The sequence below is a fragment of the Syzygium oleosum genome, unplaced genomic scaffold (assembly GCF_021117445.2).
Source record: "Syzygium oleosum isolate NSW1041296 unplaced genomic scaffold, Sole_v2.1 Sole_v2.38, whole genome shotgun sequence".
Taxonomy (NCBI): domain Eukaryota; kingdom Viridiplantae; phylum Streptophyta; class Magnoliopsida; order Myrtales; family Myrtaceae; genus Syzygium; species Syzygium oleosum.
In genome coordinates this window covers 1,253,041-1,313,988 of record NW_026607522.1, presented here as the reverse complement: position 1 = coordinate 1,313,988, position 60,948 = coordinate 1,253,041, and the positions used below count along the sequence as shown (strand labels likewise).

At 43.5% G+C, this 60,948-nt stretch overlaps 2 protein-coding genes and 1 long non-coding RNA gene across 3 annotated transcripts; all 3 read left to right on the top strand.

Moving 5' to 3' along the window:
• The first annotated feature begins 5,320 nt into the window (after positions 1-5,320).
• LOC130135816 (uncharacterized) lies at positions 5,321-5,983 on the top strand. Its single transcript, XR_008815038.1, has 2 exons — positions 5,321-5,496; positions 5,589-5,983. It is a non-coding gene; the product is annotated as an uncharacterized LOC130135816 (long non-coding RNA).
• A 26,406-nt stretch (positions 5,984-32,389) lies between these two features.
• Positions 32,390-34,347, top strand: LOC130135838 (putative disease resistance protein RGA4). The gene is made up of 2 exons (XM_056305640.1): positions 32,390-34,191; positions 34,326-34,347. Exons 1-2 carry the CDS (start codon positions 32,390-32,392, stop codon positions 34,345-34,347), a joined length of 1,824 nt encoding a protein of 607 aa, XP_056161615.1.
• Positions 34,348-34,399: 52 nt separating this feature from the next.
• Positions 34,400-35,512, top strand: LOC115693017 (disease resistance protein RGA2-like). The gene is made up of 2 exons (XM_056305639.1): positions 34,400-34,844; positions 35,061-35,512. Exons 1-2 carry the CDS (start codon positions 34,400-34,402, stop codon positions 35,510-35,512), a joined length of 897 nt encoding a protein of 298 aa, XP_056161614.1.
• The last annotated feature ends 25,436 nt before the right edge of the window (positions 35,513-60,948 follow it).

Here is a 60,948-nt window from a genome sequence, read left to right as displayed (position 1 = left end):
GTCTAGAAAAATTTATAAAAATTCGAACAGACCCGAAGGTCGGAGGAACAGTATTTCCGGCAGACTTATTTCGGTCAAAAGATGGACTTACGAATGGCACTAAATGATCTCCAAAAATTCCATATTTAATATATGTCAAACTTCAAGATGTTATGAACAACTTTCATGAAGAACACTTCCTCAAATTCGGCCCACACAAGTCACAGTAAATATAGCAAAATCCAGCGACACAGCAGCAACCTTACCGAAAATTAACCAACAAGCACCACCAAGCACCACCAAGCACAACCAGCCACTAAACCAACTATCCACAGTCCTTAAACCATCTCTAACATGTCCTTTAGTCACCCCTTAGCCTAGTCAAGGGTTAGGAAGCCACTTACTAGGAATCCTAAGCAAGCAAACCAAGAAGAAGAGGCAGCAGCAACTCCGGCGGTGAGCTGAGCTCACAGTAGCGGGACGGGCGAGCGCTGGCACTCACGGTGACTGAGGGTGGCTGAGCAAGGGAGCTGGTCGATCTGGTGAGCGGCAGCAAGAAAAAGCAAGAAGCAAAATGAAGAAGAAAACAGCAGCAGCAGAAGTGAAGAAGAAGCAGCGAAAGAGAAGAAGAAGCAGCGGCAACAGCAATGATGGACAGAAGCAGCACGTGAAGCAGCATGGGGCAGCATGGGTCAATGGTCAGCAAAGCACACGTGAAGGTGCAGCAAGAAGTCAGCAGCAAGTCGGCGCGAAACAGAGGCGAAACAATCAGCAGTGCGAAGCGAGAAGCAAGCCGGAAATGGCATGGGCGGAGCAGAAGCAACACGGCAGCAGAAGCAGCAGGAAAGTCCATCATGGCAGCTGCATGGGGAGGTCAGCAACTTGGGGCAGCAGCAAAGTCAGCAGTAGAAGTAATCATGCAGAGGAAGAAGCAGCACGTGAGGGTCAGCAAGCGTGGGGTGTTCGGCGGGAAAGGAGGAGAGGAGAGAGAGAGAGTCAACGGTAATTATCGCGATCCAACGATCCACGTTCGAACCCGAAAACGATCTAACGGCTCACTAAAAATTCTAATTATAAACTAAGGAAAAACCAACGGATACTAAATAAAATAAACCTAGAGGGAGGTCTACTAGTCAAAATCTGCACCCGGTCCAAATTTTCACTTTCCGACTAATCTAGGCAAACTCGAGGCTGGCCACAATAATATCGACACCGTCCAATTTAATTCGTCACGAAACTCCAAAAATTCGACACCAAAGTTCGAGCTCTAAATAACGGCCAAATTCGATCGAATGCGATTATAGCGAAATCTAAATTTAAAAACGATAACCGAGAGTGATCAGTTCCCGGGCGAGATTTTACTATAAGCACACTGACGAATTACACGTTTTATAAATTCCAAAAATGGGTCGAAATTCGGAATGTCACATCGTACTGATCGACTGACATCCGATTTTAGCAAAGCCGAAGAAACTCTGTCTTTTCTGTTCTCGCGCACTCTCCGAAAAGTACTTCCCATTGAAAGCCTCGACCAAAACACTCAAATACTTCAAAGCCTTTTTTCAACTCTTATATCTAAAGTGATGTAGCCTCAGGGTCACTTTTCCCATCGAACTTCAGAGGTTTCAATTTCAAATATTTTCCAACCAGCTGACGCATCTATCTGACTGCATTAACTTGCCCTTCACCTTGATTCTCAACATTTCCATTATGCCCATGATTCCCATTATTTCTATTGGTGGCGGCAACAATGGCCTCAGCATCAATAGCAACAGTAGTATTTCGCTCATCAGTCTGTCTTCCCATTCAAATTCCAACTTCCTCGAGTGCCTTCAAAATCTCATCCCATCTGGAATCCCCCACAACTCCAACTTGCGGACCTACATGACCTCGACCTCGACCTCTTCCTCGGCTACTCATACTCACAAGGTTTTCACACTCGCCTACCTACTATAATTCCATCTAGGAATTAGAGACCTAGGCCAACTATACCAGTCTAAAGCCCTAGGCAGTGAATCACCACACAATTCACTAAGTAGGTAGCTAATCACAAACAACACCCAATCACAACCAACAGAGTTCGTGCACTTACCTCAAGTCTGGACGCACCTGCATCTCACGTAATATTGCATAAAAATCACTCGACAATCACAATCAAACAGTCTGGGTAACGCATGGCACACAAGTCTCCCTAACTAGTTACCCCAAAGTCATCGCTCCTTATCACTCCAAACTTCGACCATCTTGGTTCGAGCTGACCTTGCTTTGATACCAAATCAACCGGGATGTCACGCCCCGGACCCCACCGAGCCCGCGACATCCCGCCCATGGTGGAATTGAACGCGACGTCCCAGGACGCGTCGCCGACCTAAACGAACTACGTAAGCGGAAGCGAAATAAAACAACCCAGACAACCAACATGATGACCAAAGGATAACAGGAAACAATAATTGCATAACATTATAAAGTAGTCACTATTACAGAATGATAACCCGGGCTACCAATTTCAAACTACACTTTTCAAAAGGGGGCGGTGGTTGACAAGCTTATCTCCTCTACAAAAATATACTCAAAAGACAGGGTAAATTTGATCTATTCTTCAATCCCTGTAGTATTCTGGCGGCGTCTCCGAGTCGATCACGGTCGCGGATCTAAAAGTGGTTATATAATAACCGTGAGAACGAGTCTCAATAAGCAACACCCTAAACCCTACGTAGGCCAATGCGTACCCAGACAAGTCGTACAAACAATATAACCCTCAACACAGAGAATTCACATCATAGTACTTACCTCGCCATCAAACGCATGCTCTGCACGTTAGTTAAACATGATAATGCAATATTAATAGCCTAATAACATACCACAATCACTCAAGTACCAACCACACTAGCACTCAATCAATCCAACCAATTCAATCACGCATTCAATCAGCCAGCCCAATTAGTTCAATCAATTCAATTACACTCAACTTGCATGCGTGGCCGAACAACTTTTCGCGACCTCCCAGGTCCTTTCATACTGCCCGCGCCACTACGCCTCAGGCCTAATCTCGCAGCCCACACTACTGCGCCTCAGGCTCAACCCTTAGATCAAGCCAGGCTCCGTTCCGCGTAACCAAGCCTCAGGACATTTTTCCCCTTCCAATGACCCGCGTAATCTACGCCTCAGGTCTAGTCATGCCTTTCTCGCCACACCCGCGTAACCACGCCGCAGGTTGGCAGCCCTCCGATCAATCCGGGCTTTTCTCATGCACATGCACCATAACACAATTCGCCATTCACACAAGTCATACCAATCAAACTCAAGGCATGCTCAACACATCACAACTCGCCAATCAACACGTCGTACAATTCAAATTCAATCATGCTCGCCACAACATTCTACCAACCCGACCTTCAAGTCGGTCACTTTCGAACATCAAATCCACCTACGAACGCCACACCAAGCCAATCATTGGCCCACAAACATCAGCCACTAATGAGCATTCCGAACCATCCCAATTCAGCCACACACGCCACGACAATATGGTTATTTAGCACGCCACAATTTGCCACGCAATCATTACAATTTAATCTACCACTTATCACATAATTCAAGTACTAATCATATTCTAACCAACTAATACATTTTCTAACTTAGTCACTAAATTAATTCTAATTAATCTCTAAACAAGTCTAATAATACCCATTGTACTAAATAAGGGTTAGAATGTCACTTACTAGGTTTTGGCCCAGAGAAAATCGGCTCGGGTCTAAAATGGCCCGGGTGAACAGTGCTAGACTAGGCATGGGCGCAGGCCAAACGGGCGCGCTGACCGGCCAATAGGGGCACGGTGGCCGAACGGCGTGCCTCGCGTGCGGGCACGGTGGCCGAACGGCGTGCCTCGCGTGCGGGCACGGTGGCCGAACGGCGTGTCTGGCGCGCATGGGCGGGCGAGGCGCTGGGCACGCGGCCTGGACGAGTAGGCAATGGCTCAGACACGGCCCGGGGTGACTTGGCCGCGAGTTGGGCTGGCTGGCAGGCGGGCTGCGGCGGCAATGGCGACGGCGACGCAGCGGCGATGGCGATGCGGTGGCGACGGCGCGGAGGGGAGGGGAAAGTCAGCCGGGGTAGTAAGGGCGAGAGGGAGAGGGAGATGGGAGCTGAAGGGGCGCGGACTGGCGGCGACGGTGAAGCTGAGGCGTCGGGCGATGCTGGGGAGCTGACCGGACGGCAGCTGGGACTCACCAGACGCGGCGGCTGGACGGGGCGGAACCGAAACAGGAGAGAGACCGGGGAGGAGAGAAACAGAGGGAGGGACTAGTCGCGCGGCGGCCGAAGGCGGCACGGCGGTGTCACAAGTGGTCGGGCGACAAAGGACAGGCCGGCGGGCAGCTGGGCAGCGTCGGGCCGCGGCGGACCCAGTGACGAGCTGCTGCTCGCGCGCCACGCGAGCAGGCCGGCGACAGGCAGTCTCCGTGATGGATGGCGGTGCGGCTCGATTAGGGCAACGGCGCGAGGAGGACGGCGGCGTCGGGCGGAGGCGGAGGGACGGTCGAACGGCAGTCGGCGAGCGGGGTAGAAACGAAGCAAAACCAGTCGGGGTCGGGGAAGGAAGAAGAAAGAAGAAGGAGAGAGAAGGAAGAAGAAAGAGAGAAAGAAGGAGAGAGAGAGGGGGGAGAAGGGACGCGCGGGAAGCGGGGGAGGGGACGTGCGCGGCAGAGGAAAGAGGAGAGAGAGAGAGAGAGAGAGAGAGAGAGAGAGAGAGAGAGAGAGCCATAAAGTCAAATCTAATGATCGCGATCCAATGGCCCACGCTCGAACTCGAAAACAATCAAACGGTCCACAAAAGTCCTAATTAATATTATAGGAAAAAGGGCCAAAAGAAATTAATCCAAAACACACTACGAGGGAGGTCTACTAGTCCAAATCCGCACCCGATCAAAAATCCACTTTTCACATATTCCTGGCAATAGCGACACTAGCCACAATAATATCGACACCGTCCAATTAAATTCGTCCCGGAACTCCGAGAAATTCGACACCAAAGTTTGGTCTCTAAATAACGGCCAAATTCGATCGAGTGCGATTCTAGCGAAATCTCTAATTTAAAAATAATAATCGAGAGTGATCAGTTCCCGGGCGAGATTTTACTATAAGCACACTGATGAATTACACGTTTTATAAATCCCAAAAATGGACCGAAATTTGGAATGTCACAATACGCTATCAAGAGCTCCGCTCTTATTCTCTGGATCTTTCTCAAGCTCCCACTCTGGCGGCTCTTTCATCATTTGAAGAGGTGGCCTCTCTTCCTCCATTAGTCGCAAGTCCTCTCCGTCGTGAGTCTGGCCATGTCATTCAGTCGTCACCCTCAAGAGCAGCCCAATCCGTGACTGATGCGCAGCTGGGTTAATACCAGCCCAACGCCGAAATGCAACATGCCGTCATCAAGAGGCAACCAAGTCGTCCCATCGCGTTACATGGACTGATCATCCGATTTACTCAACGACGGGGTGCCTCCATTTCTCAGGACAGGTATATCGTCGTTTCCTTTTCATCGAATCTTATGGCCAAGTTTTAGAAACCAATGATTCATTGCATGAATTTTCTTGCCAACGTTGGTGCAGCTCTTGTTCAAAGAAAGTCGTGAAGCAAATCAAGAAAAAAATTGTGAAGCCAAAAAAAGAAGCAAAGATTGTGCCCAGTTTGTTTTTTGTCCGAGGTAACAAGATCTAAATTTTCCTATAGATTGGTATCATCCGAATGGATGTTGTTTGCTTTGTGTTCACGACATTGGAGCATCCACACATCATATATGTGTAGAACGATGGGCTACGTTTTAGAAGTTCGAACCATATATACGTCCTTCTTTGCTCGTACGATTCGGGTCACTTCCATTCGCTTCCCGTCGAGGTGCAGTAGGTTTGCACTATTATATAATCGTATTTCATGGGCTAACATTTCGCCGGAACCGCTTGTTTTGAGCGACATTTCCGTTATAGCGATATTCAAAGACTGTCAATTTCTCATTCATTTTGTTTATTTTAGTATTGTCCAGCATGCATTTAGGACGGACAATTCATAGTTATAATGTAAAAATGATGATAAGAAAGGGAGCATGTTTATTCCACATTGTTATCGATTTCAAGATCATTCCACCATATCATCGCCCATAGATTTAGGTTAGAATTTGCTAGATGTGCCATCTAGATGCTTAGGAAATTTTTTTGAATAATAATAAGAAGGATAAAATATACGTTCATGAAATTTAGGGCTTAGGCATTTTGCGAGAATTTGCATTCCATAGATTAGAGTAATCACATGCCTAGCTTAGGGTACCACTCATGGGGTTCCCATCCCGAGGCCCAATAATGAAGCTTTATTTAATTTTGTTCCATACGGCTTGGGTTCTTTATTTTTCCGTAGTTTGTTTACTTTCATTTTTTGCGATGTTGTGTGATTACATTGTTACGTGATTAAGTGATTGATGGACATAATTGCACAATTTCACGGATGCATGATCATTTAGATGGGTGCGCTTGGAGACCAAAAATGGATAAGATCACATGATCAAACACAGTTACAAAATAATGAGAAAGGGTACCAAAATTGGGCGCTCAATAGATTTTAGTGTAATCAAGTCATGTTCCCGAATCTCTAGTTTGCGGAAGTGAAGTGATCTCCCTCATTTCACTTGACTTCTAACTAGCCTCAAATAGGTTAATGGCGACTCTTAAAAAAAGAACAAAATTTGCATAATTAAGTTAACCAAAATCGCGATGGTAGGGTTTGGGAAAACTTGAACCAATTGTGAGAGTCACCTCATAAGAGGAACTATCCATGCTCCCTTAGTGATTCGTTCGCTCGCTTCGAGGTGGCACTACGCCCTTGACAAGGCCAAAAAATATTATTCACTATGATTAAGCTCCAAAAATCACATCAGCTATGAATAAACCCTGTAAATCACGTCGACTGTGATTAAGCCTCGAAAAAATATTGGTCCGTGTGCCCACACACACATAATATATATATATATATATATAGCATTTTAATCTAAAATATTTCCAAAAAACATTCACGACAAGCTCAAAAGTATTCAATGCTGAATCGAGTTTTCCAAAATAGCATACCATAATAGAATATTTATTTATATACTTTAAAAATACATGCTATGTCACGTCACAATATAGCTTTTTCTCGGTAAATCAATGTCATGCAATGTTTACAAAATACGAAAGTGGTAGAAATTACTTACCATGATAAATCACTAATTTAAGCGGCAAAACTCAATCTCAGACTTCCTCCGTCCCTAAACAACGGCTGAATGCACTAGGGCTGAAAAGCCCGTTCAGACAAAAATCATGTAAATGCCCTCCAAGACTCAATTTCATGTCCATGTCCCTAACACGCACCGCATGACCCAAGAATATATTTGACTTTGTGAATCATCTGAAAATAATCATTCTTTGAGGAAAATAGCTTATATTATTTTTCAGAAAATAGAAAAAAAATAGATATTTCCAATATTGCGCGCGGTAACTTTTTTTCTTCAATAATTGCACCGAACTTTTCAAAGGAATTAGAATTTTCCACAACCAATATCTATATTTGAACTAACCAGATTGACTTGAAAAGTTTTGGATGTCCATGATTTTCACAATTTTCATAATTTCTGAGTAATAGTAGAAATTTATATATTTTCAAAAATCATGAAAATTTCACATAACATAGTAGTCTCTACGTTGAGTTTAATGGAGAAAACGGTGTCGCAATATGGCTTCTGGATGGACTGCACGAGCCACCGGAAGGAACTGTGCTGGTGAAAACCGAGATTACAAGAGGTGCCGACTTTGTGCACTCAATTCTCACTCTACGGATAATTGAATCTAGTGGTTTTCATGTCGTTGGAAAGACCTCATGTAATACTACAATTTCGTAACAAGGATCGACCCTGAAAGTAATCCAAATAGATTGTGTTTATGCAAGAAAGTTGCACTTTTACTAGCCTACAACCGTGACTTTGGAAGGGTGTAATTTCCAGACGAAACGTCGAAATCACGAAATGCCAAATCCCAGAGGTCAAAGGAAATATTAGTTCAAGCCATGGATGTCGCCATTTAGAGTGGTTTTTTGGTGATGAAGGACACTCTCCGGTGAGCCTTGGACCTTTGTCGTCGCCGTCCTCTCTGCCCTCTTGCCTCTCTCTTTAGTTTTGGCTAATAATGGCAAATGCCAACCCTAGGCGTATTTCAACCAAAAAAATAATCCTAGGAGTATAAGAAGGCAACATGCCAAGCTATGCAAGACAAGTTTAATAATGGGTGGCGCTTTTTCTACATTTCATTTGGCGTAGACTCTCTTTTTCTTGTGTTTTGAATATTCTATCCCTTGTGGGGCCACCACTTCTGATATAACTCTACAAAAGTGACTTATTTTCTTAATTTATTATTTGGTGAACTTTTTTATTTTGTTTCTTTTTTTTCCTGTGGGTCCCACTTTCCTTCTTCTTTCTTTCTTTCCACGCCTTTGACGTCTGAGTTCTCAGCTCTTGCAAATCGTCTCTTTATTTTCTCTCTTATAGGTTATTCTGTTCTTTCTATGTCTCCCGCTTCTTCTTCTTCTTCTTCTTCTTCTTCTTCCCAAACCCATCGTCCTCTATTTTCTATTTATGATGCCAACCCCGTTGTCCTCCACACTTTCGATAGCACGAGCATTGGGCTCGTTGGTGACCTCCCCAACAAGCCCTTTTTCTCTGCCACACGCAGGTGCCAGTATAGTAGACAATATTGTTGTCATTTCGATATAGCAAGCCACATTTGTTCTTAAAGCAAAAGACTCTGTAGCCTAATTTAGGTACAAGAGGCATTTTTTAGCCTCCACTCTAGATTTAAACCCAACACCTACAATCTTGAGAAAGACAAAGAATTTGGCCTCCACTGTGTGAAAGAAAACAAATTTCTTAATTCCCATTGAGATCAAACAACCAGATTAAGCATTTCCGACTAGTCAATTAATGAGAAGCAATGACAGCATCCCAAAAAGATGATGAAAAACTTATGGAAACCATAGTAAGAAACTAAATCTAGAGGGAGCAAAGGTCTACACGACGTGAGTATGCTACAAACTACAAAGCAATTGCACAATTAATTCACAAACACTGTTTTAATGCACGATACGCTCTAAACACAAGATTGAAACACAAGATCAAGTATTTCCATGACCCAAAACTCAAATTCACTTTTAACAAAAAAAAAATAAGAAACACTTAAAAGCGATTGGAATGCGCATGATTCGAGACCAAGAAAACTAGGATAAAAACAAGCTTTGGCCAAAATTGTACCTCCAATAGCGAATGAGGAGGGCATTGATTGTTAAAGTAAACAGTTCTTTTGGGGATTGCAGATGCAAGAGAGATTTGTGGTAGCAGATGAAGAAAGAGTGGGAGGTGTAGAAAGAAGAGAATGACCTGCAAGAGAGACAATACAGACAAGATTTGCAAGAGCCAAGAATCGGGACGTCAAAGGCATGGAAAGAAAGAAGAAGAAGGAAAGTGGGACCCGTAAAGAAAAAAAAGAAACAAAATAAAAAGAGTTGACCAAATAATAATAAAAAGATCACTTTTGTAGAGTTTAACCATAAGTGATGGGTTCATAAGGGATAGTATGGTCAAAACACAAAAAAAAGTGAGTGCATAAGCCAAAGAAGGAGTGGAAAAAGCGCCACCCTTAATAATTACCTCCCAAAATCGCTTCTCGCCTTCTCAAAATAATCTAGATGTTTCATATTTTTTCCAAATTTATGAAATTCCCTTTTTGGTTTGCAATATTAAAATCTACCACCTAATAGAATCGAAATTTGCTAGACTTGAACCTTTGAATGAGTACGAATACTTTATTTCGTATTGTTCTCAAGTCCCAAGTCACTTATCTTCCGATGTGATTTTGTCATTGCACCTTCACATAAGGAGTGACGAGATGCGTCACTACTTGTCTCTTCAATCAACAACACCAACCGACTGCTCGTTGTAAGTCATGTTTACCTTGAATTGTAGCAGCTTAAAGTGACCTATTTAGAACTTGAAACATATGATGCGTGGAAAACGCTGCCTACTCCTACTTCAAGCAAGTGATACAGTGAGTCAATAAGTTACATCTCCGATTTTCACATATCAGAACTCAAGCTGGAATTGCCTAACATCACAAAGAATTATAGAAACAAAATGATGGATGCGGATTATTGGGCTATATTCTATTGGTGTTAGCTTCTGGCCCAAATATGTATGGTTTTGGTATAGTTCATATGTGGCAAGATCGGTTTGAGGCTTTGTCCTTCTCTTGAAAGATGGCCGCGTCACTCCCTTTTTCTTGTGCAGAAATTAGAGTGTGACAATTGCGCTATGTGATAAGGAGGAAGGACCAACATGAATAATGAGATTGATGGTTATGATTTAGTCTTAGAGGACCCAAAACTTTTTACCAAGATAGCTGAAGCCCATCTATTGATCTTTGCAATTTTTGTATCATTGTACCGGAATCGACTAAAAGAAAGCCCATCTATTAATGAGGACAATTAAATAAGTCAACATTTGATTATTAATTTCTAAAGTTTCAAAAGCGCATGATCTCAAATGCAAAGAGGAGGAACAAGACGGAGGTGGCACGAAAAAAAGAAAGAAAACAAAACGGAAGAACAAAGTGAGGGTTGATAGTTAATCATTGTCGAGTTATGTTGCCTTTTGGCCATGTCTTACGGCTTCAGAGACGTGAACCCTAGTTTAGGCCTCAGTGAATAGCCATGGGATCCAATCTACCGTACTCGTCCTATCTGTAAGAATTTGTACACACTGTCCAATCCAGTTTCGCCACGTATCAATACAATCTTACCCCAAAGCCCCACCTGATAAAATGATGTATTTGTCCTTGGAAATATTCTCCTTTGCTTTTAGGGCCTCGGAAATGGTCAGATGAAAAATCTCTGCGAAATAAATATCACTGTCACTTTCAACACCAGCATTTTCATTGCCCATGCGAGCATGCTTAGACATTAAACACTAGATGCAGGAAAAGTCCTTAGACAGGCCAAACACGGTCCTCGGACCAAACCTCGATGGGTCCCATATGCATTATTGACTTAGGCTTCAATCTTCTATTGTGCGTGGCTGAGGAGGATTCCCATCCTCAACATAAACTTGCGATGCATGTCATAAGAAGTCTCTAGCCTTGGAACCACTAGAGCAATATCTTCTAATCCACAGAAAGAGATCAGAGAGAACAAAAATGGCGGAAGCTATCATTGAGAGTATTGCCGGAGAGATCATTGCTAAGTATCTATATGAACAATGAGAAAGTAAGATAGAATGCAGTTGAGCTATGTCATTAAAAAACTTTGGTTCCGTTTGTTTCGTGAAAAATAACTTTCAGGAAAATATTTTCCAAATTTTCCGGTGTTCGGTTTACGGAAAATAAACTACTAAAGAAAAACATTTTCCTTCAATGGAAAAAACACCTTCAAATATGGGGAAAATATTTTCCTCTTTTTGAAGAGAGGAAATCATATTCCTTCATTCTTCTTTCACCATTCATTTTATTTATTTTTATTTTTTTCTTTTTGTTAAAATTCTAATTTTTAATCTTTTTTTTTCTTTTTTTATGTTTTTTTTTTACCTTGTTCTCTTGCCAGGGGCTGAAGGCCGGCGACTGGTGAGGCTCGAGCTCGCCAGATTGGCGAATCTCAAGTGTCGCTAGAGGGCGAGCTCGCTCGCTGTAATTCAAATATTGCTAACTATCTATCATTATCGTACGCTTATATTATCTTTAATAGGGTTTTTTCACAATTAATGAGGTAGGGTGCCTATATTAAGTTCTATGTAATAAAATGAGGTAGTTGGCCATTAATGAGTGACAATTGACATTTAATATTTTGGCCATCGGTCACGTGCCAATTATTAAAGCTTCATCTTTTGTCGACCTTTGGCAATGTGGCTTCATACACGTGAACCCTAATACTAGGGCTCATTTTTTTTGGTCGAATAATACTAGGGCTCATTGAAAAGGTGCTTTTGCGATTGCGAAGGACTTACTATCATACTTGTATTCTGCAACTTTTTTGGGTTTTTAATTTAATTTGAGTAGTTGATATCCGCATATCTTTCTTTCTTTTTGCTCAGATGCTCTGTACAATAATGACGTGTGAAAAATAAGGATATGTGTTCAGCAAAAGCATACAACTTTCTACCTTTCTGCCATAACATAAGATTACAAAAAAATCTAATGCGAAAGTACGAGACAAAACGTATGCTAATTGTGTGACTAAGAAGTGCTGAACATCTGCAAACAAAAAGTCATGCCGCAAAGAACAGTGCAAAGATATATATCTACTGGTGTGTCTTGACAAAAGGAAAATTATATCTTCACAAAGACGAGATTGGTTTTGGGTTACATGTTCAGCAACCGGTTGGTTTTGTGGGAACTGGCGAATCACCTTCACCACATGCTAGTTGGTTTTTTAAGGGTTCGTTCGTTTCGTGAAAAATGAGTGATTTGAAAAATATTTTCCGAAAAATAATCGTTTGTCTTGCTTACAAAAATAAATGGATGGAAAATTTTTTCATCGCTCGCGAAAATAGTTAGGCATAAATTATTATTGATGATGAAAATATTTTTCTTTGAATAATTTTTCTAAACAATATAAATAATTATTTTTCAGAAAATATTTTCCAAATCACTTATTTTCCACAAAACGAAAGAACCTTGAGACTCCCAAATTTTTGAGGATGTTAACAGATGCTTCGCATATTCTAGCCATCTCTTAAGAATCCATACCACTGTCTGCTATCAGACCTTCAAAATGCATTCTTAGTAGTGACGACTGACGAGGTATGCTCAGCCCGATGTCACTGACTAGTCACTAGTGCCCAACTAGGAATTGCTACGGTCTTGCAAGTACTATTAGAAAACATATTCAGACTCAAAAGATAAGAAAGATGACTTGTCTTGTAGTAATTGTTAAAGAAGAGCTATAAATTTGAACTAAAGGATATTCCTAACTAATCGATATGATTGCAATAGGAAACTGAAATAATAAAAGATTTTGTACAAATTATACATGCTAGAAAAAATTGTGGGTATGTCTGTTGTTTTGCCCCTACGTATGAATCCTTTCGAAATTTATAAAAAAAGGAGTGACATGCATAAAATGTCTAAATATGTTTTTTTTACATTACATAAATGTGCAAGTTTTGGTATTGCCTAGTATTGGAAAGGAGATCTTCAAGGCAATTTTCTTTATTTATTTAGAGAATATGAAAAAATAAAGGAAGAAAGAAATAATGTAGAAGCATTTTATTCATAGGAAGAAAATTAATTGGAGAGATTGGCAAGGAGAGTGAACTTCCTTAATCAAATCGCAATGTTTTAGTAAAATAATAGCAATAATGTCAACTGACAATATGATGGAGAGTTTGAAATTGAGAGGCGTAGTGTTGGCAATAGAATGTTAACAAATCCATTATGTTACCTACGCACATATATGTATTAGTTACTAATTAATCGCAGCTCACATCTCACCGTGCCCTAGTCAAAGCAAACTAATATTCCCTAGGTTTATAAAGTAAATCCTATTACCAACTTTGTCTTACCTGAAACCATCCCAAGAATTTAGACAGCGACCTCCATCATTTCAGGAAAAAAAATAATAATATAGAACGAAGCCTTGGAAAAAAATGAAGTGTTTTGTCTTGGAGAGGCAATTTGCTTTCACAACTTGGTCCTCCTATTCTCCTTTTGCTTCTGGGCCTCAGAAACTGTTGGATAAAACCAATTTACTAAAGAAATATCTCCGTCACTTTCAACACCAGCATTTTCGTTGCCCTTGCAAGCATCCTAGTCTATTAAACACTAGAAGCACGAAAAGTCTTTAGACAAACCCAACCTCGGTGGGTGTAAAGACTTTATCTTCCATGACGCTTGGCTGAGGAGAATTCTCATCTTCAACATAGACTTGCGATGCATGTCCTGAATAGCCTTTGGCCTTGGAGCCACTGTACTAATTTATCTTTTAATTCACGGAGAGAGTGAGAAAGAGACAGAGAGATAGAGAAAGAGGGATAGAGAGAACAAAAATGGCGAAAGCTGTCATCGAAGGATGGCTGAAGAGATCATTGCTAAGCTAATTATACACTTGATTATATATTAATATATAAATAATGAGAAAGTAAGATAGAAAGCAGCTTAATGGCCGAGCTGTATTCACTACAAAACTTCATTCCTTCCCACTTTCCTTAAAATTAATTATACATATTGCTTTAGATATTTTTTTAAAATATAGACATATATACATAGGTTTTGCAATTGGTATTTGTCATTTAAATATCTTCTATTATCTACTATTATTGTGCACGTATATTGTCTTTAATTTCTTTTTTAACAATAAATGAGGTGGCTGCCTATATTAAGTTTTATGCAATAAATGAGGTGGTAGGCCATTAACGAGTGACGGTTGATTGATTAATATTTGATTTTTAATATCTAGAGTTCCAAAACCGCCTGGTCTTTCTATCTTTAAAATACAAAGGAGGAGGAAGGAGACAAATGTGGCGTAGAACCCAAAAATACTTTTGCGAAGGACTTTGTATTATACTTGCTTTGTGCAACTTTTTTGGTTTTTTATGGTTTTATTTATTTGAATAGTTGATATATGCAATATCGTTTCTTTCTTTGACTTAGATGCGTGCGAAAAGAGAGGGCATGTGTTCAGCAGAAGTATATGGCCTTTTTACTTTCCACCATATCAAAATTTCTAAAAAAAAATTATATACAAAAGTAAGTACTAATATTTATATATTACGAAAGTTGTGCGACTAAGAAACGCCCAACACTTGCGGTGCTTTAAATAACATCGCAAACATATACACATCTATGGGATATCTCGACAAAGTAAACTTACCCACCAGCCAAGAGTATCTTTAGATTAGGTGAGGTTAGTTTTGGGCTGCAATTTTGGCAACCCGTTGGTTTTGCAGAACTGGTGAAATCACCTTCGCCACTCGCTTGTTGACCGGTTGCTCAAAACTGTTCGCTGAAGCTTCCCGTGACTCTCTTGTTTCCGTAAAGCAAAACGACGACACACAGAGTCAAAAGGCATGAAAAGAAAAAATGCACCAGAGAGATTGGTTTGATGTTGTAATTCGTGATTTTGCACCACGAGTTTATAGCGTTTTTTTTTTCAGTTGAAAGTTATTAAAATCAGTACATACGAATCTAATTTCTCTATCTCCCACTCTTCTATCTCGATTCTTTCGCGGATCACACATATACCCCCCCCCCCCCCCCTCTCTCTCTCTCATAAACACAAGTCTAATTTGTCACGACGACAAATTTTCTCGGGAGCAAATCCAAGGGGCCTCCTACCTCGGACCACACCTCGATGGGTCCCATATGCATTATTGACTTAGGCTTCAATCTTCTGTTGTGCGTGGCTGAGGAGAATTCCCATCCTCAACATAAACTTGCGATGCATGTCATAAGAAGTCTCTTGCCTTGGAACCACTAGAGCAATATCTTCTAATCCACAGAGAGAGATCAGAGAGAACAAAAATGGCGGAAGCTGTCATTGGGAGCATTGCTGGAGAGATCATTGCTAAGCTAATATCTAAAAGATATAAGTAATCATTTGTTAGAAAATGTTTTCCAAATCACTCATTTTTCGGGAAACGAACGCACCCTAAGAGCCCCAATTTTTCGAGGATGTTAACAGGTGCTTCGCGTATTCTAGTCATCTCTCAAGAATCTGTACCACTGTCCGCCTTTGAAATGCATTCTTAGCAGGGACGAGGTATGCTCAACCTGGTGTCACTGACTAGTCACTGGTGCCCAACTAGGAATTGCCGTGGTCTTGCAGGTACTATTAGATAACATCTACAAGGAAATTTGGCAAAAAATTGATTGTGTATGTTGAACAGAGCTAAATTAGAAGAATAATGTGTTAGGAGATAGAAATAAGAGTCATACTCGAAAGATGAGATAGATGACTTGTCTTATAGTAATTGTTAAAGAAGAGCTATAAATTTGAACTAAAGCATATTCCTAACTAATCGATATGATTGCAATAGCAAATTGAAATAATAAAAGATTTTGTAATAATTGTACATGCTAGAAAAAACCATGGGTATGTCCGTTGTTTTGCCCCTACATGGGAATCCTTTTGAAATTTACGAAAAAGGAGCGATATGAATAAAATGTCTAAATATGTTTTTTTTTTACATTACATAAATGTGCAAGTTTTGGTATTGCCTAGTACTGGAAGAGAGAACTTTAAGGCAGTTTTCTTTATTTATTTAGAGAATATGAAAAAATAAAAGAAGAAAGAAATAATGTAGAAGCATTTTATTCATAGGAAAAAATTAGTTTGAGAAATTAGCAAGGAGGGCAAACTTCCTTAATCAAACTGTAATGTTCTAATAAAATAATAGCAATTAATTTAACGAAAAGAATCTCTGTCTTAATGTGTATTGCATATGTATCATTATAAATACACACATATGTATTATTAGTAATTAATTGCAGCTCACATCTCACCGTGCCCGAATCAAAGCAAACTAATATTCCCTAGGTTTGTAAAGTAAATCCTGTTACCAACTTTGTCATACCTCAAATCATCCCAAGAAATTAGACAACGACACCCATCATTTCAGGGATAAAAAAAATATAGAACGAAGCCTTGGGAAAAATGAAGTGTCTGTCCTTGGAGACGCAATTTGCTTTCACAACTCGGTCCTCCTATTCTCCTTTGCTTCTGGGCCTCAGAAACTGTTGGATAAAACCAATTTGCTAAAGAAATATCTCCGTTACTTTCAACGCCAGCATTTTCTTGCCCTTTCAAGCATGCTAATCTATCAAACACTAGACGCACGAAAGGTACCATACGCATTGCTGACGCACGAAAAGTCTTTTGACAAACCCAACCTCGGTGGGTGGTAAAGTGTGACATTCCGAATTTCGACCCATTTTTGAGATTTATAAAATGAGTATTTCGTCAGTGCACTTATAATAAAATCTCGTCCGGAACTGATCACTCTTTGGTTATTATTTTTAAATTAGAGATTTCGCCAGAATCGAACTCGATCGAATTTGGCCGTTAATTGGAGCCCAAACTTTGCTGTCGAATTTCTCGGAGTTCTGGGACGAATTTAATTAGACGGTGTCGATATTATTGTGGGCAGCCTCGATATTGCCTGGGATATATGAAAAGTGAAATTTTGATCGGGTGCGGATTTGGACTAGTAGACCTCCCTCGTAGTATGTTTTATTTAATATCTTCTGGCCCTTTTTGCTAATTTTTAATTAGGATTTTCGTGAATTGTTGATCGTTTTCGGATTCGAATTGTGACCGTTGGATCGCACTCGGGGAAAAAAATTGACTTTTGTCCTCTCTCTCTCTCTCCTCTCTCCTCTGTCGCGCCCACACTGTGCGCACGTCTCCCCCTGCGCTTGTCCTCTCTCACTCTCCTCCCCCATGCAACGTCCCCTCCGCGCACGTCCCCCCCTGCCCCCTCTCTCTCCTCCTTTTCTCTTCTTGTTTCTTTCTTCTTCTTCCTCTCTTCTTCTTCTTCTCTGGTCTTCCACCCCTGACTGCTTTGGCTTCCTGCTTGCTGCTTGCCCGAGCTTGTCGCTACTGACCATCGCCGCACCGTCCATCCTGCACCACCGCCGCGCCATCCATCCTGCTCGCCACCCGACCGTCACCCTAGCCCAGCCACCACCACCCCTACTCCACCCAATCGAGTCGCACCGTCGCCCGTTGCCCCTGCGATCGCTAGCTCTCAATCGCGCCGGCAGCTCGCCCGATGCTGCTCAGCTGCTCGCCAGCAGGCCCTGCGTCGCCCAGCCGCTAGCCGCCGTGCCGTGCCACCCCGACCACCGCCAGTTTGCCCCTCCTCAGCCCCCAGTTCTTCCTCTCTCGCCACTACCGCTCTTGGCTGACCTCCCCCTCCCCTTTCGCACCGTCGCCATCGCTGTCACTGTCACCGCCGCATCGCCGTGCCAGCTTGCCGGGACCAGCTCGCCGCCGCCGTCATCCCTGCTGCCTGACGACGACGCAGCTGTCCCCTGTTTTGGCCGAGCCAGCTCGCCACCGCGTCGCCGTTGCCGAGCTCGTCGCCGTCGCCGCTGCTCGTCGCCGCCGCCCAGCCAGCCGGGCTAGCCAGCTCGCCGGCCAGCCAGCCCAGCCCGTGGCCAAGTCGCCTAGGCCGTGGCCAAGCCGTTGCCCGCTCAGCCCAGGCCATTGCCTAGCCGTTACGCGTCGCCTAGCCCGCTGCCTGGCCATGCCCAAGCGTGCCCTTGCCGTGGCCGAGTCGCCAGGCCATGTTCCGAGCTATGGCCGAGCCTCGCGCCCATCGTGCCCTCGCCCGTGTCAAGCCCGTTACTGTTTATCCAGGCCATTTTGAGCCCGTGTGGATTTTTCTCGAGCCAAATTTAGGTAAGTGACTTCCTAAACCCTACTTAGTATAATGGATATTTTTAGACTTGTTTAGGGTGTGATTAGTACCGGTTTAGTGGTTAAACTTGGGTTAGGGCCAATTTATGAATGTGATTAATTGGTAGATTGAATTATAATGATTATGTGGCATGTTTAGTGGCTAACTTATGTGGGCGTGATGATTGGATTGTCGTGGCATTTATGGGTGAAATTGACATGTGATTGGGCCGACTTGAGTGTTGAATTGGTGGGCTAGTGTGATGAGTTTGTGATTGGAATTGTATTTATACGACGTGTGAGAATGGTGAATTGTGATGTGGTGTATGTGCATGCGAAATGTCCAGTGAGGGATGGAGCCGGATTGATCGGAGGGCTGACCTGAGGCGTGTTAACGCGGGTCGTGTGAAAGTGTGAAAGGTCCAGTGAGGGACGGAGCCCGGATTGATCGAAGGGCTGACCTGATGCGTGTTGACGCGAGTCGTGGGAAAGTGTGAAAGGTCCAGTGAGGGACAGAGCCCGGCTTGATCGGAGGGCTGACCTGTGGGGTGTTGACCCGGGTCATGGAAAGTTGCTCGGCCACGAATGCGAATTAAGTGTGATTGAATTGATTGAATATACGTGTGAGAATGGTGAATTGTAATGTGGTGTATGTGCATGCGAAATGTCTAGTGAGGGACGGAGCCCGGATTGATCGGAGGGCTGACCTAAGGCGTGTTGACGCGGGTCGTGTGAAAGTGTGAAATGTTTAGTGAGGGACGGAGCCCGGATTGATCGGAGGGCTGACCTGAGGCGTGTTGACGCGAGTCGTGGGAAAGTGTGAAAGGTCCAATGAGGGATGGAGCCCGGCTTGATCGGAGGGCTGACTTGTGGGGTGTTGATCCGCGTCGTGAAAAGTTGCTCGGTCACAAATGCGAATTGAGTGTGATTGAATTGATTTAATTTACGTGGTTATGTCGTTTGAATGGTGATGTTATGTTCTTGAATTATTATTGCTTTATGGTGAATTGACTAATATGCAGAGTTGGCACGTAGTTCAAGATGAGGTAAGTATGTTGTGTGAAAATTGATTGTGTTGGCTGGTGGATTGCTTGTTAGACTCGTCTGAGTACGCATTGGCCTAGGTGGGGTATAGGTTGTCTACTTATTGAGATTTATTCTCATTGCTGTAGTGCAAATAATTTCAGATCCGCATCCGTTATTGATTTGGAGACGCCGCTAGAGTACCTCGGGGATCGAGGATGGGTCAAGTTACCCTGTCTTTTGAGCTCCCTGTTTTGTAGAGGAGATAAGTTTGACAACTACCGGCCCTTTTGATGAACGTGGTTTGAAGTTAGTGGCCTGGATGGTTGTGGTGTAAATGAAGGTTGTAAGCCTGTGCCAAGTATATGAAATGCGTTTATTGATTTTCTTCAAGTACTACCCTATTGTCATTGTTTATTGTCTAGGATGTTTAATTTCTGCTTCCGCTTGCGTTTGTCTTCGCGTGTTTCGTTTGGGCCGGCGACGCGTCCTGGGACGTTGCGTTCAATATGGCCATCGAAGGAGTGTCGCGAGCCCGTTGGGGTTCGGGGCGTAACACCCCAGTTGATTTGATATCAGAGCAAGGTCAGCTCGATCCAAGTGGTCGAAACCTGGAGTGATAAGGAGCGATGACTTTGGGGTAGCCAGTTAGAGAGACTCGTGTGCCATGCATACCCCAGACCGTTTGATGTGATTGCTGAGTGATTTTATGCAATATTATGTGAAGTGCAGGTGCGTCAGGACTTGAGGTAAGTGCACGAACTTTGTTGGTTGGGATTGACTGCTGTTTGTGATTGGCTGCCTGTTTAGTGAGTTGTTGTTGTGATTTACTGCCTAGGGCTTTAGACTGGTATAGTTGGCCTAGGTCTCTAATTCCTGCGTGGAATTATAGCAGGTGAGCATTTGTGAGAACCTATAAGATGAGCAATCGAGGTCGAGGTACAGGTTGAGGTCGAGGTCGTGTACGTCCGCAAGTTGGAGTTGCAGAGGATTCAAGAGTGAATGGAATTCTGAGGGCACTCGAAGAAGTTGGAATTTAAATGAGAATGATGGAAACCAAGGTTAAGGGTAAGTTAATGCAGTCAGACAGATGCAATAACTAGTTGAGCAATTTTTGAAATTGAAACCTCCGAAGTTTTATGGGAAAAGCATCACTTTGGATATAATAGTTGGAAAAAGATTTTGAAGTATTGGGGTGCTTTGGTCGAGGCTTTCAATGGGAAGTACTTTTCGGAGAGTGTGCAAGAACAGAAAAAGACAGAGTTTCTTCGGCTTCGCTAAAATCGGATGTCAATCGATCAGTATGAGGTCAAATTTGTAAGATTGTCTAAGTATGCACCAAGGATGGTCAAGGACCATGTGGATAGGACAAGGAGGTTCCAAGATGGATTGAAATCGGAACTCCGCAGTCAGTTAGTACTCTTGAGTCTTAAGGGATTACAATGAGCTGTATGAGAGGGCTCGATGGTTGAAATGGATATGAGTGAAAGGGCTGCCGCTTTTGGATCGCGGTACGCGCTGATTAGGGACAATAGGAACTTGGGAAGAAGTCTATGACAGAGAATATGAGACTTGTCCCTCCGGTAAGGAAGAACTTTGGAAAGCCGAACTACTACTCCAACGCTGCATGTCAGTCTTGTGGAAAGAGGTATAGGGATGGCCATTGCCAAGGTAGAAGTGGAGCATGTTGTAGATGTGGACAGTAGGTCACCAAGTGAGAAATTGCTGAACCGACAGGTTAGACCACTGATGTAATCGTAGTGACCGCAGGTAGGACATTAAGCGAGAGCTGCCCCACAGATTAATCAGAATTGGCTAAGAACGTAAGGAAAAGTGTATGTTGTGGCTGAGAAGGAAGTGGAGGATGTGCCTTGAAAGTCTAGATGCGTTATGAGATGATATTGGTGCAATAGGAGATGATTTTGAAGTTATCGCTTGAGTGGTCATGTAGGACTTATAATCACTTATGGTGAATAGGCGCAATCGATTTAAGGATTTTTGAATTACTGATGATATTCTTGGATGGGTTTGGAAGGATGAGTGTTGCTTGGAAATTTTGGATTTTGTAAAGAATTGGGGTGAATTGTTTTGGGAGACTGTTAGATTGAAATTGAGCTTTGTCTTTGAGGTATAGAAAGATAATTATTTTGTGGCTGACTAGTTGGTTGAGGAACCAAGGATAAAGGACATAGCCGAGGTGTGTAATCTTCCCGATGTCTTTCCTTAGGAATTGTCGGGATTGCCACCTGAGAGGGAAGTGGAGTTTGTGGTTGAATTAGCCCCAGGGACAAAACCGATCTTGAAAGTGCCCTTTATAATGTCACTGTCAAGATTTGAAAGAATTGAAGGTCCAATTGCAGGAGTTATTGGATAAAGGCTTCATTCGCCCGAGTGCGTTTCTATGGGGAGCGCCAGTGTTGTTCGTGAGGAAGAAGGATAGATCGTTAAGGTTGTGCATTGACTACAGATAGTTGAATCAAGTGACTATTAAGAATAAGTACCCATTGCCAAGGATTGATGACCTGTTTGATCAGTTACAAGGGGCGTCAGTGTTTTCTAAAATCGATTTGAGGATTGGCTATCACCAATTGAGGATCAAGAAGGAGGACGTGCCGAAGTCGACATTTAGGACGAGGTATGGGTACTACGAGTTTACGGTGATGCCGTTTGGACTGACTAACACCCCTGCAGCCTTTATGGATTTAATGAATCGGGTATTCAAGGAATTTCTGGATCAGTTTGTGATCGTATTCATAGACGATATCCTGGTGTATTCAAAGAGTTCCACTGAGCATGAGTTACACTTGGAAAGAGTTCTACGAACTTTAACGGAATATGCACTCTACGCTAAGTTTAGTAAGTGCAAATTCTAACTTCATCGAGTAGCGTTCTTAGGACATGTGATATCCGAGGAATGAATTTCAGTGGATCCGACAAAGGTTGAAGTCGTCACAAATTGGTCGAGACCGACAACAGTAACCGAGGTTCGGAGCTTCTTGGATTTGGCAGGTTATTACAGATGTTTCGTGGAAAGGTTTTCGGCAGTAGCTTCACCGTTGACGCAATTATTAAAGAAGGAAACAAGGTTTAATTGGACAGATAAGTACAAAAGGAGTTTCCATGAGCTAAAACAAAGGTTGATGACTGCGCCAGTGTTGACAATCCCGTCAGGTCCGAGAGGATACGAGATCTATAGTGACACGTCGTTAAGAGGATTGGGATGCGTGCTAATGCAATACAGAAGAGTTGTGGCATACGCATCGCGACAATTGAGACCACATGAGCTGAATTATCCGACGCACGACTTGGAATTGGCCGCGATTATTTTCGCTCTTAAGATTTGGAGACATTACCTGTGTGGGGAGAAATTTAAGATTTATACGGACCATCAAAGTCTAAAGTACTTGTTCTCCCAAAAGGAATTGAACATGAGACAGCGTCGTTGGATGGAACTCCTTAAGGACTATGACTGCGAGATTATGTATCATCCCGGGAAAGCTAATAAAGTAGCGGATGCACTAAACCGGAAATGGAGCATCGCGCATATGATGGTCAAGGAATGGACTCTGTTGGAGGGATTTTGAAATTCGGAATTTAAGTTTGAAGTGAGTCATGTCTCGAGCCTATTTGCAACATTGAGAATCAAACCGGAATTCCAGACTAAGATTAAGGTTTTACAATCGACGGACCAAGAGATTCAGAAGATTTTGGGTATGGATGTCACAAAAAGGAAATCGAATTTTCAGGTATCCGAGGATGGGATTCTGAAGTTCCGTGGATGGTTATGTGTACCCAGTGATGCAGAATTGAAGGAAGAAATTTTGTCAGAAGCTCACCGAAGCAATTACAGTATTCACCCGGGTAGTACGTAGATGTATTAGAACTTGCGACAATATTATTGGTGGAACAGCATGAAAGTGGATGTAGCCAAGCACGTGGCCAAGTGTTTAATATGTCAGCAAGTGAAGGCACAACATTACAAGCCGGGAGGAATGTTGCAGCCATTGGAGATTCCCGAGTGAAAGTAGGAATACATCACGATGGACTTTGTAATGGGATTACCAAGGAGTCAAAGGGGTCATGATTTGATTTGGGTGGTAGTCGACCGATTCACAAAGTCAGTACATTTTCTGCCGGTGCGAAACGACTTCGCCTTGGAAAGGTATGTTGAGATTTACGTGTGACAAATAGTCCGTCTTCACGGAGTGCCAGTGACGATCACCTCAGACCGTGATCCTAAATTTATTGCCTCTTTTTGGAAAAGTCTTCATACGGCATTAGAAACGAAGTTACAGTTTAGCACGGTCTATCATCCCCAAACAGATGGCCAGTCTGAAAGGACGATTTAGACTTTGGAAGATATGCTATGGGCATGTGTACTAGATTTTAAAGGTAGCTAGGATGAACAGTTGCATTTGATTGAATTTACCTACAACAATAGCTACTAGCAGAGTATCAGAATGGCACCATTTGAAGCGCTATATGGCAGAGCGTGCAGAACACCGGTTTGTTGAGATGAAGTTGGTGAGAGGAGCATCACGGGTCCCGAGTTGGTTCAGCAGTCAGTCGAAACGGTCAAGGTGATTCAGGATGGGCTTAAAACCGCTTAAAGCTGCCAAAAGAATTATGCAGACCGGAGACATAGACCTTTGGAATTTCAAGTGGGGGACCACGTTCTCCTCAAGGTGTCGCCGATGAGAGGATTGTCACGGTTTGGCAAGAAAGGAAAGTTGAGCCCGAGGTACGTGGGTCCATTTGAGGTTTTAGAGAGAATTGGCACCTTGGCTTATCGTCTCGCGTTACCGCCAATTTTTCCCAAGTTCACAATGTATTCCACATATCTATGTTAAGAAAATATGAATCGGACCCGACCCACTTGATGAATTACGAAGAAATAGACGTGGACGATAGAGTGTCGTACGTGGAAAGGTAAGTACGAATCGAGGACAGAATGGAGCGAGTATTGGGAACAAGACAATTCCGATGGTCAAGGTGATTTGGGAGCACTATGGAACCGAAGGTGCGACATGGGAAAGTGAAGAGTTGATGCGACACCAATACCCTCATTTGTTTGAATAGTTGGGTTGGATTGTAAATTTCGAGGACGAAATTTTTGTAAGGGAGAAGAGTTGTGACATTCCGAATTTCGGTCCATTTTTGAGATTTATAAAACGAGTATTTCGTTAGTGCGCTTATAATAAAATCTCGCCCGGAACTGATCACTCTTGGGTTATTATTTTTAAATTAGAGATTTCTTTAGAACCGCACTCGATCGAATTTAGCCGTTAATTAGAGCCCAAACTTTGGTGTCGAATTTCTCGGAGTTTCGGGACGAATTTAATTAGACGGTGTCGATATTATTGTGGCCAGCCTCGATATTGCCCGGGATATGTGAAAAGTGAAATTTTGACCGGGTGCGAATTTGGACTAGTAGACCTCCCTCATAGTGTTTTTATTTAATATCTTCTGGCCCTTTTTCCTAATTTTTAATTAGGATTTTCGTGGACCATTAGATCGTTTTCGAATTCGAATCGTGACCATTAGATCGCACTCGAGGGCAAAAAATGACTTTTGTCCTCTCTCTCTCTCTCCTCTCTCTTCTGCCACGCCCACACTGCGCGCACATCTCCCCCTGCGCCTGTCCTCTCTCTCTCTCTCTCCTACCCCATGCAACGTCCCCTCTACGCACGTCCCCCCTGCCCCTCTCTCTCCTCCTTTTTCTCTTCTTCTTCCTGCCTTCTTTTTTTTCTTCTCTAGTCTTTCGCCCTCGACTGCTTGGCTTCTTGCTTGCTGCTCGCCCAAGCTCGTCGCCGCCGACCGCCACCGTGCCGTCCGTCCTGCACTGCTGCCGCATCATCCGTCCTGCTCACCACCCAACTGTCACCCCAGCCCAGCCACCGCCACCCCTACTCCACCAAGCTGAGCCACACCGTCGCTCGTCGCCCCTGCGACCGCCAGCTCTCAACCGCGCCGGCAGCTCACCCGGTGTTGCTCAGCCGCTCGCCGGCCAGCCCTACGTTACCTAGCCGCCAGCTGCCGCGCCGTGCCACCCCGACCATCGTCGGTTCGCCCCCCTCAGCCCCCAATTCTTCCTCTCTCGCCACCACCGCCCGTGGCTGACCTCTCCCTCCCCTTTCGCACCGTCGCCATCACTGTCACTGTTGCCGCCGCATCGCGGGACCAGCTCGCCGCCGCCGTCATCCCTGCTGCCCGACGACGACGCAGCTGCCCCTCCTGTTCTGGCCAAGCCAGCTCGCCGCCGCGTCGCCGTCGCCGCTGCTCATTGCCACCACCCTGCCGCCCAGCCAGCCGGCCAACCTAGCTCGCCGGCCAACTAGCCAGCCAGCCCAGCCCGCGGCCAAGTCGCCAAGATCGTGGCCGAGCCATTGCCCGCTAGGCCCAGGCCACTGCCAAGCTGCTGCCCGTCATCTAGCCCGCTGCCCGGCTATGCCCGAACGTACCTTTCCCGTGGCTGAGCCGTCGGGCCGTGTGCCGAGCTGTGGTCGAGCCTCGCGCCCTCGCTCATGCCGAGCCCATTACTGTTCATCCGGGCCATTTTGAGCCCGTGTGGATTTTTCTCGGGCCAAATTTGGGTAAATGACTTCCTAAACCCTACTTAGTATAATGGGTATTTTTAGACTTTTTTAGGGTGTGATTAGTACCAGTTTAGTGGTTAAACTTGGGTTAGGGCCAATTTATGAATGTGATTGATTGGTAGATTGAATTGCAATGATTATGTGGCATGTTTAGTGGCTAATTTATGTGGGTGTGATGATTGGATTGCTGTGGCGTTTATGGGTGAAATTGACGTGTGATTGGGCCGACTTGAGTGTTGAATTGGTAGGCTAGTGTGATGAGTTTATGATTGGAATTGGATTTATACGACGTGTAAGAATGGTGAATTGTAATGTGATGTATGTGCATGCGAAATGTCCAGTGAGGGACGGAGCCCGGATTGATCGGAGGGCTGACCTGAGGCGTGTTGACGCGGGTCGTGGGAAAGTGTGAAAGGTCCAGTGAGGGACGGAGTCCGGCTTGATCGGAGGGCAAACCTGTGGGGTGTTGACTCGGGTCGTGGAAAGTTGCTCGGCCATAAATGCGAATTGAGTGTGATTGAATTGATTGAATATACGTGTGAGAATGGCGAATTGTGATGTGGTGTATGTGCATGCGAAATGTTCAGTGAAGGATGGAGCCTGGATTGATCGGAGGGCTGACCTAAGGCGTGTTGACGCGGGTCGTGTGAAAGTGTGAAATGTCCAATGAGGGACGGAGCCCGGATTGATCGGAGGGCTGACCTAAGGCGTGTTGACGTGGGTCGTGGGAAAGTGTGAAAGGTCCAATGAGGGACAGAGCCCGGATTGATCGGAGGGCTGACCTGTGGGGTGTTGACCCAGGTCGTGGAAAGTTGCTCAGCCAAAAATGCAAATTGAGTGTGATTGAATTGATTTAATTTACGTGGTTATGGCGTTTGAGTGGCGATGTTATGTTCTTGAATTATTATTGCTTTTTGGTGAATTGACTAATATGTAGAGTTGTCACGAAGTTCGAGACGAGGTAAGTATGTTGTGTGAAAATTGATTGTGTTGGCTGGTGGATTGCATGTTAGACTCGTCCGGGTACGCATTGGCCTAGGTGGGGTATAGGTTGTCTGCTTATTGAGATTTATTCTCATTGCTGTTGTGCAAACAATTTCATATCCGCATTTGTGATTGATTTAGAGAAGCCGCCAGAGTACCTCGGGGATCGAGGATGGGTCAAGTTACCCTATCTTTTGAGCGCCCTGTTTTGTAGAGGAGATAAGTTTGACAACTACCGCCCCTTTTGATAAACGTGGTTTGAAGTTAGTGGCCTGGATGGTTGTGGTGTAAATGAAGGTTGTAAGCCTGTGCCAAGTATATGAAATGCGTTTATTGATTTTCTTCAAGTACTACCCTGTTGTCATTATTTATTGTCTGGGATGTTTAATTTCCGCTTCCGCTTGCGTTTGTCTTCACGTGTTTCGTTTGGGCCGGCGACGCGTCCTGGGACGTCACGTTCAATACGGCTATTGAAGGGGTGTCGCGAGCTCGTTGGGGTTCGGGGCGTGACATAAAGACTCTATTATGCGTGGCTGAGGAGAATTCTCATCTCCGACATAGACTTGCGATGCATGTCCTAAATAGTCTCTAGCCTTGGTACCACCGGAGTACTTATCTTTTAATTCACGGAGAGAGAGAAAGAGACAAAGAGATAGAGATGGAGGGCTGGAGAGAACAAAAATGGAGGAAGTTGTTATTAGAAGTGTTAAAATTATGTCTTGAGTTTGAGTCCGAAGCGAAAATCTGAATTTTAGAAATTAAAAAAAAAAATCCAATGCCAAGTTTCAGAAATTTGCTTTCCAAATGAAGTTGGAGTCTATGGCTTGAAATAGGAAAGTCCATCAGAAAGGCCAACGTGGACATTGAGATAGACATTGACTCGATCAACAATGGACCAGAAAAAGAAGAAATAAAATATACGGAATTATCCTCCGCTTTATTGGATTTGGCTCAGGCGATTAGGAAATTGAGAAAAGTCCAACTTGGACTTTGGGTTGACCGTGTCTCACGGAATTGTATTCCTAATTGAATTCGGCCAATGGACGTCCCTTCGGAAATATATACTTGAACTTGGCCAATAGATTACAGAGCAATGAAGCACCGTTTAAACGAGTGCTTGGCAGTCGTGGGTCTTTCTTCATCAAATTACATCCAAGAATTCGAGTGTTCAAGTCGTGAAAATCTTGTTTAAGATTTATGTACAATTCCTTCGTGAGATTGAGGGATTATTTCGTGAAGAATTGTGAAACTAAATACTGCGTGAGATGTTGAGTGTAATTGGGGCTTGAAAAATACTTTGAGTGTTTGAGCGACTTGAGTGTGGCTGTAATCTCTGTTGTATTGCTTAATTTATGGTGGAATTCCATGTTACTCTCCCCGTGGACGTAACCATGTAAATCTGGTGTTCTATTTATTTCCTTATTTTGTCAATTTTATTATTTTTCGATTGCTTAGCTTTCGCAACAGGAAGCATTGCTGAAGAGTTCATGGCTAAGTTAATATCTATTATATAATATATATTATATATAATGAGAAAGTATGATAGAAAGGAGCTTAATGTGGAGTTGTGTCCACTACAAAACTTCATTCCTTCCCACTTTCCTTAACATTAATTAGACATATTGCTTTATATATTTTTTAAAAATATATACATATATACATAGGTTTTGCAATTGGTATTTGTCATTTAAATATCTTTTTATTACCTACTATTATCGTGCACATATATTATCTTTAAGGGTTTTCTTTTTTTACAATAAATGGGGTGGGTGCCTATATTAAGTTTTATGTAATAAATGAGGTGGTAGGCCACAAACAAGTGAGTGATGGTTGATTGATTAACATTTGATTTTTAATATCTAGAGTTCCAAAACTGCCTGGTCTTTCTATCTCTAATAAACAAAGGAGGAGGAAGGAGGCAGAAGTGGCGCATAACCCAAAAATACTTTTGCGAAGGACTCTTTGTATTATGCTAGTATTGTGCAACTTTTTTGGTTATCTATTTGAATAGTTGATATATGCAATATCATTTCTTTCTTTTACTTAGATGCGTGCGAAAAGCGGGGGCATGCGTTCAGTAGAAGCATACGGCTTTTTTACTTTTCCACCATAACAAAAATTATAAAAAAATTATATAAGAAAGTACGTACTGATATTTATATATTACGAAATTCATGTGATTAAGAAACGTCCAACACCTGCTGTGCTTTAAATAACTTCGCAAACATATACACATCCATGGGATGTCTCGATACAGTAAACTTACCCACCATCAGCCAAGAGTATCTTTAGATTAGCTGAGGTTGGTTTTGGGCTGCAATTTCAGCAACCCGTTGGTTATGTAGAACTGGCGAATCACCTTTGCCACACGCTTGTTGACCGGTTTGCTCAAGACTGTTCGCTGAACCTTCCCATGACTCTCTTGTTTCTGTAAAGCAAAATGACGACACACAGAGTCAAAAGGCATAAAAAGAAGAAATGCACTAGAGAGACACCATACATGGACGAACAGCAACGCCGCCATTATTGAAGTGATCGTCGTGAAACATATTGTTGGTGAGGGAAAAGGAGAATTACATCTTTTCGGAAGAGTTGCAAGGAAGAGTTGCTTCTCCTGCCACATCCTCCATGAAATATAATGACTTTTAATATGTAGCATGTAAAATCTCCATTCTAATCTCATCTAATATAAAAATATTATGTTTGATAATAGACGTAATATTAAATGATTTCAATTGACCAAACATATTGTATGATTGGCTTGTCATTTCATATAAGGGGCTATCTAATTTATTTAGATGAAAGGAACTCCGCGCTCATGATGGTCCTTCCCTTTCGCTGATCGAGGGATTAGCCTTATAATGTTTATTATTAGAACTCATGTGTAACATTTTTAGTAAGGGTGAGCAACCGGGTCGGTTCAATCTGGAACCGAACCAAACTCGCTCGACTCTACATTGGTTCACACGAGAACCGGTCAACTGGAACAGTTCAGAACGATGCTAAATCTTTTATATATAAGACCCTCACTACTTTCTTTTAGTTCTCACTCTCATTGCTAGCCTCTCTTAGACTCTTTAGCCTCTCGACTTTCCCCAGCAGTGCCCTTGATTTCTCTTTTTTTGGAGTCTTGCTGACGCCGTCTCATCTCATTTCTCTCTCTTGGTCTTGCCGACGCCGTCTCCTGTCCTCCTCCCTTGATCTCGCCGGTTGTGGCCTTGCCTTTGTTGGTCAGCCGTCGATCAGCCCACGATTACCCAGGTTCGTTCTTTCTTATAGCAACTAATCAGAGAGCCTTTCTGAAGATGAATAGCCTGATGAAACAAAGAATGCTTAGGGAAACTATTAACGTGTTCTATTTGGATTTAGAGATATGACTTACATGGGTGTAAACATGGCCCTCAAGATTTACATGTTCAGGCTATTTAGCCTTCTCCAAATTGGGCACATAAGAACATATAACATGTCCCGATTTCCAAAATTCTAAATAGAATTAAAAAAAGAAGATTAGCCAACTTCAAGAGCTGTTTTACCTTTCACATATGAAAATTTAAAGTTGAAAAGCATCCTCATCTGCTTGCTTTTATTATCCCACCGCAAATTGGTACTTCAGTACCAATATATAATTTCTTTTTTGCACACACAGGGTTTCATACTACTTCATTCACAATTTATACTTCATAAACTTTTTCTCCTGTTTTTCATTCGCTCAAAAGCAGAGATTCATGAACATAATTTTTTTTACCATGTGTAAATTTATTTTTACCATGTGAAGTTAAATGCTGAAGTTTCCCAGATAGCTATAACAATTTTCTGTCTTCTCAAGATCCATATCCCGATACACTTACTACTTGATGTTTTTACTAAACAATTTGGGCATGCATGTGAACGAAACTACGAAATGGGCATCATCAGAAAAAAGCTGGGCTCGTTGCTCTTTAACCCCCTTCAGGAGAAATTTTCATTTGCATCTGCTGAGAAAAAGGAAGCTTTAAATTTCACTTTTTAGACCACGTGGACAGGTTAACCATTGTTTGCCAATACCTAAAATTATTCTTATTAAACAGAGTCGGCGGTAATTACTTTTTTAAGGCAAAAACTTACTCGTCCCACGAATAAGTTACAAACCTCAAGTAAATTTTTAGTCTTATACATTAATATTTACTATTACATTACAGAAAGCATCAGTTTTGTTCAAACTTGTCTTTTTTTCCTTTTAATAAGGGACGATAAGAATCGACATAGAAAGATTGCCTTTTTATATGAAACGTTCCTAATCATGTAAACAAGTTAGTAATTATTTATAGATTGGAAGTTGAATTTCTTTTAAAAAGTTACTGATCACATCAAAAAATTGCTAGCTACGTACATACTTACAAGTCACATGATTGCTTTCAAAAATCCTAACAAAGCAAGGGGGGTTAGAAAGAATCGGAATGACATATAATTGAATTGGCATCCATAAAAATGCTGAACATGCAACTGTCGTGATTAGGATCGCTAAAAACGTTCAACTCCTGCTATCCTTATTAAGGATCTCAAGCATCTTGCCAAATGTTTAGTGAAATCTTTATTCTCATGTTAGGACTTGTGCTATTACTTATAGATTGGGACCTAATTTGTCCGCCAACGGAAGTGAAAAATTGTGGCTTTGCTTCACCAACAGGTTATCTTACACTTTCTGTTCGCGGTAAAGTGGAAAAGTAGGAAATTTTTACATTTTATTTTTGTTTATTCTAATGTTGTCTCAGTCTACATTTTACATAATATTGTCTTCAAACATATGGAATTTTCACAACGCGTAAACATTGATATGTAATTTGAATTATAACTTTTTATATTTGAATAACATTTTGAATTTTAATAGGAAAGCACAAAGTTATTTTTGCTTTTTAAAAAGCCTCTGATCATTGTGATTACCTGGTTTTGTTCTATTATGTGTCATTTACGAAACCAAACTAAAAAGAAGTTAAGTAGAATGGAGCTTAATGGTTGAACCACATCATCACTCAATTACCTCCCATTTCCCTTAATGTTAATTAGACATATTACTCAACGATATTGTAGAAAAAAACTTAATCATCTCATATAATCTAATATAATGTTTCTAGAGTAATGTATGAATATGAACTCGCATTACTTATTAAATTGGATGGAATCTTATATGACATAGGATGTTTTGGAATCAGTGTTTGTCAGTTAAATATTTTCTATTATCTACTATTATTGTACACTTATATTATCTCAAGGACAAACTATTCTACATCATCTGAGAAGACTGTAGCCTTGGAACGACAGGACTGATATCTTCTCATCCCCAGAAAGACAGACAAAAAGAGATAGATAGAACAGATATGGCAGAAGCTGTAATCATCATTGCAGAAGCTGTAATCACCATTGCCGAAAGCATCCTTTCTACGCTGATTACTCAAGCACAAGAAAAGGTCGGAAAGTTAGGGGGCCTCAAGCATGAACTCGAGGTGCTCAGGGGCACTATCTCCACGCTTCGTGCTGTACTGGACCATGCAGAAGAGCAATACCACCAGAGTACCCAAATCAAAGATTGGGTTGAGAAACTGAAAGATGCTTTCTACGACGCGCAGGACGTGCTTGAAGAATTTAATATAGAAGCTATCAAACAAGAACTAAGGGGCCACAATGAAATGATCAAGGAGGTAAGGACATTTTTCTCAAGTTCAAACAAGCTTGCCTTTGAACTGAAGATGAGTAGAAAAGTAAGAGCAGTGAGGAAGAGAATGGAAGCCATTAAGGCTGAAAAGAAATTCCACTTGGACGAGCGACTTGTGGATTTACGAGCAGAGAGAGAGCGGAGGAAGAGAGAAGAGACGCATTCGTTTATACGTGAGGAAGACATTATTGGGAGAGATGATGATAAAAAGAAGGTCATGGAATTCTTAATGGATTTGGATGTGAAAGAGGATGTTTCCATACTTCCAATAGTTGGTATTGGTGGGCTTGGAAAAACGGCTCTTGCTCAATTTGTATATAATGATGAGATGGTTAGTGAACATTTTGACTTGAAAATGTGGGTTTGTGTCTCTAATGACTTGGACAGGAAAAAAATAGTGAAAAATATCATAGCTTGTGCAAAGAAGGAGGAACCAAACGACAGTGCGATGGAACGGTTGCAAAGTGAATTGAGGATAGCAATTGATGGAAGGAGATATCTCTTAATTTTAGATGATTTGTGGGATACAAAACCAGAAACATGGCTCAGCTTAAGAACATTATTGGTGGGAGGTGCTAGAGGAAGCAAGATCCTTATAACTACACGCCTTCCTTTGGTTGCGAAGATCACCTGCACTGCTCCGCCTCTTCTTCTAGGGGACTTATCTGAAAGTGAATCTCTTGATCTGTTAATGCAAATGGCTGGTCGAAAAGAAGAGGGAAAACGAGATCCTGACATGCTAGCTATCGGCAAAGAGATAGTTAGAAAGTGCTCTGGGGTTCCATTGGTTGTTCGAACTATTGGGAGGTTACTATTCCTTAAGGAAACTAAACGTGAATGGTTACATTTCAAAGATTATGGGCTCCCAGAAGTGTCTCAAAGGGAAGACCACATAATATCTGTTCTTAGACTAAGTTATGACCATCTTCCTTCACATTTGAAACAATGTTTCGCCATCTGCTCTTTGTTTCCCAAAGATTATGAGATAAAGAAGCAGACTTTGGTTGATCTTTGGATAGCAGAAGGATTTATCCAACCATCACATAGAAGCCAGAATTTAGAAGACATTGCTCATGGATATTTCATGGATCTACTCTGGAGTAACTTCTTCCAAGATTTTCAAAGAGATCCAATTACGAATGCGGAGACTTGCAAGATGCATGATTTGATGCATGATCTAGCCTGCTTGGTTGCAGGGACTGAGTGTTGGGTGGCATGGGATTACATGAAACCCATACTTGAAAGAACTCGTCATATATCTCATAATTTAACTTCCAATTTGTTGGGTAAACTTCCAATCTCACACTTGAAAGCAAGTGCATTGAGAACATTTATGTCTACTACTGGAAATTGGAAATTGATACAAAGAGAACCAATGAGTGAAGTAGATCTACACCAACTCATTCAAAATTTCAAGAGATTGCGCATCTTGGATCTACATGCCACAAATGTCGAGAAGGTGCCAAGGTCCATTTATAAGTTGAAGCATCTCACGTATCTCGATCTCTCACACAATACAAAACTCAAAATGCTTCCTAACTCCATTATGAGATTGCAGAATTTGCAGACACTTAATCTCTCTGGTTGCCTTGGCCTTAAAGAATTGCCAAGCGGTATAAGTAAGTTAGTTAGCCTTCGAAATCTAGACATAGACCATTGTTTGAATCTTAGTTATATGCCATGTGGACTAAGGCAATTGAGTTCTCTACATAGGCTAACACGCTTCATTTTGCCCCAGAAAAATGCTCTTGCTAAGAATTATTGCAGACTTGGGGAACTAAATGAGCTTAATAACATCCGGGGAAGCCTTAGCATTGAAAATTTGGGACACATAACAGATGCGAAAACAGAATCCAGGGTTGCGAACTTGATAGAGAAGCATTCTCTGGATTCTTTGGCACTTCAATGGGGCAATTTCGATACTGATGATGCAGTAATTGGGAATAGAGATGAAGCGCTATTAGATGGACTAAGGCCGCACTCAAATTTACAGAAGTTGACGATCAATGGATATAATGGCGAGAGCTTTCCAAGGTGGATGATGGGTAGCCTTGTGTCTTCATTGCCAAATTTAGTTGGGTTACGCTTGTGGAATTGCGGAAGATGTAAACATCTCCCTCCACTGGGCCAACTACCTCACCTCAAGACATTAGAGATTTATTGGCTGACTGAATTGGAATACATCGAGTCAGACCATCCATCCAGTTTAACAGCATCATTTCCTAGTCTATTGACATTACGTATCGAATACTGTGAAAAATTGAAAGCCATGCCACCAACTCCATGTCTTGAGGAGTTAAAGCTGCTAAAGGCCAACCAAGCATTGATAAATCAGAAATTTGGCCCTAGTAAGTTGAAGCGTCTAGAAATCACGGAGATGAAGTTTCTAGAATATTTGCCTGAGGAGTGTTGGAAAAGTCTTTCTTCACTTGAATTTCTTCGCATCAAATATTGTCCTCGATTAACTTCACTCTCACTAGGTATGCAACATCTATCGAACCTTGTGGATCTCTCTATTCGGTCTTGTGAGGAGCTCGATTTATCCAAGGACAAAACCGGCAAAATCTTAGATTTCCAAGGACTTAAGAGTCTCCGGTCCGTGGAAATCATTCACCTTCCCAAACTAGCATCTCTCCCACAGTGGCTTCTACAACTCAGCAATCTTGAACGTCTCGAAATTTCCAGTTGCGTCAACTTGAAGGCGTTACCTGAGCATATGAAGGCCCTTCAGTCACTTCAACGGCTTAGAATCTTCCGGTGCGAAGGCTTGCAATCCTTAGTCACCTAACAATCGAAGGTTGCCCCACATAACTATCAAGCCCTCCCACTTTTCTTTCCGGAGGTATGAGGACCTTTTTTCCCAGATTTTGCATGAATAATTTTTCGAATTGTGTATCAATACTTGATTTGATTTGGCGGAATGGACTGATCGGTGAAAGGTTTGGACATATCCTTGGATGCAGGTATATACAGGGTGTGGAAACATCGCTTTATTCCCAAAGGTGCAAGAAAAATGATGAAAATTCATACTCCTTATCCAACTTCGAGCTCATTGAATTGGGCTCATGACTCATACTGTAGATATAGTGTGCAATCTACTTATTTGATTTCACAAGGAGCAAAATGCATGCACAGTCCAATGATTCTGGAAAACTCTCATAGATGAAGTGATTAAATATTCCTCTGGAGAATGGCTTCTGGTTTGCTTCCCTTAAAAATTAACTTTTACCTCAATGTGTTCCAATAGAATTGAAAGTTCTACCATAGATCTGCGTAGCAAATCAAGGGTATGACTGGCGCCAATAAAATGACGTAGCATTTTTCTTCTCACATGCTACATGCTATTAATGTATTAATTCCTAAAATCAAGCGATTCTTGACCTATTGAGCAACCGTCTGAACTTCCAAAGTTGAATTACTATGGATCAAGTACTGGTGAAGCTCTTGGGGAGGATAGTGAAGTGATCTTATTGTTAGCAGTTGACAACAACATTGTGTAAACTCTAACCTGCAAATTTTTTTGTATTATAGTAGAGTTCTAAAGTCTCTCTGTGAAGAGTTTGAAGGGAAATGCAATGGTTGAGAGAGAGAGAGAGAGAGAGAGAGAGAGAGAGAGAGAGAGAGAGAGAGAGAGAGGAAATGCACATTCTTGGTTAGCTGTTTAGCCATTCTACAGACGTTCTCAGGTAAATCCTTTGCTAATTTTGAGCACCATCTTAAGCAATTGAGTAAATGTTTGACATTAAAAGAGGTCTTATGACAGTTGGACTGGGAGTCTAATCTATGACTTCTCCATTTTGATCACTGCAAGGTTGTCCTGCTCATTTTTTTTGGTTGACAATTGATATGTTCCTCTTTGTGACAACAATGTTTGCAAAAGAAATGTGCTTGTATGAGGTAGGATTAATGAACGAAGTAGTAGTTTTTGTTGTCGTTTCTTTTTATAACTAAATCAATCATTACCAATTATAAGTCTATGCTGTGGACCTCATGTAGATTCGATCTCTCTTGTATCCACTATTGTTTGAGATTTTTCATGTTCTATGAATTCAATTGGTCATACTGATTATTGTTGTGTTCGGTAGTCTTGCTCTGCTATAGCTGTCACGCCCCGAACCATACGAGCGCGATAACACCCCGTCTTTGCCGTCCCAATATAATTTTGAACCCAGAAACTACGGCACACTACTCGAGCGCTTAAAAACGAATGCATGCAGAAGCGAAAACAACACCATGCAGAAAAGATACACAAGATGACGAAAGGAATTCATAACATAATCAAAGCCAGTCAAATACAAAAGCGTACGACTAAGAAAAATACAGCAACATAGGTTGACGGAGGGGGAGATGGTTACTAGTTCAAGACTACACTTGACACCTTACGAGGCTAGCAAAATAAAACAGATGCTACTAATGCATCCAGGCATTGAGCTCCTCTGGATCCTCCTCAGGGTCTTCCTCGGGATCTTCCTCAGGATCTTCCTCGACGGCAGCAGGCTCCATGATGAGTGTCCATGACGGGAACCGGCAGATGCGGCTGGCTCACCAGAGCGTAACAGGGAGGGTTGATCACCACACCATCCGGAGTCGGGGGTACGACCCGCCCTGGGTTAACGCAAGTTGGCACCCCAAAACCTTGCAGGGCCAACGTCAATTCCATCCTCACCTCGGTAGAACCACACTTCGTAGAAGTGCAACCTCAGATGCGGCTCCCCTTCATTAACCCATACTATAGTCCCTTTCTTGTTATATGTCCTACCCTCGACCGGGGGGTACTCAGTTTCCACTGTGTCAAAATCCAGCGGCACTCCAAAACATATGGGCGGTGTCACGTCCCGACTCGGAATCACAGTCGATACTTAGTGACCGAACATGACCCGAACAGACCCGTGACTCGCAGAAATATATTAGTTCGTCCTGTTTATTTTGAACAATCAAATGCGCACGTGGAAGCAAATAAACGATAAACGAGACAAACAGGAGTGAGATAAACAAACCACGTACGTTATATTTACACGATACGTGCTTATTTCATCGAGCCCTTCTTTAAGGCCCTTACAAACCACGCATATATTTTACATGCCCATTCCAAGGGCACTTCCGACACAAGCCACCATCAAACAAACAAAACTTGGCTTGGGTTCCTAGCTTCGCTATAGCTTCTCGTTCCTCTCGCTCCTCCCGCTCCTCGTCCGGCTAGCCATCTCATGCTTCACCCCCGGTTTGCCCTGGAGCAGACCCGCCCGATCCTCTAAATGGCCCGTTGAACTCGCGAAGGGGTCCAACCCATTCTCCGTGTGCTAAGCGGTACCACGCCTCATACAAGTGAGGGACTAACTCATCACGGCCTTCGTCGACCATCACATAGGTTGTATTTCCACTGGGTTTCCAAACCGGGTTGGAGGAGATGCCATATCACGGACCTGAAAAGAGGAAAAACAACGGGAGTGAGTCGGGGAGACTCAGTAAGGAAAAACTCTAATATCAAGCGAGGACGAGACAATCATCATTCACACAAGTCGACTCTTACCATACCAGTACCGATGGCAATTCAAATAGCAAAGTCATGCTACGAAACTAACAAAAACAAACATCAAACGTGAGTATCAAACGTGAACATCGTTAGTCGAGAAAGAACGAACAACCATGAAACCAAGAAACGAGCCAAACAACCCATGTTACAACGTATCGCAACTTACTTTCCCGATATTAGGGAATTCACTTACTCAACAACTAACAAAACTAGAGAACGGGCTAGAGACAGGTGAGCTCGGGAAATCTTCGGGCTTCCTCCTTGCTTGGCCGAGCAAACCTAGGCCTACAAATGCCAAACCGTGGGCTCTTGGGTGGAAACGAGGAGAGACACGGGTCGGTTCGGGACTTTTTGGGCATGAGCTTCTCGGGCCAAAAGGTGAGAAAAACAAGAAACAAAAGGGAGAGGAAGATGATGGTGAAGTTGGCGTGAGAGGAGAGAAGGGAGGGTGTCTTGCTATTTATAAAAGGCTTGGAAAACCCTAGAAAACCCTAGAATTAAGCCAATAATGGAGGTGCTCTAAGTCAAATGTTATGATGGCATGCATTAAATGTCATTAATGACTAAGGCCAAAGGAAAATGATGAAAGGCCAAGCTTATCTTCACCTCATTGGCCTCTCTCTCTCTCTCTCTCTCTCTCTCTCTCTCTCTCTCTCTCTCTCTCTCTCTCTCGGCTTCTCTTTCTCTCCCTCTCTCTCTCCCCCCTTGGTCGAATGGCCTTTTTCGGCTTTTCCTTGGCTTGGCCAATTATTGGCCTTGCCTTGGGCTCCATTATTGGTGGCCAATGAGTCACCAAGGTGCCTTAAATGAGCCATAATTGAGGGACACAACTCAGCTTGCAACAATAATGGAAGGTGGACACCTCATGGAGGGCCAATTATGAAGGCTTAATGGCAATAATTGCACCTCTTGACCAAGTCAACTCTTTTTATCTCTTTTCTTCAACCAAAATCGGAACCGTGGGAGGCCTACAAGCTGGTTGGTTCCACTCAAAAATCTCTCGAGCCAATCGGTTTACTTGAAATCGGCTAAACAGCGCTATAATCGCAACCCCGCATCATATTAATTCTCAACATTTCCGAGGGTTTTATCGCGATAAATAATTCTAATAATCCCATTTAAAATGAGGTTTAGTGTGGAAAAGCCCCCACAAGTGACCAAATAGAACTACACAAAAATCTAAGCCTAACTAGGCTAATTTGGGCTTCTCGGGTGGCCTGGGTATGTAGCCAGGTCACTGGGCACATGGCCGGGCCTGACCGGGCAAATGGCCGGGTATGTCACCGGGCCACACGGGCACATGGCAGGGCGCGAGACCGGGCCGCACAGGTACTGTGCCGGGCCGCATGGGCGACGTGCCTAGTGCCTTACCAGCCGTATGGGCAACATGCCAAGCACCGCACTGGGTCATACGAGCGAAGGGTCAGTTCATGGCCAAACACGCGCAACGGCCCGTGAATGGCACGATGCATGACTCATGGCCATATTTCTTGGGTAGGGTACGGGATCGGAACTGGATCTTATAGGCACAAGGCCTGGCATAAGGGTCGGGCACAATGGCCGACACACGATTGGGCACGTAGCCAGTCCGTGGCCTAGCTGACGAGCACGATGGCTGGTCATGACCGGGCACATGGCCTTGGCCAGCGCGACTAGCAATTTTGCCTCGGCCGCGACCAAGCCACTAGGCACATGGCCTTGCACATGTCTCGTCCATGGCCTACCCAACTCAACGCAACGATCCGTGATCGATTCGTGACCAAGCCACGTTCGAGTATCAACGACCCATGGTTGACCCTCGGTTGTCATGTAGCCTCGTGGAATCCAGTACCTCGGGATTAACTCATGGTCACCCGGGACTAATGCATGGCCGTGCAGTATCACCCGCGACCGATACATGCCGACACCGGATTGATCCACAATTATCGCGGACCGTTCTACTAACGGCCCTTATGGTCGAAGGGTCATTCCACAGTCATATTACTCTAATCATTTGCGTAGTCAGAGGGTCATTCCACTGTCGATCCCTAGGCCAATTCATGGACAATGTTTCGATCGAACCATGACCAACCCTCAGTACACTCGTCCCGATCATACTGTCCTTTCCATTACCAACCCTCGACTTGAATTACCCGTTCATCCATTTATTATCAGCCCTCAGCTTCCCAGGCTAAAAATCGGGGATGTCACAATTCTCTCCCTTTAATAAAATTTCGTCCTCGAAATTTAAACACGTACCTGGTTCCTCGAACAAATGCGGATACTGCCGCTTCATGATTTCCTCACCTTCCCAGGTAGCTTCCTCTATGCCATGGTGTCGCCATAGGACCTTTACTACGAGAACAGTTTTATTTCTCAACACTTGCTCTTTACGATACACGATCCGTACAAGCTCCTCAACATAGGACACTCTGCTGTCCAATTCGACCTCGTCGAAATTCAGCACATGTGCTGGATCGGGTTCATACTTTCTGAACATGGATACATGAAACACGTCATGCACCTGAGTAAGTTTCGGTGGCAGCGCCAATCGATAAGCCAAATTCCCTATTCTTTCTAGAATTTCAAAAGGTCCTACGTACCTGGGGCTCAGCTTACCTTTCTTCCCAAAATGCAACACACCCCTTATGGGTGACACTTTGAGAAATACGTGGTCGCCTACTTGAAACTTTAGAGGCTTCCTACGTTTGTTAGCATAACTTTTCTATCGGCTTTGGGTGGTTCTCAATTTATCTCTAACCACTTGCACAACCTTATTGGTGAGTTGGACTAGCTCTGGACCCATGACCTTCTTTTCCCCGATCTCGTCCCAACATACTGGAGTTCTGCAAGCTCAACCGTATAATGCCTTAAATGGTGCTATCCCGATACTTTGCTGGTAACTATTGTAATATGCAAATTCAATGAGATGCAAATGTTCATCCCAACTCCCCTTGAAATCCATGACGCATGCTCGCAACATATCCTCAAGGGTCTGGATAGTTCTTTTTGTTTGGCCATCCATCTGCGGATGATAAGCTGTACTGTATTGCAACTTCGTTCCCATAGTAGTTTGGAGACTCTGTCAGAAAGTTGCAGTAAACTTTGGATCTCGATCAGATATGATCATTACTGGGACTCCGTGTAGTTGTACAATATGATGAACATATAACTCGGCATAACCTTCCAATGGAACACTAGAAGAAAATGGGCTGATTTTATCAGTCGTTCAACAATTATGCATATGGAATCATTTCCTCTTTGACTTCTCGGCAATCCCATTACGAAATCCATTGTAATGTGTTCCCACTTTCATTCAGGAATTTCCAAAGGTTGCAGTAATCTACCAAGCTTGCAATGTTGAGCCTTGATTTGCTAACACGTCAAGCATTTAGCCACATGTTTGGCTATGTCCGTCTTCATGCCATTCCACTAGAAATGTTGTCGCAAATTCTGGTACATTTTGGTACAGCCTGAATGAATACTATAATTGCTCTTGTGAGCTTCTGTCAAGATTTCTTCCTTGAGTTATTCATCCTTCGGCACGCATAGGCGCCCATTAAACTTCAAGATTCCATCATCAGTCATATGAAAATTGGATTTCTTCTTTTTTGCTAACTCCTCCAAACTTTCTGAATCTATGGGTCTGTTTGCTATAATGTCTTGATTTTTAATATGATGTCCGGTTCGATTCTGAGAGCAGCTAATAAATTCTAATGATGTCCAACTTCCAACTTAAAGTCCAAATCCCGAGCTTCCTCAAGTAAGGTCCATTCCTTGACCATCAAATGGACGACGGCTGATTTTCGACTAAGAGCATCGGCAACTTTATTTGCTTTGCTAGGATGGTACAATATCTCGTAGTCGTAGTCCTTAAGAAGTTCCATCCAGCGTTGTTGCCTCATATTCAGCTCCTTCAGGGAAAATAAATATTTTAAACTCTAATGATCCATATAGATAACAAATTGCTCCCCATATAAGTAGTGTCGCCAAATTTTCAAGGCAAACACGATTACAGCAAGTTCCAGATCATGAGTTAGATAATTCAATTCGTATGGCCTCAATTGTCTCGAGACATAAGCCACCACTTTGCCACCCTGCATCAATACACAGCCTAGCCCTTTGTGAGAAGCATCGTTGTATATTTCAAACCCTCATGGTCCTTTAGATATAGTCAGAATAGGAGCAATCGTTAGTCTTCGTTTCAATTCTTCGAAGCTTCGCTCACATTTGTCAGTCCATTCGAACTTCATTTCCTTCTTTAGCAATCGCGTTAAGGGAATAGCAATGCTAGAGAATCATTCCACGAACCTTCTATAGTATCTTGCCAAACCCAAGAAATTTCAAACTTTAGTGACGGTCGTTGGTCTTGGCCAATTAATTACCGCTTCAATTTTGGATGGATCCATTGATATGCCGTCTCTCGAGATCACGTGGCCGAGAAACACCATGCGAGATAGCCAGAACTCGTACTTGCTGAATTTTGCATAAAGTGCGTGTTCCCTGAGCATCTGAAGCACAAATCTTAGATGTTGTTCATATTCAGCCGAATTCTTCGAGTATACCAGGATGCCATCAATAAAGACTATGACGAAACGATCCAAGTATGGCTTGAACACTCAGTTCATCAGGTCCGTAAAGGCAGCTGGAGCATTTGTCAAACTGAATGGCATAACTGTGAAATTCATAATGGCCATATCGGGTTCGGAACGCCATCTTCGGAATATCCTCCTTCTTGATTCTTAGCTGATGATATCCCGACCTTAAATCGATCTTGGAAAACACGGATGCTCCTTGGAGTTGATCATATAAATCATCGATTCTTGGCAGTGGGTACTTATTTTTTATAGTAACCCAATTTAGCTACCGATAGTCGATACAAGGTCGTAATGATCCGTCTTTCTTTTTCACGAACAATATGGGTGCACCCCAAGGAGATGCATTTGGACGGATGAAGCCCTTATCGAGTAACTCTTGTAGTTGCACTTTGTGTTCTTTCAACTCGATCAAAGCCATCACGTAGGGAGCTTTGGAAATAGGCTCCGTTCCAGGAACTACTTCAATAGCAAATTCTACTTCCCATTCCGGAGGTAGATCTGGTAATTCCTGTGGAAAAACATCCGGAAATTCTTGTACCACTAGGATATCTTCTAGTTTTGGTTCGTCTTCCTTTACTGTATTTTCTATTGTTGCCAGAAATCCTTAACAACCTTTCTGCAATAGTCGGGTTGCTTCTAAAGTAGAAATCAGAGGAGTAGAAAGTCCTCCTCCATTTCTCACAAATATATAGCAGGGGCAATAAGGGGGATGAAAGTGAATCACCTTGCTATAACGGTCTATATTGGCTCGCTGTTTACTAAGCCAATCCATACCAATGATAACATCAAAATCATACATGGCCAGTACTACTATATTTATAATATCCACCCATCCACCTATAATTATCTTACACCCTTGACATCCTAGGGTAGTCTGCACTTTATTTTTCATCGGAGTAGAAACAATAAGTGCATTTTCTAACGGTTTCATCTCAATTTTGGCCAGACGTACAAATTGGCTAGATACGAATGAATGTGTAGCTCCAGTATCAATTAATGTATATGCAACACGGTTATTTAGGAAAATCGTACCTGTGATCACTGCGTCGGAGTTATTAGCATCCTCTTGAGTAAGTGCATATATTCGTCCTTGTGCCCAAGGACGATTGTCGTTGTTAACACAAGGTTGAACTCCCGTTGATGCTTTCGCCTGTCTTTGCTGTGAAGGTATATTCTGTCGTCGTTGTGACCTTGTTGGCCACACCCGAAGCATGCTCCCGTACGAATTGGGCACGGGGCATCACCATGTTGTCTTCCACAAACAGAATAAGTATTACCAGGAACATTAGCTGTCTGCTGGAAATTCTGCTTCTTGTTGGAAACAAAGGGACGTTTTCCCCTTGTCACTAGCCTCTTGCCCGAACATTGATCCATTCGGGGAGTAGAATAATAAGGTCTTGTCGAAGTCGCCCTCTCCAGCAAATCTTTCTCGATCAGTTGAGCTCGTTCATATAATTCGTTATAATCTTTCAAGTTCAGAGGTACTAACTGACTCCGGATGTCAGGTTTGAGACCATCACGGAATCGCTTTGCCCTGTCGATAGGATTTTCAATAAGTCCAGGGGCGTATCTTGACAATTGAGCGAACCTTGCTTCATATTGGTCCACCGTCATATTTTTCTGCTGGAGTTGTAGAAATTCTTTCATCTTCCGATTACGAGCACACTCGGAAAAATACTTCCCGTTGAATGCCTCAACAAAAGCATTCCAATTCACAGTAGCATTTTCTGGGAACACGGTTTCCTTAGTCGCCTTCCACCAATAGCTGGCGTTTCCTTGCAGTTGATAGGTTGCTAAGGTGACTTTATCTTCCTTGGAACATCACAGAAGTTCAAATGCTTTCTGTAACTCATCGATCTAGGATTCCACCTCTTTAGGATCTTCGATTCTAGCAAATTTCGGGGGTCGCAGCTTTAGGAACTGCTCGACCAATCCATGCATTGTACGGTCACCATTCCCATTTCCATTTGCCGCTGCATTCTCATCAATAGGCAGCCGTTGCTGTACTTGTTGTTGCACTTGTTGTCCCAGCAAATCTCCTACGGTCACAAGAGCCTACAGAATTCTGTCTATTCGGGGATCTTGCTTCGATTTTCCTTTTGAGGTCGCGATCGGGTCCTAAGCACTCATACTGTCGTTGGTAATCTACTAAGGCTTTCTACAATGCAAGAACATGTCAGCAATCAAAAACTTAACAATTAAAGGCCTACTTACCATAATCAGGTACACAGACACATAGTCACATGCACGGGGTGTTTCCTGGCTAACTACCCCAACTTCCACGCACCTTATCACTCCAGGCCTTCATTTTCGCTTGGCTTTCAGAACCGTTTTCCACATTTCGGTGCACAGTTCAGAAATTCTCGTTCTTTAACCATCCTAGAAGCTTGCCAGGAGCCACTCAATGATCAGGCCCTTCGCCCCGGCGCCACTTCTTTTCAGAAGCCGCTCAATGATTAGGTGGTATATATACCCCGGCGCCACTTCTTCCCAGAGGCTGCACAATGATTAGACTACCTGCCTCAGTGCCACCTCGGTCAGAAGCCACACAATGATCGGGTATTATTGCCTCGACGCCACTTCCATAGAGGCCACACAATATTCAGGCATTCATGACCCCGGCGCCACCTCCTAAGAGGTCGCTCAATGTTCAGGTCGTATGGCCCCGGCACCACTCCCCGCCCTCGTCGGATCGTCCAATCGCAAGTTACCACGAACTACACCTACTGGAGGGAAAACCTGCTCTGATACCAAAACAAACGATACCCCACACTATCACGTCCCGACTCGGAATCACGATCAATACTTAGCGATCGAACATGACCCGAACGGACCCGTGACTCGCGGAAATATATTAGTTCGTCCCATTTATTTTAAACAATCAAATGCGCATGCGGAAGCAAATAAACGATAAATGAGACAAAGAGGATTGAGATAAACAAACCACGCACGTTATATTTACACGATACGTGCTTATTTCATTGAGCCCTTCTTTACGGGCCCTTACAAGCCACGCATATATTTTATATGCCCATTCCAAGGGCGTTTCCGACACAAGCCACTATCAAATAAACAAAACTTGGCTTGGGTTCCTAGCTTCAATATAGCTTCTCGTTCCTCCCGCTCCTCTAGCTCCTCGTCCGGCTGGCCATCTCACGCTCCACCCCTGGTTTGCCCCAAAGCCGACCCGCCCGGTCCTCTAAATGGCCCGTTGAACTCGCGAAGGGGTCTAACCCGTTCTCTATGCGCTAGGTGGTACCACGCCTCATACGGCTGAGGGACTAACTCATCACGGCCATCGTCGACCATCACATAGGTTGTGATTCGACGGTATGCACGGTTCTCTCGGGCGTCGATCATAGTGAGGAGTTCGGCTCGCATTTCCACTGGGTTTCCGAACCGGGTTAGAAGAGATGCCATATCATGGACCTGAAAAGGGCAAAAACAACGAGAGTGAGTCGAGGAGACTCAGTAAGTAAAAACTCTAATATCAAGCGAGGACGAGACAATCGTCGTTCACACAAGTCGACTCTTACCATACCGGCACCAATGGCAATTCAAATAGCAAAGTCATGCTACGAAACCAACAAAAACAAACATCAAACGTGAGTATCATACGTGAACATCGTTAGTTGAGAAAGAACGAACAACCATGAAACCAAGAAATGAGCCAAACAACCTATGTTATAACGTATCGCAACTTTCTTTCCCGATATTAGGGAATTCACTTACTCAATAACTAACAAAACTAGAGAACGGGCTAGAGACGGGTGAGCTCGGGAAATCTTCGGGCTTCCTCCTCTTTTGGCCAAGCAAACCTAGGCCTACAAAAGCCAAACCGTGGGCTCTTGGGTGGAAACGAGGAGAAATAGGGGCCGGTTCAGGACTTTTTGGGCGTGAGCTTCTCGGGCCAAAAGGTGAGAAAAACAAGAAACAAAAGGGAGAGGAAGATGATGGTGAAGTTGGCGTGAGAAGAGAGAAGGGGTGTCACGCCCCGAACCCCAACGGACTCGCGACACCCCTTCGCTGGTCGTATTGAACGCGACGTCCCAGGACGCGTCGCCGACCCAAAAGAAATACTCACATGAGTAAGCAAGCGGAAGCAGACTTAAAACAACTCAGACAATAAAATATGACAAAGGGATAACAATAACGCAAACCAATAACATCCTAAAAATAGAAGACCGTCACTTACAACATTCAGTCGTACAATTCTGGCATTAGGTTCCTAGGGTTAGATCCACCATAATCATCAAAAGGGGCAAGTGGTCGGGTAGGTTAGCCTAGCTATACAAAAAAGGGTCCACCAACTCCATGGGCTCCTCTTCGGGATCTTGCTCCATCGGTTCTTCCTCGGGATCCCAAAACGCTGTGACGGACCATTCATGGTCGGAGTCTGGGGTCTGAAATGGTTATATAATAACCATGAGAACGAGTCTCAATAAGCAACACCCTAAATCCTACCTCGGCCAATGCGTACCCAGACAAGTCTTACCCAAACACCTAATAGAGCAACCACACGACTTAGGCCCTCGGGCCCAAATCAAACATATGTTGACCCTGCAGGTTAGGCACATAATAATACTGGCACTGAGCCCAACAATGGTACATACACACATATCAATTGGCCACGAACACATGCCATGCACATGCTTGTACTCGATAATGCACTCTTGCACACGTGACATCACTATGCATATGCTCATGTTCCTTTCTGCACACAATGCACACGTGCCAACTTTCCATTTATTCACCGACCCGCGTAAAACGCATCAGGTCCGACCCGCGTAAAACGCATCAGGTCTATCACATACAACACTTCTTGACCCGCGTAAAACGCATCAGGCGCAACACCGATCTCCTTATACGGATCAAAACCCAAGTAAAACGCATCAGGCTGGCCGTCTTTCGGCAATCCAGGCATCGTCCCACGTAAGACGCATCAGGACGGGTTCGACACCCCGCGTAAGATGCATCAGGGTTTTATGTGATCACACGTACTCATACTACCAATTATTATCTGAACCTGCGTAAGACACATCAGGGCAATTTAGGTGATCACATGCTCATGCCATTCGTGCACACTCACATAATGCACATGTTATGCCAATGCTCGATATACAAATCCATGGACATAACGTCCACACTTGGCATCCACAATTTCCACACTCAATTAATGCCACAACATGCTCAATCATTGACCCACCAACATTAGCCACTAATATGCACCCAAAACCATCCCAATTCCAAACCACGAGCTCACCAATCCGACATTCAAGTCGGCCACAATCAATCGTCAATTTCACCCACACATGCCATAGAAATCCGGTCCTTTAACTCACCATAATTAGCCCACTATCAACTAAATCCGTCAAAACTCCACGATAACACCGAATAATTCTCGAGAGAGAGAAAAACCGAGAATATACAAAATCGGGTCCAAACTGGCAAGTTGCGCAGTGACAGAAATCCATTTGAAATAAATAGTAAATAAACTCTAAAAATTATGAAATTTGGATATGTTGCATAAAACATCTTGATAAACATTTTCCGTGAAGAACTCGAAACCCAGTTCCAACCGTAAACACCTCGTTTTGACACTAAAAGCCGGACAGAACCCGGTTCGCTCGGACAGCCCCTCAGACCATCAAAAATACAACTCATTCAGTACCCAAATCACTTTGGAAATCTCTGAAATTTTTATATGTCATAGAAACAAGTGTTTTTAACAATTTTTGTCAATGAATTTTGTTGAAATAAGGTCTGGAAAATTTTATAAAATTTCGGAAAGACAAGAAGGTCGGGTGAACAGTAAATCGAGCAGTTTTGTGACGGTCCGAAAACCGACTTCCGAATGACCCCAAAAAAATTCCAAAAATTCTGAATTTAAAGTATGTTATACTTAAAGATGTTGGGAACAAATTCCATGAAGAACACTTCCTCAGATTCGGCCCACAATGATCTCCAAAAAAATAATAAAGCACAGAGGTACTGTAACAACCAGAAATCCAAGAATCATAAAACTTGCACCATTAAGCAAATCAAGCTTATACAACCACAAAACCAACCATCCACAGCCCCTAATCCATCCCTAGATATGCCATTAGTAACTCACTAGCCTAACCAAAGATTAGGAAGTCACTTACAAGAGAGCCTAAGCAAGACAACCTAGCAAGGGAGAAAACAAGAGCCTTGGCACGGCAACGGCTACTCCGGCAAAGCAACGGCGAGGGCGGACAGCGGATGGCAGCTCAGGTGGTCGGTGATGGTGTGAGGGTGATCGTGGGTGGTGGTGATGGTGAGGGGTGGAGCTGGCCTCGGCTAGGAGAGGAAGAAGCCGAGCGAAAGCAGAAGACAGAAGAAGAGACAGCAGAAGCAGTGAAGGGGCAGAAGCAGCAGCAACGTGATCAGCAGCAACCCAGAAGAAAAGAAGAAAAAGATGAAGAGAGGGAAGAGAAGGAGGAGGGGGAAATGATGAGGAGTGGGTGAGTTGGTGGGGATGGTCAGCAGCAACGTGGGGGTGGAGAGGGAGTCAGCAAAAGCAGCAGAGGTCAGCAGAAGCAACAACAGAAACAAAAGCAGAAATAACGTGGGGCAGCATGGGGTGTTCGGCGGGGGAGGAGGAGAGGAGAGAGATAGAGAAGAGTACACACTAGGCACCTAACACACTCAAGTGTGATCCGAGGGCCACAAATTCATCTTGTTGGGCAAGCTAGCATCCAAGGGTTCACATTAAATCTTACAAACCAAATAAAGAAAAGGCTAAAATGCATAGACTTAAATAAAGAGGGAGGTGTACTGGTCTAAATCCGCACCCGATCCAAATTTCATTTTCTGATAAACCCGGCCAATCTCGAGGCTGGCCACAATAATATCGACACCGTCCAATTAAATTCGTCATGAAATTCTGAGAAATTCGACACCAGAGTTCGGGCTCTAAATAACGGCCAAATTCGATCGAATGCGATTCTAGCAAAATCTCTAATTTAAAAAGAATAACCCAGGAGTGATCAGTTCCGGGCGAGATTTTATTATAAGTGCACTGACGAAATACCTATTTTATAAATCCCAAAAATGAGCCGAAATTCGGAATGTCACAAGGGGGTGTCTTGCTATTTATAAAAGGCTTGGAAAACCCTAGAAAACCCTAGAATTAAGCCAATAATGGAGGTGCTCTAAGTCAAATGTTATGATGACATGCATTAAATGTCATTAATGACTAAGGCCAAAGGAAAACGATGAAAGGTCAAGCTTATCTTCACCTCATTAGCCTTCTCTCTCTCTCCCCCTCAGCTTCTCTTTCTCTCCCTCTCTCTCTCCCCCCTTGGCCGAATGGCCTTCTTCGGCCCTTCCTTGGCTTGGCCAATTATTGGCCTTGCCTTGGGCTCCATTATTGGTGGGCAATGAGTTACCAAGGTGCGTTAAATGAGCCATAATTGAGGGGCACGACTTAGCTTGCAACAATAATGGAAGGGGGACACCTCATGGGGGTCCAATTATGAAGGCTTAATGGCAATAATTGCACCTCTTGACCAAGTCAACTCTTTTTGTCTCTTTTCTTCAACCAAAATCTGAACCGTGGGAGGCCTACAAGCTAGTTGGTTCCACTCAAAAACCTCTCGGGCCAATCGGTTTACCCGAAATCGGCTAAACGGTGTTATAATCGCAACCACGCATCATATTAATTCTCAACATTTCCGAGGATTTTCTCGCGATAAATAATTCTAATAATCCCATTTAAAATGAGGTTTAGTGTGAAAAAGCCCCCACAAGTGACCAAATAGAACTACACAAAAATCTAAGCCTAACTAGGCCGATTTGGGCTTCTCGGGTGGCCTGGGCACGTAGCCGGGTCACCGGGCACATGGCCAGGCTTGACCGGGTAAATGGTCGGGTACGTCGCCGGGCTACACGGGCACATGGCCGAGCACGAGACCGGGCCACACGGGCGCTGCGCCGGGCCACACGGGCAACATGCAGAGCGGCTTGCCTGGCCGCACAGGCGACGTGCCTAGTGCCTTGCCGACCATATGGGCAACGTGCCGAGCACCGCGCCGGGTCATACGAGCGAAGGGTCAGTTCATGGCCAAACACGCGCAGCGGCCCTTGAATGGCACGATGCATGACTCATGGCCATATTTCTTGGGCACGGGACGGGATCGGAACTGGATCTTATGGGCACAATGCCTGGCACAAGGGTCGAGCACAATGGCCGGCACATGACCGGGCATGTAGCCGGTCCGTGGCCTGGCTGACGGGCACGATGGCCAGTCATGACCGACCACATGGCCTTGGCCGACGTGATTGGCAATTTTGCCCGGGCCATGACCAAGCCACTAGGTACATGGCTTGGCACATGTCTCGTCCATGGCCTACCCAACTCAACGCAACGATCCGTGGCCGATTTGTAATCGAGCCACGTTCGAGTATCAACAACCCATGGTCGACCCTCGATTGTCATGTAGCCTCGTGGAATCCAGTACCCCGGGATTAACTCATGGTTATCCGAGACTAATGCATGGTCGTGCGGTATCACCCACAATCGACACATGCCAACACCGAACTTACCCACAATTATCCCGGACCATTCCACTAACGGCCCTTATGGTCGAAGGGTCATTCCACAGTCATATTACTCTAATCATTTGCGTAGTCAGGGGGTCATTCCACTGTCGATCCCTAAGCCAATTCATGGACAATCTTTCGATCGAACCATGACCAATCCTCGGTACACTCGTCCCGATCATACTATCCATTCCATTACCGACCCTCAACTTGAATTACCCGCTCATCCATTTATTACTAGCCCTCGGCTTCCTAGGCCCGAAATCGGAGATGTCACAGGCAGCATGCCTAAGGTCTAGGGTCTGAAAAAGGTAAATCCCACGACGGGGTGAGAACGAATCTTAGTAAGCCAAACCTAAACTTACACTAGGGCAAAAGCATGTCCAAACACTTCAATCATGCAATTCTATCTATGAACCTCGGTACGGCTAGAGAATTAGTAAAACCACGGCACATCATCAATTATCTCGACTCAAGTACAAAGCAGTCTCCAATTCACAACCGCACGCATCAAGGCAAGGCTTCGTACTAAAGGCATAAAAATCAATTCTACAACTCCCACGTGGCACAATCCCTCAAGTTCTCAAATCACGCTATCCAACCCTCACTACACGCCTTAGTGCTCGGGCCATAGCATACTAGTCACAATACAATAGACAGGACCCCCCGCATTCTCACGGCTCACGGGCTATTCCACTGTCCAGATTCCCCGCATATATATGGCTCACGGATCACACCAATCACAATGTAATAGACAGGACCCCAGCATTCACACGGCTCACGGGCTATTCTACTATCCGGATCCCCCGCATATATACGGCTCACGGATCACTCCACTATCCAGACCCCCCACATATATACGGCTCATGGGTCATTCTCAACAAGTAGACGTGACTCATTAATATACGAATTCCCCATGCACTCACATAGAGCCGAGATCCTTATGATCCAACTTCGGCACTTAACAATCAATCACCAAAAGCCCAAACAACCACATGGCATTCAACTCAGTCCCCAAATCACCATAGAACACTCATGTTCAAGCACCAAACTCATTACCAAGGGCAGCAAGCATTCGGCTCCCAAGGAAAAAGGGAAGACCGAATTTAACAAAATTCGGATAAAACTGGGTTGACGCGCCGTTCTGGGATTCCCTTAAAAAAATGGTAATTCAACTCCAAAAATTCTAAAATTCGGATATGTCCTAGAGAACATCCTGATGAACATTTTCCATGAAGGACACAAAACCCATTTCCAATGGTAAGCACCTCTTTTTTCCACCAAAATCCAGACAGAAAACAATCCATTCTGACAAGCCATCCGACCCCCAAAATACGTTTCAATCAGTACCCAAACCTCTTTAGAAAGATTTGAAAGTTTTATATGTCATACCCACGGATGTTTTAAACAAGTTTTATGAAGGAAATATTTCGAAATTAGCTCTGGAAAAATTTATAAAAATTCGAACAGCCCCGAAGGTCGGAGGAACAGTGTTTCCGGCAGAATATTTTTGGTCCAAAGATGGACTTCCGAATGGCCCCAAATGACTTCCAAAAATTCCCAAATTAAATTATGTTGTACTACAAGATGTTTTGAGCAAATTCCATGAAGGAAAAAACCACAGATTCGGCTCACACAGGTCTCGGGAAAATAGCAAAACTCGGTGACACAGAGGGGCGAAATCCAGGAACACATCCAACAACACCCAACACACAAACCAACATTTCCAGCCACCTAATCAACTATCCACAGCCATGAAATAGCCTCTAAATCACCTTATTTCACCATCTAAACATGTCTAAAAGTTGCCTAAAGTCCTAACATGAGTTTAGGGAAGACTTACCAAAAGTCTAAGCAAGGAAAAATCCACAAAACTCCTCCTAGGGCTCACGGCAAGGGCTGGTTCCGGCGGCGGCAAGGGCTGGTCGGCGGCAGCAAAGTGGAGCAAGAGGGAGGAGAGGGGGAGAATGGCGTGAGAGAGAGGGAGTGAGAGGGAGAGTGAATGAGAGAGAGAGAGAGAGGTCTAGCAATTGGTGAAGCTTCCTCAAGAAGCTTGGTGTCTTGGAAAAGCAAGCTAGGAAGCTAGAGGGGATGGCTTGAATGACACCTTGATGGAGAGGTGGAAAGACAAGAAGAGAGAGAGTGAGGTGATGGTGGCTAGAAAGTCAAGGGGGAGGGCCCACAAAATCTTAAACTTGTCTTCTTATCCACAAATGCACATTAAGAATAAAGTGCACACTAATCTAGGTTAAGAGGGGGAGGGAGAGACCAAATTTAAATACTATACAGGCCTAATGATGAGTATTAAATTGGGTACCAAGGAAATATCCGATTCGCACACTTAATCTCCGATTCCGATTAATCTCGAGACGATTGCTAAATTAAACTAACCGCGATGAGACGACGTCCAAAATATTTCGTCGTTGGAATTTTGAGATAATTGACGTCCTATTTCGAAGTCCAATTCGTGACCAAAGTTCGTGAATAGTAATTTCAGGGCATCTCGAACTAACGGGTGGCTTTTAAGGGTTTTACGCGTATCGACCCGCGATTAAAATTTACGTTTAAGAACTAATCAAATCGTGGTGACTTAGTTGTCATGAAATTGTGAGGTCCGCTCGTTGGTTTTGAAGAACACGATCGCTAGGATTTTGGTTTAGGTTAATTCGCAAATTACACTATGGTTAAATGGGATCACTCGCGAACCAATCGTATAACGCTAGCAAATCGTTCTCAAACCAAATCTTAGATCGGCTTCTAATAACTCGAGATATTCCCTCAACAATCTTTATGGTCAAGTCGTTAATCCACAGTTGAATTCTTTGGTCCACGTACTAATTCCTCGCTAGCCATTTCCTTTTGATTAGTTAACTCAAGAGTGATCAATTCTGAGCGAGAATTATTGAAATATATCGATCAACATTTTATTCATTCATAGGCTTCGAAATGAGTCGAAAATTCAGAATGTCACAACTTTTCCTCCCTTACAAGAATTTCGTCCTTGAAATTCACAACAAAACCAACTAATCGAAAAGATGGGGGTGCTGATGTCTCATCGCTTCCTTGCTTTCCCAGGTTGCTCTTTCTATCCCATGATACTCCCAAATCACTTTGACCATCTAGATTGTCTTATTCCGCAGCACTCGTTCCTTTCTGGCTTCGATCCTCACTGGTGTTTCCACGTACGATACCCTATCGTCCACGTCTATTTCTTCATAATTCAACACATGGGTCGGATTCGGTTCATACTTCCTCAACATTGACACGTGGAATACATTATGCACTTGAGACAAATTCAGTGGCAAGGCGAGTCTATAGGCTAAATCTCCGATCCTTTCCAGAATTTCAAAGGGGCCTACGTACCTTGGACTTAACTTCCCTTTCTTGCCAAACCGAGACAATCCTCTCATCGGCGACACCTTGAGGAAAACATGATCTCCCACCTGAAATTCCAAAGGTCTTCGTCTCCGATCCGCATAACTCTTTTGGCGACTTTACGTGGTCTTGAGTCTCTCACGAATGATCTCAACCGCTTCAACTGATTGTTGCACTAATTCTGGGCCAGTTATACTCCATTCTCTGACTTCGTCCCAACACACTGGCATTCTACAAGCCCGACCATATAATGCCTCAAATGGCGCCATCCTGATACTCTGTTGATAGCTGTTGTTATAGGCAAACTCGACTAAATGCAACTGTTCCTCCCATTTGCCTTGAAAGTCCAAAACAACATGCCCGCAACATATCTTCTAAAGTCTGAATTGTCCTTTCAGACTGGCCATCTGTCTGCGGATGATAGGTCGTACTAAACTGTAATTTTGTTCCCAATGCTGTCCGAAGACTTTTCCAAAAGATAGCAGTAAACTTGGGATCACGGTCCGAGGTGATCGTCACTGGCACTCTATGCAGGCAAACGATCTGTCGTACATACAACTCGGCATACCTTTCCAATGTAAAATCCTTTTGCACTGCCAAGAAGTGTGCTGACTTTGTCAATCTGTCAACTATCACCCAAATAGAATCATGGCCTCTTTGGCTCTTTGGCAATCCCATGACAAAATTCATAGTAATATGTTCCCACTTCCATTCGGGGATTTCTAAAGGTCGCAATAATCCTTCAAGCTTATAATGTTGCGCCTTTACTTGTTGGCATGTTAAGCACTTGGCCACATGTTTGGCTACGTCCACCTTCATGCCATTCCACCAATAATGTTGTCGCAGGTTCTGATATATCTTCATGCTACCCGGATGAATGCTATAATTGCTACGGTGAGCTTCCAACAAGATCTCTGCCTTGAGCTCCGCATCATCGGGCACGCACAACCTCTCTCGAAACTTCAAGATCCCATCCTCGGATACTTGGAAGTCCGGTTTTCTCTTGGTGGCATCCATCTCCAGTATCTTCTGGATTTCTTGGTCTATAGATTGCATAGCCTTAATCTTAGTCTGGATTTTCGGTTCAATCCTCAACGTTGCAAGTAGGTTCGATACATGACTCACTTCAAACTTGAATTCCGAGTCTCGCACTCCTTCCAGCAAAGTCGATTCCTTGACCATCATACGCGCAATGCTTGATTTCTGACGTAATGCATCCACTATCTTGTTAGCCTTTCCAGGGTGATATAAGATATCACAATCATAGTCCTTGAGGAGTTCCATCCAACGACGCTATCTCATGTTTAACTCTTTATGAGAAAACAAATACCTGAGACTCTGATGGTCCGTATAAATCTGGAATCTTTCACCACATAAATAATGTCTCCAAATCTTTAGTGCAAAGATGATAGTTGCCAACTCCAAGTCATACGTTGGGTAATTCATCTCATGCGGTCTTAACTGTCATGATGCGTAAGCAACAACTCTTTCATGCTGCATCAACACGCATCCTAACCCTTTTAGCGACGCGTCACTATAGATTTCATAACCTCCAAGTTCTGTTGGGATGGTCAATACCAGAGCAGTCGTTAGCCTATGCTTGAGTTCCTGAAAGCTCCTTTCGCACTTGTCGGTCCATTCAAACGTGGTTTCTTTCTTAAGTAGGCAAGTCAACGGTGTTGCTATTGAGGAGAATCCTTCCACAAAGTGTCAATAATAACCTGCCAATCCCAAGAAGCTTCAAATCTCTGTTATTGTCGTCGGTCTTAGCCATTTCATCACAACTTCAATCTTTGTCGGATCTACTGAGATTCCCTCCCTAAAGATTATGTGTCCAAGGAACGCCACTCGACTGAGCCAGAACTTACACTTACTAAACTTGGCGTATAGTGCATGCTTTCTTAAGGTTCGTAGAACTTCACTCAAATGCATCTCATCCTCCTCCGGGCTCTTCGAGTAAACCAATATGTCGTCTATGAAGGCTATGACAAACTGATCCGAGAATTCCCTAAACACCCGATTCATTAGATCCATAAAGGCAGCAGGGGCGTTAGTTAATCCAAATGGCATCACCGTGAACTCATAATGTCCATATCTTGTCCGAAACGCCGTCTTTGGCACGTCCTCCTTCTTAATCCTTAATTGGTGATACCCAGTCCTTAAATCGATCTTAGAAAACACCGATGCCCTTTGTAACTGATTGAACAAATCGTCTATCCTTGGCGGTGGATTCCCATTCTTGATAGTTACTTGGTTCAACTGTCTGTAGTCGATGCACAACCTTAAGGTTTTGTCCTTCTTCCTCACGAACAAAACTGGCGCTCCCCATGGATATGCACTCGAACGAATGAAACCTTTGTCCAATAACTCTTGCATTTGCACCTTCAACTCCTTTAGCTCAGACAACGACATTCTATAAGGTGCCTTCGAGATTAGCTCAGTCCCAAGGGCCAAATCGATTACGAACTCCACTTCTCTTTCTGGTGGCAATCTCGACAATTTCTAAGGAAAGATTTCGCGAAAATTGTGCACCACGGCTATCTCTCCCAACTTCGGATTTTCCGCCGTCGAATCAACTACAGATGCCAAAAACCCTTCGCATCCTTCGTCCAACAACTTAGTCACCTCAAGTGACGAAATCCAAGCAGTTGAGGTTCGTCCTCGGTTTCCCATAAACTCAAATCTAGGGTATCCAACCGGATTAAATTGGATCACCCTGTTACCACAATCCATTACAGCTTTCTTTTTAACCAACCAATCCATTCCCACAATCACATCGAAATCAAACATAGGTAGGACTGCCAAATCTATCATTTCCTTCCTATCTCCAATCACTATCTTACAATCCGGGCATCCTAACGAGATCATTACTTTATCATTCAAAGGCGTGGTAACATATATCATAACTTCTAATAGATTCGGCTCAATTCCAGTCAACTTAACGAATTGCTCAAATATAAACGAATGCTACACTCCCGAATCAAACAAAGCATATGCAGCATGATCACAGAGAGAGACTGTACCTGTGACCACGCCAAACGTGTCCTCAGCTTCCCTTCTCGCCATCGCATATACTCGCCCTTGAACTGGCAGCCTATTTTGAATGGTCAGCGGGGCAGCTCCCATCTGATTTCTATTCCGGGACGACTGCGGTAGCACAAGCGGTCTAGTCCGCCTATTGTTGGGACAATCCCTCACTTGGTGTCCCAATCCACCGCATCTAAAGCACACTTCGCTCCTATTCTGGTAGTGATTCGGCTTCCCGATATTTTTCTTGACGGGAGGGAAAAAGCACATATTCCCGGCCATCGGCCTCTTGCCGAAGTGGCGGTTGTCCCTAGTCGAGGCATACCGCAATCCAGAGGCGGCAGCCCTTTCCTTCTAATCTCGCTCAGGCAATTATATCTCATTCAAAAACAATAGGCATACAATAATACAAGTGGTAAAAAACAGCACGTAGAGTACTACCATATAGCTCTATCTGACTTAAACATGATTAATAATCAAATAATTCACATATTTTAGAAAAATATTCAAAAATACTAATTTCTAAACTATTTCCTAAATTTAAAAGAAATAAAATAATGATAATAATAATAATAATAATAAATACGACAAAAATTAAAAAATTAAAAATAATTTTTTTGCTAAATTAATTTTTTTAAATTTTTTTTTTAAAAATAAAATAAAAATATTAATATAATATTTCAATCGGGTTTGATCACGAATCCGGGTCGGGTCTTGGATTCGGGTCCAGTCAAAACCAACCCGAATCCGTGAAAACGACCCTAATCGACTAATTCGAATCGAGTAATCGGATCCGAGTTGGGTCTGACTAACTCGAGCCAATGAACTAGCCTTGAGCCGATTTTTTAACAGGACCGAGCTGGTTCAGCCGGCCCTCACATCTCAGACGTAGGGAGGCCACTGACCGGATGAAATTTCAGCAATTCGCCAAGTATTTCGTCCGGCCAGTGGCATCACTCTCCTCATCCCATCAAGCTAAGGAGACTCCAATGACTAGCCGCCGTAGAGCCGACTGAAATGGTCACCGGCCAGGCCTTGATCGGAGTTCATCAACCCAAACGCCGATCGAAACTTGATCAGCGAACCCAAGCCATAGTTTGGCTACTTTTGATCCCTAATGAACTCTACAACACCAATCTGAGTCGGTTCAGTCACTATTCGGCCCTTTGATCTTCGGCGAAGCTCAAACACAAACCGGTCTCATTAAGACATTTTAGCAAATAGTTGATGCGCACACATAAAATAGGAGGTCTTCAGGCTATTCCAAGGCTCAGACTGGCTCTGATGGCCGTGACTTACCTTCGAAGGTGATAATTAGACTTAGGGAAAGAACGGTATGGACGGGGATTCGATCGAAACGGCCGGCATAAATCCCTGCCAAAATGCACACAAAAACAGGGCAGAACAGGGTAGTCAGGGGACGGGGAGGCTCACCAGTCGGCGACGCTTCTGGGAGGTCTCCGGCTAATCTAGAAGCGACAGTGAGGCTACAAACTCCCTTCTCGCAACCTGTGAGCCCTCTGTATACTCTCTCTCTCTCTCTCTCTCTCTCTCTCTCTCTCTCTCTCTCTCTCTGTTTTTTGTTCAAAGGGGACCGACCTTCTCTCTGTCTCTCTCGTCGGTTTATATGGCCGACATCCTGCCACTTTCTCTGCTCTCATCTCCTCTATTAATGGTCTGCACCGGCCTATGCCTACTCAAGACTTTTGTGGCCGTTTAGGCCGGTGCATGGAGCTGCTCTGGTTCAGGGGAGAAGAGAGGAAGGAGGAAAGAGTGGCGAGCGGGAAATGAGGAAGGAGGGAACTGGCTATCAATGCCAGTCCCCTTACTGTATTTCCCTATCCATCTCTGCTTAGAGGGGATAAGGAAGGCCGCTCCATCATCCGTTGGTTGGATGGTGGAGAATAGAGCAAAACAGGGGAAGACAGAGAGAGGTGGCGGCGAGGAGAAGGGAGAAGAAAGAGCTAGGCCAGGCTGGGCCCAGCTCAGGCGAAAGGGAAAAAAAAGAAAAGAAAAGAGTAGGCTGGGCCTGCATAAAGGGGAAAAAAGAAGAGAGGGCCGGGTCGACCCGGTCCATTCCGATTTTTTTTTAAAACTTTAATTAGTGCAACTAATACTAATTTATCTAATGTATATGCAATGCAATAAATAACAAATATTTTTTTGTTTTAGGAATTAAAGGAAATTAACTCCTAAATTTTACATAATTAATTTTAGACAAATTAAAATAGGTGTCAACAATTGTCCCTCTTTGAAGGTGAGCTCGCAAAGGTTGCATTCGTAGAGGTTGCCTTCAAAGATAAAACGACACCTAATTTTGGCTCGTGTATATACAATGAATGCTATTTTTTGCGGGACCATGGATCCCATTTTTTATGATGCGATATAAGATGATGTATGCTAAAGCAAATAAAGATATACCTGAGATTACTTACCTTGCCATGAGGGTAAAGTAATTTCAGATAGTTGATATTGTGTGTCGAGGACCCGAACCTATCTTCGATCACCTCGATTGGATTTCATTTGTCTAGGACTCGAATCTATCTTCGGTTGCTTTGACGAAGGAAATCATTTGTCTAAGACCTGAACCTCTCTTCGATAGCCTTGACGGGATTTTGTTTGTCTAGGACTCGAACCTATCTTCGGTCGCCTTGACAGGGTTTTGCTTTGTCGAAGTACCTACATCCTATCAGAGGTACCTGAAAAAGGCTTGATGTGAACAAAGGGGGTCAATCTCATGTTCGGGGGTACCATAATAATCACGGGTACCTGGTAAACAGAGGGGTCGGTCCAATGTTCGAGGAGTACCATAATAATCGTAGGTACGTGGTGAACAGATAAGTCAGTCCAATATTCGAGGGGTACCATAACAATCATAGGTACATAGATTTTTGGAACCGAGCATGGGTAGAAAAAACTTACCTGTGCTGTTTCTGCCTCTTAAGGGCATGTCTCCTGTTAGATAAGTTTTTGTGTAAAGAACATATGCATTCATCGAAGGAATAGACGATTGAGGCTATTCTAGAATACACATGTTTTTCTGAGGTATCTTGGTTGCATCTTGCGTTTTTCAAAGGAACACCCGATTTACCTTCCGGGTGGTTTAAGCTAATGAAATACCTGGGGTTTCTTACCCGGAGGTTTGAT

Excerpts from the sequence above, each read along its gene's own strand:
- LOC130135838 (XM_056305640.1), top strand. The coding sequence starts at position 32,390 with ATGGCAGAAGCTGTAATCATCATTGCAGAAGCTGTAATCACCATTGCC. Across the intron at positions 34,192-34,325 it reads AATGTCGAGAAGGTGCCAAG|AATTGCCAAGCGGTATAAGT; the intron begins GTCCATTTATAA and ends TTGGCCTTAAAG.
- LOC115693017 (XM_056305639.1), top strand. The coding sequence starts at position 34,400 with ATGCCATGTGGACTAAGGCAATTGAGTTCTCTACATAGGCTAACACGC. Across the intron at positions 34,845-35,060 it reads AAGATGTAAACATCTCCCTC|AATTTGGCCCTAGTAAGTTG; the intron begins CACTGGGCCAAC and ends TGATAAATCAGA.